Here is a 71,723-nt window from a genome sequence, read left to right as displayed (position 1 = left end):
CCAATGAAGACCTCTGTTGCGTCATCCAGATAGGCCTGCACCATCCACTCAAGGTCATCCAGGGGTGCTGAACTTTGCGTACCATCTGAGGCCTTTGCATCAATACTGGAATGAGCAAACCCTTGATGAGTTATCCAATACGCTTCCGACAATATTATGGCTGGGCCTAGTGCAGGTGAGGATGATGATACGGTTGCTGGTGTCGGTAACGGCTGTGAGGGAAAGTGACTGCCTTCGGTCACAGAAGTGGACCTTGACGCCGGATGGCCTGCTGATTCAGTAGTACTTCTGCCGGTTCCTTCAATTTCCTGCCGCTCTTTTTCGAACCGAGTGGCTGACAGAGCTAACCAATGTTTGTACTTTTGAAACATCTGCTTCAGTAAAAGGAATTAATGCATTGCTGGCCAGTGCCTTTTTGTACCGTGGATCCAGAATAGTGGCACAAATGTAATGTTGTTCTGAATGTATTTTTTTAAGCCTTTCATTGTCAACTAGGCAGGTTAATAAGCTCTCCTCCAACTGATATGCGTCTTGCTTGTCAATATCATCTTTGAACGTTGAAGACACCGCCTTCAGTTGGTGCTCTAGCATGCACAACAATGGGATAGCTTTGCCCAAAGTACAGTCCTCCCAGCTGACTTCATGCGTGAAGACCTCAAAAGGACGAAGCATGTCTGTCAGGCTTTTAACTAGGTCCCATTCCTCCACCTCTAGCCTCATGTCTTTCATAGAAGAACCCCGTGCAAAGACATACTCATTGATTACCAAGCACTGCTCAAACAGACGGTCAAGCATGTACAAGGTTGAGTTCCAATGTGTTGCCACCTCCTGCATGAGTACTCTGACTGGCACTCTATGGTCACGTTGAAGGATCCTCAGCTGATTCCGGGCCTTAAAAAAATGGCTGAAATGTGTGCAGATTCTTCGGCAGGTGGTCAGTAACTTGCTGACTTTGTTTTCTTTTTTCAAGAAATTTTAAACAACAATGTTAATACTATGCGCCAAACACTGCACTCTGAAATAGCCACCATCATTCATGGCCCTAACTATATTACTGCCATTATCCGTGGAAACATAACCAATCAGGCACTTTCTTGAATGCAGCCATTTAAAGACCTTACTGTTAAACTCCTCCAAAATGTTTACTGCAGTATGAGATTTCTCCATGGCACACATGGTAACTGTTGTATGTTTCCGACTAGCTGGAAAAATTGTGTCACTGTCAACACCTGCATATATCTTGTCTCTAACCCCTGCAAAAGAGACCCAGTGTACAGTCATGCACATGTAATCAAGGGCTTGGCAACTGGCCCACATGTCTATTGTCAGGTGGATAGTGTGAACAGCACTGTTCTGCAAAGCTGCCCCAATCACATCCAGCACATCTTGATGTAGTGCTGGAACCGCAACTCTGGCAAAATAGGACCGGCTAGGAACCTTCCATTTAGGGCAGACTCTTGCCACAAGTTCTAGAAAACCCACCGCTTCCACGAAAGAAAAAGGGAGAAGGTCCCGCGCTAACATTTTAGCCAGCATTGCATTATAAAGACGTGCCATTGGGTGGTGCGTTCAAATGGCGCCTACGACCAAAACATGCTTTTAATGGTGGTCTGGACCATTTTCATACGTGATGATGATCCAGACTTCTTCAGCCCAGTTAGGCTCATTGATGTACTTTTTCGCATTGGTGTCTCTCTCAAACTCTCAGTGTGCCGCATAGATGTTGCTGGGGTAGAGGGTGTGGGTGCTACCACTGCAGTGCTGCTGCCAGGAGTACTGTGTGTACCAGAGAAAATGTCTGTCGCTTCTTCACCTCCCCCGATTCAGAAAAGGGGGTGGTGATGAACAGAGTGTCTGAATTAAGCAGACCACTCTTACCCAGTCCAAAGATCAGGGCTTGATCCATCACCGTTATTTAGCTCGCTGCCCCATCCCAGCTCAGAACCTGGCTATATGCAAATTAGTCTGTCCCTGGCCCAGTGCATCATGGGAACAGGGCAGACCAAACTACCAAGCCAATTCTTCACCAGAAAGGAGACAAGCTACCGGGGACCGGTTTCTGGCATTTCAGCCTCGTCGGCCCTGCTTGCTTGAATCCTGATGGAGCAGTGAGCAACAGACTCATGTCTGAGTATACCCTGCCACACCTATAGTGGCCAAAAACGATTCAGAAAAGGGGGTGGTGATGAACAGAGTGTCTGAATTAAGCAGACCACTCTTACCCAGTCCAAAGATCAGGGCTTGATCCATCACCGTTATTTAGCTCACTGCCCCATCCCAGCTCAGAACCTGGCTATATGCAGCTAGGTATACACAGGGTCACCCCTTTTTTGTTGAAATATATGCAAATTAGTCTGTCCCTGGCCCAGTGCATCATGGGAACAGGGCAGACCAAACTACCAAGCCAATTCTTCACCAGAAAGGAGACAAGCTACCGGGGACCGGTTTCTGGCATTTCAGCCTCGTCGGCCCGGCTTGCTTGAATCCTGATGGAGCAGTGAGCAAGGGACTCATGTCTGAGTATACCCTGCCACACCTATAGTGGCCAAAAACGATTCAGAAAAGGGGGTGGTGATGAACAGAGTGTCTTAATTAAGCAGACCACTCTTACCCAGTCCAAAGATCAGGGCATGATCCATCACCGTTATTTAGCTCACTGCCCCATTCCAGCTCAGAACCTGGCTATATGCAAATTAGTCTGTCCCTGGCCCAGTGCATCATGGGAACAGGGCAGACCAAACTACCAAGCCAATTCTTCACCAGAAAGGAGACAAGCTACCGGGGACCGGTTTCTGGCATTTCAGCCTCGTCGGCCCGGCTTGCTTGAATCCTGATGGAGCAGTGAGCAAGGGACTCATGTCTGAGTATACCCTGCCACACCTATAGTGGCCAAAAACGATTCAGAAAAGGGGGTGGTGATGAACAGAGTGTCTGAATTAAGCAGACCACTCTTACCCAGTCCAAAGATCAGGGCTTGATCCATCACCGTTATTTAGCTCACTGCCCCATCCCAGCTCAGAACCTGGCTATATGCAAATTAGTCTGTCCCTGGCCCAGTGCATCATGGGAACAGGGCAGACCAAACTACCAAGCCAATTCTTCACCAGAAAGGAGACAAGCTACCGGGGACCGGTTTCTGGCATTTCAGCCTCGTCGGCCCGGCTTGCTTGAATCCTGATGGAGCAGTGAGCAAGGGACTCATGTCTGAGTATACCCTGCCACACCTATAGTGGCCAAAAACGATTCAGAAAAGGGGGTGGTGATGAACAGAGTGTCTGAATTAGGCAGACCACTCTTAGCCAGTCCAAAGATCAGGGCTTGATCCATCACCGTTATTTAGCTCACTGCCCCATCCCAGCTCAGAACCTGGCTATATGCAAATTAGTCTGTCCCTGGCCCAGTGCATCATGGGAACAGGGCAGACCAAACTACCAAGCCAATTCTTCACCAGAAAGGAGACAAGCTACCGGGGACCGGTTTCTGGCATTTCAGCCTCGTCGGCCCGGCTTGCTTGAATCCCCCTGCACGATCAGCCCCTCATCATCATCAGATGCAATATCAATGGATACATTTGGATTTGTTGTACTTTTGGCTTCCCGGATCTTACTTAGGTGCGCCTCCCACCGGATAGAGTGGTGTTTTTGGAGATGACCTCTCTGACCTCCGGTACCATAGTTGGTACCAAGCTTACCCCGACTAACTACAGTTTTACAAATCAAACAAATAACTAGGTCTTCCACCTTTTTGCTAATACTAAAGAAGTCCCAAACTGGGGAGTTGGGATTTCTGGTGGTGGTGGTGGAGGTGCTACTTTCAATGCCAGATGAAGTGGAGGATGGGTGTGGCCGAATTTGACTTTGTTGTGGGTTCCATGATGAAATATCGATTACTAAAACATCGACCTACAAAAATATCGCCACAAATACATCGTCTACAAAAATATCGTAACCATATACTTAAACAAGGATTTACACAAATATCGATATTTTTTTATCGACTACTCTAATATCGTTAACAATTATATCGACTACATAAATATCGACTACTACATTATCGACAATATTTAAAATAACATTACCTTCTACACTAATATCGACAACACTAATATCGACTACCTTTCTACTCATATTAATATAAATAAAATATCGTCATTTTCTTTATAACCTTATATGCACATTACCTTTCTGTTATTCACTTTTTCATAGGTATTTAAATTCAAAAAAAGCTTTTCTAACATATATGTATATACAATATGTATTATTTATTTATATATAATAAGAAAAAATAAATTAGTAATATAAACTATGTATGACGTTACAACACATACTTTTACAACGCATACCTTTACAACGAAATTTTTACAACGCAAAAACCATTACAACGCATGTATTTACAACGCCTATTTTTACAACACAGGTACCTTTACAACGCATACCATTACAACGTAAGTATTAGTAAATATATAATAATTTTTTTAATATAAATTAATTAAAATGAATATATTTTAATTAAATTTAATTTAAGTTCATTTAATTTCATTTAATTTATTTAATTAATATATTAAATTTTTTTTTTACCCTGTACCCCTGTACCCCAAAAACACAAAACTGAGCCTGAACAATAAAAATACCCCTTTACCCAAAAACTAAAAACTGAGCCTGACCCCTTAAAATACCCCTTTACCCAAAAATTAAAACTGACCCTGAACCCTAAAAATACCCCTTTACCCAAAAACTGACCCTGAACCCTAAAAATTCCCCTTTACCCAAAAACTGAAAACAGACCCTGAACCCTAACAATACCCCTTTTCCCAAAAACACAAAACTGACCCTGAACCCTAAAAATACCCCTCTACCCAAAAACTGAAAACTGACCCTGAACCCTAAAAATACCCCTTTACCCAAAAACTGAAAACTGACCCTGAACCCTAAAAATACCCCTTTACCTAAAAACTGAAAACTGACCCTGAACCCTAAAAATACCCCTTTACCCAAAAACTGAAAACTGACCCTGAACCCTAAAAATACCCCTTTACCTGAAAACTGACCCTGAACTCTAAAAATTCCCCTTTACCCGAAAACTGAAAACTGACCCTGAACTCTAAAAATACCCCTTTACCCAAAAACTGAAAACTGATCCTGAACCCTAAAAATACCCCTTTACCCAAAAACGTAAAACTCACCCTGAACCCTAAAAATACCCCTTTACCCAAAAACTGAAGACTGACCCTGAACCCTAAAAATACTCCTTTACCCAAAAACTGAAAACTGACCCTGAACCCTAAAAATACCCCTTTACCCAAAAACTGAAAACTGACCCTGAACTCTAAAAATTCCCCTTTAACCAAAAACTGAAAACTGACCCTGAACTCTAAAAATACCCCTTTACCCAAAAACTGAAAACTGATCCTAAACCCTAAAAATACCCCTTTACCCAAAAACGTAAAACTCACCCTGAACCCTAAAAATACCCCTTTACCCAAAAACTGAAAACTGACCCTGAACCCTAAAAATACCCCTTTACCCAAAAACTGAAAACTGACCCTGCACCCTAAAAATACCCCTTTACCCAAAAACTGAAAACAGACCCTGAACCCTAAAAATACCCCTTTTCCCAAAAACACAAAACTGACCCTGAACCCTAAAAATACCCCTTTACCCTAAAAGCCAAAACTGACCCTGAACCCTAAAAATATCCCTTAAAAACACCCAAACATATTACATTTTAAATATAATTATATACTTACCAATACTTACGTTGTAATGATATGCGTTGTAAAGGTACCTACGTTGTAAAAACATGCCTTGTAAATACATGCATTGTAATGGTTTTTGCATTGTAAAAGTTTGGTTGTAATGGTAGTAAGTTGTAAAAGTTGCGTTGTAAAGGTTGTATACCAATATAAACATTACCAAACACTATCATACACTCTTATCGGATTACTTTAAATCACATTTCACTAATTTTAACATTGTAATAAATATTTACCATTAAAAAAAAACACATATAATACATTTGGTAATAAATATCGAAAACTATTATTGATGCTACTAACTCTTTACAAAATAACGGCTTTCAAATTCAAACTAATGTTGTCAGCAAATGAATTTAAATTATATTTAATTGAACCAATCAAATATAACCATTAATTAACTCACTACTATAAATACAATTACAAACTTAACTTAAATTACCATTTTTTTGCCAAACTTGGAGGGAAACGGTTACCTTGCTGAAAAGAAGAGAATACACACCTACTAAAACGACTACAACACAGCATACTACAACTCAAGTAAGTCAAGTCCCATTTCATTTATCATACAAACCTGTCGAAATGTAGCTAAACTCCCTAAACTAAAAACATGGTCTTTATATTTGTTTAAATATAACTACAACATCCTATCAACAACCACCACAAGATAATAATTAAATGAAATTATGAACTGCCTTATCCATGTCTACTTAGAAAACTTTTAAATAATTTTAAAAAGTTGCAAAGTAAAGTTGCAAAAGACTTGATATGTTATTACCTACTAATATATCCTAATACAATAAATAACACAAATTAACTTTCTTTTACAGAATATACAAACTTCATCTACCAATCTACAACTAAACTAACAACATCTTCTACTACATTAAGTAAGTATACCCACTGTGTCTATTAATAATGAGAAAGACAAAATAAACAACTATAAAACTAAATCATTTTTTTGTACTATTCTTTACCACAACTACAGAACATTAAAGAGTGAAAATCTACATATAAGAACAGAAAACATAAAATTAGCAGGAAAACAACATTGTAAGTATGTTTTTGCACTTTTTCCTTTTAACGTACACATCTCAAGAAATGTTTTTCACTTTTACTAAAAAAACATATATATGTCTTCACAGATCTACCTTAGACATGGCAACAGGAGCTACTTTTATTACTTCTCAAAAAGGGAAAATAATGCTGAGCTACATGGGTTACACCTACACCCAAGAAAGAATAAAAGGGAATAAAACTTACTGAAAATGTAGAAAATATTCATATTTTATATATAATAATAATTCTAAAAATTAAAAAAATATATTTAAATTTTTTTTTATAAATAAAAAAATATAAAACATAACTCATAGAAAATACTTAACAGTAAGCAACAATAAATAACTATTTTAACTCCAATCATACATAAGTCAGATAAAGTGCTGGACAGGAAACCATAATAAATAACTATTCTAACTCCAATCCTACATAAGTCAGGGAAACTGCTGGACAGTAAACCATAATATTTGTGATATTATAACACATAAACATCACTTTATATATATTAATAACAACTCTTATCTATTATACTACAAAATAGACTATTAAATTACAATCACAAAATATGTTTTTTGAACATAACAATAACACATTTTTTTCACCAAATTTTAAAATACAAATTTCGAATTTTTTATAAATTTTTACATAATTTTCACAATTTTATAATTTTTAACCCAAACTTTGTTTTTAATTTTTTCGAATCATTCTTAGCATATATTATAAGAAATACACAAACATAAAATATTACACACTTCACTTAATTTAATATAATTTAAAAATTAATTTTCTAATTTCAAATTTAAAATTTCAACATTAAATATTGAAATTTCAAATTTCGAATTTTTAAAAAAAAATTACATTATTTTCACAATTTTATAATTTTTAACCGAAAGGTTGTTTTTGTGTTTTTCTAATCATTCTTAGCATATATTATAACAAATACCCAAACATAAAATATTACACACTTGACTTATTTTAATATAATTTAAAAATCACATTTCTAAATTCAAATTTCAAATTTCAAATTTAAATATTGAAATTTCAAATTTCGTATTTTTTATAGCAATTGATTTTTTTATTAAACACTATATAAATAAAACCCACACTTAATTACAAAATTATTATATAATACATTCAATTTCAATTAAATATAATATTTTTTCGTATTTCAATTTATAATTTTTTTTAATTAAATTTAAATTTTATGAAACATATTTTAATATACTACCCACCCTTATCCCCTATATCACCAACAACCCGCTACTAAATCTTTTAAAAAAAACATTAAATAAATAATTCTGTTATTTAAATTAAATTTCAAATTTCGCAATTCAAAATAAAAAATAAATTAACATTTTCGAATTTTTTACCATTCTATACATATTATTTACACTACTTTTTTAAATTACTACCCACCCTTATCCCCTATAATACCAATAACCCGCTCCTAAAATATTTACAAACATTTAATTTTTTTTTACATTTTGATCCCTATAATAATAAAAATAGACATTTAATTAATAATATTTAAACATAAAACAAATTTTTCTACACTTATATAACACATTCAATTATTTTGTCGATATTATATTCAACGATATTTCTCTAAACGATATTCTATACAACGATATTTTATTTTGACGATATTTTGTCATTATACAAAATCGATATTTACAACAACGATATTTACTTCAACGATATTTTTTAAATTCGATATTCTTACCTCGATATTTATGCTAGTCGATATTATCCCGTCGATATTCCTGCTTTATACCTTTGTTGTGCACTTACAGTTACAGCACCACTACTTGAGGTAACGGAGGTCGAGCTGGATGGAGGTCCCTGCCGACCCTTCTGAAGAGAAAATATGGCAGCTGTAGGTCGTGTTGGTGTAGTAGTTACCTATGTTGGTGGTGGTACCAGTGCCACGCCGCCCACATCCCGCTCAGCAGCAATTTGGGATAGGGTAAAAATGTCTGGCTGCTGCATGCCCGCTGGGGCTGGAGTGACGACTGTGATGACTGGGTCGTCATCGACAGACTGTTCATCAGCAGCAGAATACACCACTTCTACTTCTTGTTCGTCGTCATCACCCATAAGTGAAAGCCTTGCAGAAACCTACCATTTAGGCTTAGCTCCCTTTGTCGGCTCATGGCGTGCCTCCCTCTCAGACTGCATTGGTGGGTTCCAATCAAGATCTAGATCATCAGAAGGAAGAGGGCTTGAAGAAGAACTTGTACTAGCCCTCCTTGAACTTTTTCTTGCTGGGGATCTGGAAGACAATGGATCATCAGGAGGAGTGGCTTGCTCGGATGATACCTCCACTTGTATCTCGATTTCCTGATGTGCCCCTACTTCTGGAGGAACAGGAGTGTGACCCATAAACCAAATGGGATTAGGGTGCAAAGTTATAAGGAAAAACAATATCCCAAAGGTATGAATTAAAAGGCAATTTATATTGCATGCACAAAGCATTACATGGATCTAAGAAAAGGAGACACTTATTCACATAAATTAGTTTTCAAAATTAATTTGTTCTGTTTTGATATTCAACAAGAAAAGGAGAACATTTTATATAGACATGATTATGTACAGCACAGAGTAAAGTAATTCAAATGACAACCGACAAAACTTGGTGCTCAATATATACAAGTGATATGTGGCGACGCAAGTGCAAAGGTGAACAGTGATGGACGGCGCAAAGTGAGCAAAGTGAAGAATATACAGTGAATAGCTCAAAGATGTGACATAGAATCAGTGACTTTTTTAACTACAGTTCGTGATTTCAATGGAGTCACAACCAGATGCGCCTATAATTTGCGCTGTGGGGTCGACAACGTTTCGGTCCTTAGGCAATGTGGACCATCTTCAGGACGGGGTTGTCTCGTTTTTGGGTGCTGTGAATCAGTAGTTTCTCAGCCCTGATCCAAAGGATCCGGCGAGGTTCAGTTAACCGCCCAAGAGCTGAATCTTATGACGGGTCACGGTGGGCGTTGTGAGAGAAGTGCGGCGAAATAATGTTTTGACAGCCAGGGACCTGGAAATTGCAGGATCCGGGAACGCAGTAAATCCGTTTAGGAGAACCAGCCAAGGGTCAGGGAGCCTGTGGATTAGCGTATGAATCACTAGGAGGAGCACGCATTGTGGGCAGTTGTGCCTCTCCATGCCACTCTCCATGCGCCTCTGCTTGCGCCTCTCCATGCGTCTCTCCATGCACCTCTACTTGCGCCTCTACTTGCGCCACTCCTTGCGCCACTCCTTGCGCTTCTACTTGCGCCACTCCTCGAGCCACTCCTTGTGCCACTCCTTGCGCCACTCCTTGCGCCATTCCTTGCGCCTCTCCTTGCTCCTCTCCTTGCGCCTCTCCTTGTTGCCCCTGTGGTTGTCGTTGCGGCTGTGGTTGAACACTCGTCAGATGAGTTACACCCTGCATTGATTGGATGCTACTTTCTTGCGATGAGCCACCGCCAACATCACTGGTTGATGGTGATTGAGCAATTAAAGTGGTTGACTCTGCGGCACTCATGACCTTGAGCCTAACTTGGCATGGTGGCACTGAAACCAATGAAGCTGAGGTGCTGCTCCCAGCTTGGTCCACCGCGGACACCGCTGCTGCAGGCGTAGATTTCTTTCCCCCCAAAAAAGTGTCTGTGGGCACACCAGTCTCCTTGGTAAGTGGCGCCACTTGCTTCTTCTGCTCCTTCTTACTGGCAGTGGCACTGGCAACTTTCTTGGAATAGGAGCTACGGCCACCTTTCTTTGTACCCATCTTCTTCAGATGTCAGAACAGCAGGCCGCAGTTGCACGAGTTGCAGAGTTGTCTGTGGCCACACTTGACGTCACGTGACGTTGTGCTGCACACAACGCAGCAGGACTTCTTCCTGGCACTGATAATGAACTATAAGGATGATTCGTGGTTCTCTTTGTGCACCTAAAAGCAAAGGAAGTCAGAGGAACATCAGTTAAATAAATGTTGCATATGTCATGCTTCAATTAATATTTGCAACTAGGCAATTATTTCTAATAAAAAATGGATGTTTACATTAATAGAAGAGAGACCACACAGAGAGAGTTGTTTCATGCACCACTGAGAACCCCTGGGCATAATGGATGAAAGGAGGCAGACTGGGTGCAGGCCTACGGCACAAAGCACACTGCCTGGCTTCAAAATGGCCCCTAGGCCCCATCTCACATGGCCAGGCCTTGGACCAGGCCCCAACAGCACCCAAAAAATCTAAATACATACAACAATCACCCCAATCCAATGCCATCCATGCCCTAAATGATGTTTAAATTCAAGAGACCCCACAGAAAGCCTTGGTCCATGCACCACTGAGCACCCCTGGGCATAATGGACGAAAGCAAGGCAGGCTGGGTGCAGGCCTATGGCACAAAGCACACTGCCTGGCTTCAAATTGGCCCCTAGACCCCCACCCACATGGCCAGGCCCTGGACCAGGCCTCAAAATGGCCCCCACCCACATGGCCAGGCCCTGGACCAGGCCCCAACAACACCCAAAAATTCGAAATACACCCCAAAATCACCCCAATCCAATGCCATCCATGCCCTAAATGATGTTTAAATTCAAGAGACCCCAAAGAAAGCCTTGGTCCATGCACCACTGACTACCCTTGGGCATAATGGATGAAAGCAAGGTAGACTGGGTGCAGGCCTATGGCACAAAGCACACTGCATGGCTTCAAAATGGCCCCTGGACCCCCACCCACATGGCCAGGCCCTGCCTGGACCAGGCCTCAAAATGGCCCCCACCCACATGGCAAGGCCCCAACAACACCCCAAAAAAACGAAAAACACACAAAAATCACCACAATCCAATGCCATCCATGCCCTAAATGATGTTTAAATTCAAGACACCCCACAAAAAGCCTTGGTCCATACACCACTGAGTACCCCATGGCATAATGGGTGAAAGCAAGGCAGACTGGGTGAAGGCCTATGGCACAAAGCACACTGCCTGGCTTCCAAATGGCCCCTAGACTATCACCCACATAGCCAGGCCCTGGACCAGGCCTCAAAGTGGCCCCCACCCACATGGCCAGGTCCTGGATCAGGCCCCATCAATACCTAAAAAATCGAAATACACACAAAAATTACCCCAATCCAATGCCATCCATGCCCTAAATGATGTTTAAATTCACGAGACCCCACAGAAAGCCTTGGTCCATGCACCACTGAGTACCCCTGGGCAGATGGATGAAAGCAAGGCAGACTGGGTGCAGGCCTAATGCACAAAGCACACTGCCTGGCTTCAAAATGTCCCCTTGACCCCCACCCACATGGCCAGGCCCTGCCTGGACCAGGCCTCAAAATGGCCCCCACCCACAAGGCCAGGCCCCAACACCCCAAGAAATCGAAAAACACACAAAAATCACCCCAATCCAATGCCATCCATGCCCTAAATGATGTTTAAATTCAAGACACCCCACAAAAAGCCTTGGTCCATACACCACTGAGTACCCCTGGGCATAATGGGTGAAAACAAGGCAGACTGGGTGCAGGCCTGCCTATGGCACAAAGCACACTGCCTGGCTTCAAAATGGCCCCTAGACCACCACCCACATGGCCAGGCCCTGGACCAGGCCTCAAAGTGGCCCCCACCCACATGGCCAGGCCCTGGATCAGGCCCCAACAACACCCAAAAAATCCAAATACACACAAAAATCACCCCAATCCAATGCCATCCATGCCCTAAATGATGTTTAAATTCAAGAGACCCACAAAAAGCCTTGGTCCATGCACCACTGAGTACCCCATGGCAGATGGATGAAAGCAAGGCAGACTGGGTGCAGGCCTATGGCACAAAGCACACTGCCTGGCTTCAAAATGGCCCCTTGACCCCACCCACATGGCCAGGCCCTGCCTGGACCAGGCCTCAAAATGGCCCCTACCCACAAGGCCAGGCCCCAACACCCCAAGAAATCGAAAAACGTACAAAAATCACCACAATCCAATGCCACCCATGCCCTAAATGATGTTTATATTCAAGACACCCCACAGAAAGACTTGGTCCATGCACCACTGACTACCCCTGGGCCTACTGGCTAGTGTGGCTTAACACGCACCCCAAAATTAAAAACAAATTCCACATATGACAGTGAGCTATTCAATTCCGTGACATAAATGATATTTAAGTTCAACAAAACTCACAGAAAGAGTTGTATCATGCACCCATGACTAACCCTGGGTCTACTGGATACTGTGCCTACCCACTATATATTTTTTTTAAAGTTGTGAAAAAGTTTTAAAATTGTAGTTGCAGCAACTGCAATGCCCCAAACAACACCAACTTACTTGTAAAATCTCAAATCCAAAAGTAATCCAAAAGTGATCCAAACAAAAAGTCCTCAAATACAAATATCCAGCCGCAGCCAGAAAAAGTAATCCTTCCAGCTCCAGATCCAAATGAAAAGTGACCAGGACATGGACAAAGCACTGGGAGGAGCCTGCTGGACAGGAACATGAAGTTGGAGACTCTGGGGCACTTCCTTCCTCCCACCCCCCCAAAAATGGACTCCTTGCACAAAAAAGTGCAGTCAAATGTCAATCTGAGGAGTTATTCTGATCCAAATCATCATTTTCAGAAGGTTTATGCAGCCTGTGGTAGGTTTCTTGTGCAGAATTGCAATTTTTGCAAGTTCAGGAAAGCGAGCTGTTTAAATCTCCCGCCGGAAGTCAGCTGCGTGTCGCATCTACGTGTTCGCAATTGTTTACTCCCCTAATGCGTGATCGTGGGCCCTTATGACTTAGTTGTTTTGTCAAACTCTCGCAGTGCATGATGGCGGGCCGCTATGACGTACTCGCGGTCAAAAAACAACTCTGCAAACTCAGAATCATGGTAAGTCAACGCCGCGCATGCGAGATTGTATTTTTGAAGCGCGACCAAGCGAAAAAATCCGCCAGCTTGCGAATTGCGAATTTTTTGACAATTTCGTGCGAATCGCGGACTGCGAAATTGCCAAAAATTTGCAAATTCCGCGAGCGGAACGGATTTCAGCCCATACTTAGTACAAACTGCCTTCTATAGAGATACTTTCTGTGCAATAAACATCAATACACTCTTCACAGAATCAGATGCTCACAATTGTAAAGTGCATGCATGCATCTGAAACAGGTGAGTGTGGGGAGCTGTCCGTTAATGTCAATGAAGACAGGCTCTCTGCTGGTGCTGTGGTGAGAGAAACAACTTATATGAGTAGTAGTACAGCCTCTCCTTTGCAACCCTGGCCTCAAACTACCCGCTGTCCCTGCTTCTTCTTTTTAGAGACGAACAAATGACAACAAGACCAACAAATAATAGGGAGTCGACCTAGCAGCCTAGAATGATCCTCACAATGCAGACTGCAAGCAGGGTGTGAATAGGAGCCCCAGTGGGGATTAAAGGGGCATTCATGACCCACAATGGAACGCATAGGTCCAGCAGGGATAGAGAGACAATTCTTCCACAAGGCAATGCTTCCAAAACTACTGCATACAGTAGAGAAACGTCAAGCTGCCAATGTTTAAATGGCAGTATCTAAAACCTGTGCAATTGCAGTTAACGTTTTTCAATATCACACACTTCCGGACTCCAACAAAAACCTTGCTGAATGTGGTCTGCTTTTCCCACATCTGAGCCACCCATAGAGCTGCAAGGGGCATTGCTGTCAGGCCATGGATCATATGAAATGGGGATTTCAATCCAAATATTTCCACAGCTGCCTGGAGGAGTTTGTACATGGTGTGCAGGGAACTGTACCTCTTGGCCTCCACTACCAACCCTACTGATAACCTCCATTTCAGGAGGGAGAAGCGAGCACTCTCACAGTCTTCTTGGAGGTAAACAAAGGCACATTCTGGAGATCAGTGATAGAGTGGGTTCACTACAAAAATCATGTAGACCTAGTCCTCCCTCTAGGCCTCACACAATATTGATCTCAGTTCTTTATCCTTCCAGCATGGCACTGGGATCCACTTCTAGATGCCGTCCTGCTGCAGGAATATACTTTGATTACCTCATACACATAGCAAGTTGGCCTTTTACTTTGCAGCAGCCACAGCCCCTGTAGTAGGGTTACACTCAAGTCTCATTCACAAACTCCTATTCAAAAGGCAGCTGGGCTGATAACTCCACAATTCAGATGCTTCTCTGGGGTTGGCAGTTCCGAACTACCCTCTAACTGGCAGGCAGTTCCTCCTTCTCCAGGTAGTTTTCATCACTTATTGCACGGTTTCCTTTCAGGATTGTGTACAAGAGGGTTTGATCCTGTTTAGGCCCATGGGGCGGGATCAAAATCAAGAATACATACAAATAGAGCCCCTGATGCAAATGGGTCCTACCCATTTAGTATACCAAGATTTTTTTTGGGTGATTTTTGATCATCCTGCTTTTGTACCTTAATCTAGTGCGTGTCCGACTACCCGAGTCACACTCATGGTCATTGCATGGTAATTGGACTGCCCATGTTTACCCCCAGTGTACACTTTTTAAGATAAGACCACAACGACGGAGATAGAGTAAGTTGCACTAGGTTGGTTACATATGTGCACACTGTAGATGCATGAGCATAGGCTGCATGTGAGAGATTACAGTCGAGCGCAGCTTGGTAGCTGCACACTGGTAACCTATTTGTGGCAATTTTATACTGCAAATTGAACCTATCAAAGTACTCCTTTTAAAAGACTTAAACCTCCCCGTTGATTATTAATATAGTACCAATACTTAGGCCTTATTGCCCATAAGGGTAAGGTGCACGATATTTAAATGTAGGACATGTAGAAATGATTGTTTAACATGTCCTTACGATGAAATATCTTCTAAATTGATGTTCACTGTAGCAAGGCTGGCTTCTGCCCTAGGGAATCATTGGGTCTGCATGGATTAATTTGTTAAATGCTAATTTTAGATTGGTAGTAGCTAGAGAAATGTGTATTCCACTTCTTTTTATTGTAATTTAAAATCCACTTTAATAGTAAAGTCTGATTTGTAATTATTTTGAAAATGCCACAGTTAGAAAATTGGAATTCACCTGCCTAAAGTAGTTGGGAGCCTTTCTGTGAGTGGCCAGATGCTCTTGAGCTGGTTATGGCTCCCCCACTGGGAAATGTGTAATGGGGCCATACAGTGGAAAAAGGGGCCTGAGTATAGAGGGGAGTGGGTATTCCTGATAGGGTGGCTGGGAAGGAGATGTGCCCTGCCATGCTTACACTTCAAAGAGATCTTCCCTTGCATTCACAAAGAAACTTGACACCAAGCCTGACCATACCTTTATTTCACAAGTCAGATTGCAGCCAATCTCCGGGAGATGGAGGACATGTCCAGAACAAGTTTAGGGTTAGACAAAAGGGTGTCCCCTACTTGCAGGCTGGCACTGGGCATATAAGTGGCATCCCCAAATCCTGAAGAAGCGCAAGACCCTGGACGGTGACAAAAACTGTAGTATGGATGGCTGAAAGGATAGGCCATCAGAATCCCTGATGGACCAAGGACTTTGTCAGCGTCTGACTTCCAAATTGGTCTCTCCAGGACCAGTGATAATGGCCCCTTACAATTCCTGAAGGCAAATTGGGTAAATACTTGGACTCCCCTGGCCCCAAATGCCCTGCAAGACAGACAGGAGACCACTGGGCCTATGTAGGACAAAGCAGGGGAGAAGATTGGCCCAGAAGGACAGTAAAAACAGCTCCCCTCAATGTGCACTCAAAGTTAAAAACAAAGAAGTTACAAAAGAAGTACCTACCACAAGACCTGCGTAAGAAGGACAAGGTCTCAAATGCTTTAGATGTGGCAGCAATAATCATTTGGCCAACAGTCCTTTCTGTTCAGCGAGGGGGGTCACATGTAAAAAATGTAACAGAAGAGGTCTCCTCGCCAGGGTTTGCAGAGATGGAGAAAAGTTTACTGTAAAAATGGTCAGTGTGGAATAGGAATCGCCACCAAAATTTGTATTCCAGGTAAAAGACTGTGAGGAGAATGTGAAACCCAATTACCCCAAATGTACGGTACATATTGACAATAAGCCCATATAAATGTATGCAGACTCCTGTTCTCCTTTTACATTAATCAATATCACAGACTTTCAGAATTCCCTGAGTGGTATTAAGTTAGAATTAAGTCCACCAGATATGTCTCCTGAAGGGTACACCAAAGACCCCATTCCCCTGGTTGGCATGGTGATAACCCACATTGACTTCAAGGGGAGGTCTACAGTTGGTAAGGTGTATGTGGTTGAGAGTGGGGCCAATCTCCTGGGCTGGCAACATCAGAAAGAGCTAGGGATTATACTTGACCCTAACAACAAATACCAAGTCATTCTGGTGGAAGCTCCTAACAGCAACAGTTCCTTGCTACACGCCCAGTACCTCTCCTTTTGAGAGAGACCCTCAAAACAGAATTAGACAAATTGAGTGAGATGGCAGTCATCCAACCCGTAGATTCCTCAGAGTTGTTGGCACCTTTAGTCTCAGCGTCCAGAGCCAATGGGCAGAGTATGCGCCTTTGTGTGGACCTTCGCAGCCTCAATGAGAATATATGGGTGGGAGGTTTCCCTATCCAATATAAACAAAAATGTTAAGCACCATGAGCAGGGCGAAGTTCTTTTCAGTCATCGATTTCTCGATGGCTTATCACTAGGTGGAATTGCACCTGGAGTCTAGACCGCTAATGGCATTTACCTCTCCCTTTGGAGCCTACATGTTCATTAGGATGCCATTCGATCTGGCCTCCGCAGCCGCAGTGTTTCAAAAGATAATGTAACAAATTCTTAGTGGCATCAAGAATGCCCTGTGGTTCCAGGACGACATACTAATATATGGGTCATCCACAGAAGAACATGATAGCGTCCTTAACTAAGTGTGCCAAAGACTCACTGATGCTGGGTTGACAGTGAAACTGGACAAGTGTAAGATCAATATGAGTCCAGTAGACTACCTGGAGCACCCCATTTCCCAACAAGGTTTCAGGCCTAAGCACAGTTTGATACAAGCAGTCAAAGATGTTCTATACCCAACCAACAAAGAATTACAATCCTTTTTGGGTCTGGACGAATACATGGCTAAATTTGTAAAGACTTTGGCAGACTTGTGTGAGGGATTACGTGACTGCCTAAAAAAGAGTAATGAATGTGTATGGGAGGAAAAACATAACAAAATGATTGACACAGTCAAAAATCAGATTCTGGATTCACCAGCCTCAGGACCTTTTGATCACAAAAAGAAGACAATGCTAACCACTGATGCATCCAATTAAGGGCTAGGGGCAACGCTATCGCAAAGAGGTGAGAATGGTGAAACAATAATAGTGTTTGCTTCCCGGTCCCCTAGTACCTCGGGACACAACTATTTGATCATCGAGAGGGAATCATTAGCATGCTTCTGAGCGGTGAATCACTTCGAATTCTTCCTGTGGGGTACAAAATTAATTATACGCACGGATCACAAGTCATTAACTTTCATGTTCTCATCCAAAAATAACAAGTCTCCTCGTATTACGAAATGGGTGTTGGGGTTGGAGAACTATTGCTTCAGAGTAGAGTAGTTACCTGGACCGGAGAATGTAGTTGCAGACTATTTGCTAGGTCCCCCCTCAACGTCAGCCATTGTGAGGACCAATTAGATGTTCCCATAATGGACACACATCTACCATCCGTAACTAAAGAAGAATGGGAAAAGAGTGTGAGGAATGACAGTGACATGATTGTGCTCAAAGAATTGATCACCAGTGGCTGGCATGAGAATCGGTATGAAGTCCCTGATACGATTAAAGACTTTTGGAAAGTAAGATACGAACTAACCCTCATGGCAAATAAAATATACCGCAACAGAAAGATTGTTCCACCCAAAGACCTTAGGAACAAAATAATTGACCTCGCCCATGAAGGGCACTTAGGCAGGACCCTCACAAAAAACAAACTCAGAAGTTGTTTTTGGTTTCCAAAGATGGACTCCTTGGTAGAAATGAAAGTAAAGGAATGCACCAGCTGTGCTAAAAGTGACAAGAGCAAAGTGCTATGAAAAGTTCCCCTGTCTCCTGTTGACGTTCCGGTGGTACCGTGGACTAAGTTAGCAATAGACATAATTGGGCCCATGGAAGTTTTGCGGCCTCAAAAGAGATTCATGTTTGTCCTCATAGACTACATCTCTCATTGCATCAATTTCAAATTTACACCTACCACTAACACGATCAATCTCATTTCCTTTTTGGAAAACATCTTTTTCTTTGAAGGCATTCCAGCAACCCTGGTTAAGGACAACGGGGTGCGGTTCACCTCTGAAATGATGAGAGAATTTCTAGAAAAGTTAAATATAAAACATGAAAAAACTGTACTCTATTGTCCTAAAGCCAATGGTTTGGTGGAAAGAGCCAACCGCATAGTAAAAGACCACATCCAATTAACCATCACCAATGGCCACAAAGTCAAAGAATCCTTGAAAGAATGCATTTGGGCGTACCATACCACACCCAACCTCATCACAGGGGTCTCTCCTTTTGTAATGTTAAGAGGGAGGGAACCCAGCACCAAGATGAATCCCCAGTGGTTGGAGGGTGGTAAGAAGTTATCCCCAACCATGAGACAAGCCAAGAGAAAATCCAACAACACCAATGGAAATACTAGAGTTGGTGTGAGAAGTTGGCCTGATGTGCAGTGCTCACTATTCTAGTGATCACTATATATCTGTCCAAACAACCCTTATTGATGATTGGTTGTAAGTCAACCTTATAGACCAGCTATCCTAGTAGCATGGATACGAGCAGTCTAAGGCTAAGACTCTAGAGGGCGTGTTAAGCCAGCTGTTTTACCATCACATTACCCCTTGAACACCCAGTGAAAGGACACCACACAAGTTGTTATGAAAATAAACAGTGTATTTATTTATAACAAGACTACCCTGGCTCTTTATGAGACAGGGAGCTAAGCACACAACAAAACTCTTACGAAAATACTTTAAGTCGCACAATTTACACAAATGCCCGAGGGGCACGAAAAACCATATTTTACAAAAGTGGAATGCGAATTACTAGCAGGTAAGTAACTATTCTCATAGGCTTTAGAAACGCTAGGCCTACAATACTGAACACTCAGGTTAGGAGCAGGAGGCCTAGGGGCGCCACGTGCAGAGTGGGAACTCTCACGCGCAAGGCGGGAAAAAGCCTATGGAAGCTAGTATTCACAAAGTTAGTGTTCTCGGGCGAACCCGACTAGGTAGGTCAAAAACGAAAGTGGATCTGGACCCTTGGATAGTGAGGCTATGCTGAGGCACCGAAATGCCGAAGTTACCTAGCCCAGGGGCTGCAGCTGCATAGGTCTGAAAAGACGTCGGGATTCTTCGTTGACGAACCAGGAGCCTGAAGGAAAGGAGTTGCTGGCAGGCGACCAGTGAAGATTGTTCGGGTGATCCAAGCCTGGATCGAAGATAGATGACACCTGAAAGCAGAGGGGACCAAGTTCGTGACTACTAGCCAGTAGTCAGGTGGCACCAGGAGGGCACCGGATGGTAGTCACCTCGACTAGGTGAGTGGGCGACGCTGGGCTCTGTAGTCTCACGGACCAGGAGGCGTTGTCGGCGACCAGGATGGAGGTACGAGCTGTCCCACGATGGATGATGCTCTCGACGTCGCTGGACCCAGGATTGGGGCAACAAGTCTTGGCAAATTCAAGCCCACGCGGTGGACCTAAAATGGCGTCTGGGGTGGACCAGGAGGGTCCGGGGTGCTCCTCTCTTGGAAGGGAGCAAGGGCCAGTCTGGAGCAACCAGACCAGCAACAGTGATGTCGTCGGGCGTCGTTAAGAAGGCCACAAGCCAGCGGGCTAGTAGCCAAACAACGCGGTGAGCAGCAAAAAGCAGAAGGGCCCCACGCAGATCGTGGAGATGCTGGGAGGCTGAACTTCGGTGCTGGGGCTGCTCAGGGTCGGGGCTTCTCGGACCCCAAAGCACTCACCAGAGGATCCCTCGGCGGTCGTGCTGGAAAGAAGTCGTGCAGTCTTGAAGATGGCCGGTCCCTCGAGGTCTCGTCGCACCCACGGTTCTCAGCTTGGCTGTAGAGGTGGGTAGAGGTCAGAGGTGCCAGGGAAGCCGGTTCTCGTCGAGCTGGGCAGTCAGATTCCGGAGGAAGGACTTGCAGCAGACCGCAGTGTTCTTAAGATGGTGCCTGCGGATGCAGGGTGACTACTCCTTAGTCACAAGGGAGAATCTTGAAGAAGAAATCTTGATGTCCTTTCGTAGAAAGTCGTGTCTTGATTCCAAAGATGATCTGATTTGGAAGGGGGCCAGGTCCTACCTCTATCCTGCAAAAAGGGGCTGGCATGCGACTAAGTCCTGCCCTATGGGTGGGACTAGGAGGGGGGTGGTTACACCCCTCTCCTTTGGCGGGCTTTCCCCAGGCCAGGGGCTGGAGTGCCCCTGGAACTGGTTTCAGCCGGCCTATGCACAGTGAGCACCGGGGTGCCACTTGCAGTCACCTTCCTCTGAAGCCCTGCCTACCTAGGATACACAAAATCCTGTCTGGGACGGTGCTGGCACCGCCCCTGACAGGAAACCCTTTGTCCTTGCCTCCTGCTCTGGGAGGACTCCCAGCAGCAGGAGGGCAGACTTGTGTCTCGGTGGCAGCATCCATTTTGTGGAGCTAAGGCTGTGTCTGACTTTAACCGGGGTTACAGGTTACATACATGTCGTGTCCCTCTAGAAGGGTGGAATGCTAACCCCGTCGCCAGAATTGGCGAGGGGTTAGTATTCCAATTCGTATGACACCTTACTCGACATGTTTTGATAAAGCGATACCAGAGTTGGCATATAACCGCGAGGATTATAATGCACTTAAGAGTATATGGTATGCGATATCATGGAAACGGCTAAGGGATGGATCCCGAAAGCCGCAGACAGGCTCAGCTCATGCCAGAGCACTATCTCACACGATTCCAAGCACTCTGCCTTCAGGATTGTCAAGGCCTGCCATAGGAGTGACTGATAGGAGATCTGTGTGTCCATTTTTAGGGTTGGATATAGGTATACTATATCTAAAGCAAAGGGTGATTACACCACCTTGCCCCAGCTGTCAAGCAGCCAGTTGTGTCAGATTTTGGATGGCCAGCCAGGGGTGGCATAATACATGCTGCAGCCCCTGGTAGCCCTGGGTACACCTATGCCCTGGGTACCTAAGGTACACTGTACAGGGACTGACAAGGTGACTCAGTATCCAATTAGATATGTACCTAAGGTACATGGAATCCATTTTACAGAGAGAGCAGTAGGCCTGGGGTCCTGAATAGCAGGGCCCCAGGTCAACTAAGTCAGAAAACCAGCAAAACACCAGGCAAAAAGTTGGGGGCAACCATAGTCAGGGATCTACCTTCCTACATAACCCCCCCCAAACGAAAGGAGATAAGGCTATCCTTGCCAGGTAAGCCTATATTGCCTGAGTGGCCATATAAGGAAGTACCAGCACTGGCATGGTTACCCCCATCTCATGGTCCACTAAGCAATCCCTCACCCTAAGGGTATCTGAGGGTCTCCACCATAGGGAATCTCTACCTGTGGTGTGTTTTGGCAAAGGAAAAGGCTGGTGCTGAAATGGAGTACTGAAGTGAGGCTCCACTAATTTTGGGCTCAGCTTCCTCCAATCATTTTCCACCATAGAGGCCTTTCTTTCCAAGACTGAGTTGTTTTGGGCTCTCAGGGTCAACCTCTGGCTACCTACAGCTGGAGGTTGGGTCCCTCTGTTTGGCTTACTGGAGGGACAGGTCAGGTTTGGGGCCCTTAGGTCCCAGGTCTGGCTGTGCCCAACAGTGTCCATCTGTGGGAGGTCCCTAACTAAATTTAAGGGGGATCCCTCAGTAGTTTGTTTTATTTTCACTTGGCTAGGATTACTAGCTTCAGTGCCCTTAATCTGCTGATTGGGAAGTTCTTTTGGACAGGGGGCCCTTTGGGGTCCACCACTGGCCTCCCTGACCTCTACAGCCCTGGGCTGACTGAGGCAGGGTAGAGAGGGGCAGGTTACCTGCTCCAGACTGGGTCCCACCTTGGAAGGGTCCACTGACATCAGGGGCTCTGCCAGGCTAGGCCTGACTACCTCTGGGGCAGTTCCTTCACAAGGGGTCAGATCAGTTCCCTGAGGAGGCTGATCCTTTCCTAAAGTCTGGTGGGAGGGAGATTTCTCTTCCTCCTCAATGCTCTCTGTCTGAGTGGAGTGATCCATAGTTTCAGGCTTCACAACACTGTCATCTGTCTGAGTTTGAGCTGTGGCCATCACAACTCTCCCAACCTTTTCAGGAGGGGGCTCAGTTTGGGTGTGGGCTGTGACCATCACAGCCTTTACAACCTGTTCTGGGAAGGAAGTTGTCTGAGATTGGGCTGTGACTGGCACAGCCCTCCTGACCTGTTCAGGGAGGACATCTTGGACTGGGGCTGTGGCTATCACTGCCCCACTAACCTTACCATGGAAGTTTACCATTTTAGAATGGGTTTCTTGCTCTACTTCAGCCCAGGCTGAGAGCTCTAAATCATTCCCCAGTAGGCAATCTACAGGCAAGTTTGGTGACACTGCCACTCTCTTGTGGCCAGTGACACCTCCCCAGCTGAGATTGACCACTGCCATGGGATGATCTCTCTGTACTCCATCAATATTGGTCACCTGGTATGTGGCACCAGGTAAAAGTTGCCTTGAGGGGACTAGACTCTCAGTCACCATAGTGATGCTAGCCCCTGTATCTCTATAGGCCTCAACTTTTATACCATTGATGAGGGGCTCCTGTCTGTACTTGCCCAAAGTGTTGGGACAAGTTGTGAAGTTGGCAAACCCCATGCCAGTCTCACAGACAAGAGTATCTAAGTTTGGGGACCTGGTTAGGCCAGAGTCCCCAGGAACTCCCAAAGTAAATGCACCCAAATTCTTGGGGGCACCCCCACCACCTGGGGGATTACTACTAATAGTAACAGGAGGTTTGGGAATGTTACTTGGGGGTATGTTCTCCTTATTGTTATTCTTTGGGCAACTGCTGTCAGTTTTCAAATGACCCACCTGTTTACAGGGATAACAATAAGGTTTCTTCTGGGCATTGGAAGGATTCTGGGACCCACCCCCCTCAGAGGATTTTTGGGGCCCTGATGTGGTTTGATCTGAAGATTTATTCCCACCCTTCTCTTGAGGCTTGGTTGATTCCTTTTTCTGGTCACCACCTTGGTTCTTAGGCCTAATCCTGGTTCTGACCCATTTGTCTGCCCTCTTACCCAATTCCTGTGGAGAGGTCAGATCAGAGTCTACCAGGTGCTGGTGTAATAACTGGTTCTGACAATTATTTAAGACTTGCTCTCTCATAATAAGATTATACAATCCTGTGAAGTCAGTAACCTTGCTACCCAGTAGCCAGCCTTCCAAAGCCTTAGTGGTACAATCAACAAAGTCAGCCCAATCCTGAGACTGAGTTTTCTGGGTATCCCTGAACAGCAACCTGTACTGCTCAGTGGTTAAGCCAAACCCATCAACCAGTGCATTTTTCAGGACTTGGTAATTATTAGCATCCTCAACTCTAGTAGTGAGGAGCTTATCTCTACCTTTGCCATCAAAGGAGAGCCACAGTATAGCTGCCCACTGACTTTGGGGGATGCACTGTACAGTGCAGGCCCTCTCCAAAGCAGCCATCCATTTCTGGATGTCATCCCCTTGTTTAAAGGGGGGCACTATTTTTGTCAGGTGTTTAGTGTTTAAACCCTTCTCTCTATCTCTTGGGAGATTGCTGCCACCAGTGGGAGCTAACCCACTCATCTGCTGCTCTCTAGCAAAGGCAAGCTTTTCTTTGGCCAGGGCAAGTTCTTCCCTTTCAATCCTCAGAGTAGCCTGTCTCATCCTAGCTTCATGCTCCATTCTCTGAGGGGAAGTCAATCTCCTCTGGGGAGAGTTCCTTCTCCTCTGAGAAGAGGCATTAGAGTGCAGAGATCTATTGGAGTCCCTAGAAAGAGATCTATCTCTCCTAACTCCAAGGTTAGGCCTACTTAGGGTCAGTACTGGGGGTCCCTCAGATCCTTCCCTATGCAGGGCTAAGTTGGCCCTAGTAAGTCTGCTGACTAACTCAGACCTCTTGTCTGCCTCATCCCCAGAGGGATCCTCAAGATCCTCCTCCTCAAGTCCATTTTCAGTGTTAGGGAGGTCTGGATCACCAAGGTGCCCTTCTAAGGCTGGCATATTCCCATCTCCCTGAGATGCTTTCCTAGCATCATAAGTCTCTAAGAGACCTAACAGAAAGGGAGTGGTGGGGTTAGACCCCTGTTTCAATTTCCTGGAGGTACACAAGTGTCTCAACTCCTGGAAATTGAGAGCTGCATATCTTGAGCTGACCTGTGGAGGGTCAATCACCACTAGAGGGGTCCCTGAGGACTCTCCCTGGGTAGACATGCTTTTCTAGTGAGGTGTAAGTGGTGCACTTACCTACACTATATGTTTACCTACTGATCCCTTGCTAGAGTTGTAGTTTAGGGTGTGCTAGGCCCTAGGAGCTACAACAGCTGGTTCAGTAGAACTCAGAGTATTCTAAGCTAAGTTATATGTACCTTTAGTACTTATGTGATCTTTCACAAGATATTCTTAGGATATGTGTGGTAAAACAACAGCAAGTTCAAATCCCAACCGCTGCCACCAATGTGAGAAGTTGGCCTGATGTGCAGTGCTCACTATTCTAGTGATCACTATATATCAGTCCAAACAACCCTTATTGATGATTGGTTGTAAGTCAACCTTATAGACCAGCTATCCTAGTAGCATGGATACTAGCAGTCTAAGGCTAAGACTCTAGAGGGCGTGTTAAGCCAGCTGTTTTACCATCACATTACCCCTTGAACACCCAGTGAAAGGACACCACACAAGTTGTTATGAAAATAAACAGTGTATTTATTTATAACAAGACTACCCTGGCTCTTTATGGGACAGGGAGCTAAGCACACAACAAAACTCTTACGAAAATACTTTAAGTCGCACAATTTACACAAATGCCCGAGGGGCACGAAAAACCATATTTTACAAAAGTGGAATGCGAATTACTAGCAGGTAAGTAACTATTCTCATAGGCTTTAGAAACGCTAGGCCTACAATACTGAACACTCAGGTTAGGAGCAGGAGGCCTAGGGGCGCCACGTGCAGAGTGGGAACTCTCACGCGCAAGGCGGGAAAAAGCCTATGGAAGCTAGTATTCACAAAGTTAGTGTTCTCGGGCGAACCCGACTAGGTAGGTCAAAAACGAAAGTGGATCTGGACCCTTGGATAGTGAGGCTATGCTGAGGCACCGAAATGCCGAAGTTACCTAGCCCAGGGGCTGCAGCTGCAAAGGTCTGAAAAGACGTCGGGATTCTTCGTTGACGAACCAGGAGCCTGAAGGAAAGGAGTTGCTGGCAGGCGACCAGTGAAGATTGTTCGGGTGATCCAAGCCTGGATCGAAGATAGATGACACCTGAAAGCAGAGGGGACCAAGTTCGTGACTACTAGCCAGTAGTCAGGTGGCACCAGGAGGGCACCGGATGGTAGTCACCTCGACTAGGTGAGTGGGCGACGCTGGGCTCTGTAGTCTCACGGACCAGGAGGCGTTGTCGGCGACCAGGATGGAGGTACGAGCTGTCCCACGATGGATGATGCTCTCGACGTCGCTGGACCCAGGATTGGGGCAACAAGTCTTGGCAAATTCAAGCCCACGCGGTGGACCTAAAATGGCGTCTGGGGTGGACCAGGAGGGTCCGGGGTGCTCCTCTCTTGGAAGGGAGCAAGGGCCAGTCTGGAGCAACCAGACCAGCAACAGTGATGTCGTCGGGCGTCGTTAAGAAGGCCACAAGCCAGCGGGCTAGTAGCCAAACAACGCGGTGAGCAGCAAAAAGCAGAAGGGCCCCACGCAGATCGTGGAGATGCTGGGAGGCTGAACTTCGGTGCTGGGGCTGCTCAGGGTCGGGGCTTCTCGGACCCCAAAGCACTCACCAGAGGATCCCTCGGCGGTCGTGCTGGAAAGAAGTCGTGCAGTCTTGAAGATGGCCGGTCCCTCGAGGTCTCGTCGCACCCACGGTTCTCAGCTTGGCTGTAGAGGTGGGTAGAGGTCAGAGGTGCCAGGGAAGCCGGTTCTCGTCGAGCTGGGCAGTCAGATTCCGGAGGAAGGACTTGCAGCAGACCGCAGTGTTCTTAAGATGGTGCCTGCGGATGCAGGGTGACTACTCCTTAGTCACAAGGGAGAATCTTGAAGAAGAAATCTTGATGTCCTTTCGTAGAAAGTCGTGTCTTGATTCCAAAGATGATCTGATTTGGAAGGGGGCCAGGTCCTACCTTTATCCTGCAAAAAGGGGCTGGCACGCGACTAAGTCCTGCCCTATGGGTGGGACTAGGAGGGGGGTGGTTACACCCCTCTCCTTTGGCGGGCTTTCCCCAGGCCAGGGGCTGGAGTGCCCCTGGAACTGGTTTCAGCCGGCCTATGCACAGTGAGCACCGGGGTGCCACTTGCAGTCACCTTCCTCTGAAGCCCTGCCTACCTAGGATACACAAAATCCTGTCTGGGACGGTGCTGGCACCGCCCCTGACAGGAAACCCTTTGTCCTTGCCTCCTGCTCTGGGAGGACTCCCAGCAGCAGGAGGGCAGACTTGTGTCTCGTGGCAGCATCCATTTTGTGGAGCTAAGGCTGTGTCTGACTTTAACCGGGGTTACAGGTTACATACATGTCGTGTCCCTCTAGAAGGGTGGAATGCTAACCCCGTCGCCAGAATTGGCGAGGGGTTAGTATTCCAATTCGTATGACACCTTACTCGACATGTTTTGATAAAGCGATACCAGAGTTGGCATATAACCGCGAGGATTATAATGCACTTAAGAGTATATGGTATGCGATATCATGGAAACGGCTAAGGGATGGATCCCGAAAGCCGCAGACAGGCTCAGCTCATGCCAGAGCACTATCTCACACGATTCCAAGCACTCTGCCTTCAGGATTGTCAAGGCCTGCCATAGGAGTGACTGATAGGAGATCTGTGTGTCCATTTTTAGGGTTGGATATAGGTATACTATATCTAAAGCAAAGGGTGATTACACCACCTTGCCCCAGCTGTCAAGCAGCCAGTTGTGTCAGATTTTGGATGGCCAGCCAGGGGTGGCATAATACATGCTGCAGCCCCTGGTAGCCCTGGGTACACCTATGCCCTGGGTACCTAAGGTACACTGTACAGGGACTGACAAGGTGACTCAGTATCCAATTAGATATGTACCTAAGGTACATGGAATCCATTTTACAGAGAGAGCAGTAGGCCTGGGGTCCTGAATAGCAGGGCCCCAGGTCAACTAAGTCAGAAAACCAGCAAAACACCAGGCAAAAGGTTGGGGGCAACCATAGTCAGGGATCTACCTTCCTACAGTTGGTATGACCAAAAACACAGAGTTAAAGATCATGACTTCCAAGTCAACACACCTGTGGTAATACGTAAACCCACACATGTACAACCAGGGACGAGCATATACCTACCTTTCCAACGAATGGTAAAGTCTAACAAGAATGTTGTACATCTTGAAAATGGACAGACTTGGAGTGGCGATTGGCTGGTGAACATTGCCTAGTCACCACCCTTCTTCCACCTGGAAGATGTGTTAATCCTCTGTGACTCTGCCTAGTTGTTTTCTTATATTCCCTAGGAACGAAGGTGTGTTGTAATTCACCTATTCTCTTTTTCCTACGTGGTCCCTCCCCCCCCCTCTTTGTTCCCTCATAGAACGTTCCACTTAGAGCTTGCTTTAGAATGTTGGCTACGACAATGACAGTTGAGGAGAGTTGGTGATCGGATTAAAGGAAGAAGTAAATCCTTACCTGCTGTGGAGTCTTCTTATTACTTCTGAATTTCAACAGTCTTCCACAGGGCGATTCCCTAATTTTCCAAATGGGACATGTTATGTTATGTTATGTTATGTTATGTTATGTTATGTTATTAGAGCTTTTAAAGTGTGCTTATACCCAAAGGTGTCCTGGCACTGAGCAACGTCTAACTGGTTTCCATGGGTGAGGCGGCTTAGTCAGAGAACATGTCTTCAGCCCCTTCCTAAAGGAAAGGAGCTCAGTAGAATTCCTGAGATGCACTGGCAGGTTGTATTCAATAAGCAATACTTAGCTGTATACATATTCATTTTGATATACATGTGAAATTCATTGAAATGCATACCCAGGCAGTTTTTTCTCAGGCATAATTGCATTCTGTGAAACAACAAATTAAGTAATGATATTGACATTCATACTACCCTCACCACACCTTTAGTGCTAATGTGGATTGACATCTTACATGTCAGAATTTGTAAAGTACCTGGTTACTTTGCTCTGCAAAATCAGGCGAGTCTGGGCGCGCTTGCCCTCATTGTTGTCTCTTCTTAGAGGCAACACAGTTTTTGTGGATCTGATGTTGTGTTCACTTTGGATTGAGTGCTGCTCATGACCTTTCCATTTTCTTTCTTGTGATAGTTTTAGTGTTGGGCACTTCATGTTCCTTTCATGGCATCCAAAAGCATTAATCTGGCTGATGCTTCTCTCTTTGTATGTATTCTTTCAAGTTTGTGTCACACACGAAATGGAAAACGGTAATCTAATATCCCAGTTCTGACACACAGACGGCTTCTTCACCACACTGCTTTGTGGGCTCTGGCACTGTTCAATGAGAATCTTCTGCTTGCACCCTGAGCAGAGCAGCTGGTATGTATTCTTCTTTTGACCTTTTAATTCCCTGCTTTGTTCACGTTTTTAGATACTCCACCATTCTGGGCATGGCAGAGGTTTCTTCTACAGATGCTCTCCCAAACTGGCTCCAGGTATTACTTTGCGTGTTAGCATCACCCTCCAAATTTGATCTCAACAGGCACTTCATTTTTCCTTCATGGCATTCAGAAGCCGTAACCTGTATGATGCTTTCTATCGTAGTGCCAATTTGTAGCAAACTCTGAATGCCATTAGGAGGAAATAGCAAAAACGTTCTGGTGTTCACTCCCAAAAGAAATCCCAACAGCCCAACACCCACAGGTGTTCAGCTACAGAAAACATCCCTGGCCTTAACCTGTAATCCTCCGTAATCTATGGATTACGGAGGATTACAGGTAAGTAAACATATAAATTAATAAAAACGAATTCCGTTGCGTGCACTGCATCGCATTTGGGGATGCAGTGCGCGCAACGAAATTCGTTTTATTTATTTATAAGTTTATTTACCTGTAATCCTCCATAATCCATAGATTACTACCCCCCCCCACCCTGCCCCTCCCCCTCCCCACATCACCGCCCGGCAGATACTCCCACCACCAACAGCTACTGTCCAGCCCTCTTGACCTAGCTATCTCACATGGCTTACCTATTCCTGGCACAACCTCGCTACCATGCCTCTCAAGGGTCATGAAGTCAGTGGCAGCAGAAGCAAATTGCTCCAGGACCCCTGTGTCATGTTTCCACCAATATGATTGGGGTGGCAAATGGAGGATGCCCTAACCCCCAAAGGAAATGTACCTTTTTTGTGTGAAACGGGGACCAGGCAGTTGTTGCACACTTCTACTCTGCTGAGTTGTATTATATTAGATGAGGAGTGTAAGGTACCAGAGAAACCTGTCAATCTCTTAGCTGAAGGTAATGACAAATGGAGCCCCATCCTTGTACACCAATTCAGTATGCAGACACAATGGTTGGTAATGTACTGTGAGTAATTATTTTGAAGCATTCATCTACAAATCATTTGTATCAGAATAATCATAATTACAAACCATGCAGCGGCTAATATACAGATCAGAGCAAATATTAGCTATGCCCCAGTCATATCTTATTGTGGTACCTCACCTTAATATCGACTCCAAAATATTGTGCTTCTAGAATATCAAGGACAACATTTCTAGGACCACACTATTGTGAAGCAAAGTCTATATTTGTAAATGTAGGTTTACTTTATTTAACTTCACGTATATGAACATTACGCTATACATATTTTTCAGGTGTGTAAATGTGAAGTTAAGAATAGTAAATCTCTATACTTACCTATATGCACTTACATCCTCAATATTTTGGGCCCTCAATTTGTTGACCACAATATTTGGTAGCAGGATGCTTTGTACCCAATATTTTGACACACAACCTTTCATCACCCATACCTAATTTATTAATGCATTCTATACCCAAAGAGCCTCAATGTTGTCAGTCATTTAACAGATAGGGCTGAATTGCCTTATTAAGACTGTATCAAGCTAAACCATACATACTTTCCCAGTATACCTCATGTTTCATAGGGCAGCAGTCAGAACTCAGTCAATCAGCATCTTCCCCTAGCAATCGTTTCATGTGTCCAACTAGGCCCCTCTACTGGTACCTTATCACTAATAATGCCATATGTAGGGAGGAGGAATCACTATCCAAGCTCCTGTTTTGTTATAAAAATGAGTAAACCTTGCTCCTTTGCAGAAGCATATGGAACCTAGTGCTACTTTTCCTTCGTCCTTTCAAGACAGATCTATCCAATGCCATATTCTCTTGCAGCCGTGGTTACAACACATGCACCAGGGAAGGGAAACGATTTCTACTGCAGGGTGTCAGTAAACATGGAGTTTATAAACTATAAAAAATGTGACACACACTTTTATGCATTATCATGCAAACAGTCCAGATTTCTAGGCTCTGTGTGAATTATTTGCATTCTAAAAGATAAGATACACTCATGTTTATATACATTCAGGCTTGTCTTGCATGCAACATGCATTATTATCATACAAAAGCCCTGCCACACAAAACACCTTATGTAGTTTCAATTCCTTGCCATGTCCATACATGCTCAGAGACAAATAGAGGCTAAAGACTTGACACATATTTAACCCATCAATGTCATTGAGAGTAACAGAGTAAGGGAATAAGAGATGTATGTAGATATAGACACAAGATCGAAGGGACTCACATGGAACGGCAGGCTCCCACAGGAGAAAGTCTGGGCTTTTCCAAAGGCCTTGAAAGAATGCCTGAAGGCCCCAAAGGTGACTCTACATCAGTTACAGGTGGTAGTGGGGCAGTTGAATTTCGCACTCTGCATTATACTCACGTGCTGATGTTTTTCTAGGTCTATTGCACAGGCCATGTCTGGTCTGAAGTTGAAGCACCATCCTGCTAGGCTGACACGTGAGGTTCACCAGGACCTGAGAATATGGTAAGCATTTTTGAAAGATTGTAATGGGACTGTGGTATGGCCAAGCCCTGCCAGGATCAATAAGGATTTGGGTCTTTTTACAGATGCCGCAGGCAGCACAGGCTTTGGTGCCATTTTAAGGACAGATTGGCGTGCACAGCGATGACCAAGAGACTGTATAGCATCTGGTCTGGTCGCAAACATTGGTTACCCCAAGCTTTTGCCCATTTTTGTGGCCCTCAGGATATGGCCGGAACAGTTCAGCAACCAATCAGTGGTACTCTGGTCTGATAACATGACAGTGGTGGAATGCATTAACCAACAAACTGCCAAATGTAAAACTATCTTGCGATTACTGAAAGAAATCATACTGCTATGTTTGAGATTAAATGTTGTCTTCAGATCTAAACATGTGCCTGGTGTATTGAACAATGCAGTGGATGCTTTATCTTGTTTTAAGATGCAGGTTTCAGTATCACCACCCAGAAAAGGCGTATATTTCCTCACCATTCCCAGAGTAACTAAGGCAGCTTGGTGCCCCAGTCTACCAGACCTCGTGGCGGCCAGCTTAGCGCCTAGAACAAGGCATTCATATAAGGGGGCATATTGCGCATATCACAGGTTCCAGGAAGTACAGTGGGTGGGGGTGGTTTCACAGGAGTCAGTAATCTCATTCCTGGGGCACCTGAGATGGGAAGGGAAGCCAGGGTCCTATGACAACCGGCATATAGTGGCAATTTCATTCTTTGCAAAGATGTTTGGTCACTCGGATGGGACAAAAATATTCCTGGTGCAAAGGTCACTGAAGGGCAGGCAGTGCTTAGTGGGGAGTAGACAAGACTCCAGGCGCCCCATAGACACAGTGAAACTTGCAAATATCATGGCATGTCTTGATAAGATATGTGATCATCCGATGAAGTTCACCTTTTTAGGGCAGCATTCTCCCTAGAATTTTACAGGGCGTTCATTGAGGGTTAACAAGCTGGTGGCAAAGAGCAAAGGAAATATATGGGGTAGTGCGCAACGAACAGACATTCAATACCCAAATGGCTTGCTGGCAGTCACCATTACCTATTCTAAGACCGACCAGATGGGTAGAGGGGATCACATATTCCTACACTAAGCCCCAGGGAATGACTGTCATCCACTGGCTAATATGGAAGCCTTTATATCTCACCAGGGGCACGGGATGGGAAGCCCTCTTTTTGTGCATGAAGATGGGACGCCACTCACCAGGCTCCAGTTTGTCAGGGTACTCAGCAGGGCTCTGGTGTCAGCAGGTTTGGATCCCAAACAATATACCTCCCATTCATCCCAGATTGGCGCAGCGACGCTGCCACAAGTATAGGGTTGGTGGGACAGACAGTTCAAAGGATAGGCAGATGGAAGTATGATAGCTACAAGTGCTCTGTGAGATTGAACATGTTGTGAATGCCCCCTGTAGGCTTCTTGTGTAATTTTCCCATTCCATACCATATTCTCCTGTCAACACAGGTGGAGGAGATGATAAAATGATACAGCCGCTGGATACTTCATTGCATCCCACTTACGTGGGAGCAAGAGGAATTGCAGATGTGCTGGTCTTGGGCCACTCCTATGTGAGGCACATAAAGAGTTTCTATTTTGCAGATGACTACCCATCACGAACAAAGAAAGACTGACTTTCTGCAGACAAGGGGGGCTGCGCTTGGCCCACTGGAGAACTGCATTGGAAAAAATGTTTCCCGGAGGCTTATGCTTCCAGGGGTGGTAATTTTCCATCTAGGGGGCAATGATATGGCAGATCTAGGTCGGAGAGACTTGTTTGAGTTGATTGTCTCTGAAATGTGTTGGCTCTCAAAGAAATTCCCGGAGGCAATAATTGCACAGTCCAACATTGTCCCAAGGTTGCGTTTGGAAAGGTGGCAAGTTGGTAAGAGCTATTAATGAGTCGGTAAAACAGTTGAACTGGAAGGTGGGTAAGTTGTTCAGGACAGCCTGTCTGTCAGCCATACCCCATGGGTGCATCAAGGGGGAGAGTTTTCTATTACAGAATGGAGTGCACCTGTCAAAAGAAGGTAATGCAATGTTTCTGGAAAATTTGCTGGCCTGGCTAGGCCACTGTTGAATAGGTGTCGGGTGGGAGGTGGGGAGAGATAGTCGATGAACTATCCTAGCATGTGGCAGTTGAGGTCAAGATTGGGGCAACACTTTGGACCGTTTACAGCATATTTTTTATACCAAATGAAACCTCTGCGTCCCTGGACCCTCCAAGGGGTGCTGCCACCAAGTCGAAAGAAGGTGGCAGGGGTGCAGGGGGTTCTGGGCAGTCTCTGACACATAGTTCTTACCTATCAACTACCCGCGCAGGCGCAATGGGGCACAACCTAGCACTGGCCCTTGGGAGATGAGGAACCTGGGTGTAGGGGGTGCACGCGGTAGGTATCCTAAGGGCATCCGGGTCCCCTGCAGAGGAACTCCCAAGGGGCGAGACCTCCCAGTATCGATGGGAGAAGGAAGGTGGGGATCTCCCATAAGCAGGGCCTCATTCTTTGGGACAAAGGAGGGGTAAAAAGAAGGGAAACAGTGACCATCTTGACCTCATTTGGAACAGTTCTGAATATTCTGCTAGATTCATCAAAGACCCGTTTTGCGAGTCTTTAATAGCGATTCATACGGAATCGCTATTAAGGACTTGCAAAACGGGATTCATGTAGGAATTGCAAAAAATATTGCGATTCCTACATGTTCCTTATTTGCGATTAGCAAATTGCTAATCACAAATAAGGAATAACTCCCCATTCATTCTATGGGCCTACAGGCCCATAGGAATGAATGGGGAGTTATTCCTTATTTGCGATTAGCAATTTGCTAATCGCAAATAAGGATGCGATTTCAAGGGTGCAGGGGTGTCCAAAGGACACCCTGTAGCACCCCTGAAATGTGAATTTACACTGATGTTGTGCACACACATGTCCAAAGGACATGTGTGTGTGTAACATGCAACTTAGAAAAATGCATTTAAATGCATTTTTCTAAGTTTTCGCTATTTACCACGAGGTTTGACTTCGTGTTAAATAGCGGTCCTAAATTGCGAATTCGCAAATTTTAAATGTTTCATGAATAGCATTTAAGGAATCTCTAATAGAGATTCCTTAAATGCTAATCCTCGCAAATTTGCGAATTCTTTATTAGCGATTTTTGCATTTGGGATGATGAATCCCAAATGCAAAAATTGCACTCGCAAAGGGCCAGATTCTCAGAATATGGCCCTTTTGCGAGCACATTTCGCTTGATGAATCTGGCTGATTGTGCTTGTTGCACAGGAACAGAATAGTTATGGTTAGGTGATTCCCATGAATACCAGCCATGATGGTCGCTGACGACACCCTCTTGCTATCGAAATCACCCATGGGGATTCAGGGGGCCCTTGATATTTTTTGTGTCTTCTGCAGAAACCGGGGTCTGGAGTTAAATCTCCAGAAAACTAGGTATATGGTATTTAATGCAAGCAAACGTACTAGGCCGAACCCCCAGTTAGATGGAAGAGCATTAGAGACGGTGTCCATTTTCGAGTATCTCGGGATAACAATTACGGAAAACATGGAATGGGGGGGCAAAATAAGAAAACAAGTCTAAAGTTGGCCCAGACAATGGGGGGCCTGATTAAGGTCTATAGGAGCTGTACCTATAAATGTGTTGGGCCAGCAGTGGAAATTTATAAAAATCCAAGCCAGGGGTGCTGCCCAGTATGGTGGTGAAATATGGGGTCACCATCCATCTGTCTCGTTAGTGACTGCTGAGAACTCGGCTTTTCAGGCAAGCACAGAGCATGGCGACTCGTATGATGAATACTTAGATGACATGGAATTTCAGTAATCCACACAAATGAACATACGTGAAAATTAAGCCTCAAGGGAAGTGTTTATCCAGTAACTTAATAGTCAATTTCAAAATTACTGCTGGAAGAAGTTAAAACGCTCCTGTAAACCCGAGAAGACGTCTAGCAAAGCTACTAATACATGATCATATGCTCCTAATTACAACGATAAGGTCATACCGATTTATCTTAATATAAGGAAAACTACTAACATTTTGCGAAATTTGATCTACAAGCATTGCACAGCTCTCATGTGAGATAAGGGCACACTGATCAACTTTGTTTTTAACTGCGGTGCAGACTTCGAACTACGTCTGAGATTTGGTCCACTGATAGTCTCCTGATATATAAGATACCCTGTATCCACAAGTATAAGAAGATAAAATCTGTTGGTCCTGAGGAAGGTGGTATTAACCCACCGAAACGCGTTGACCTGGCGTATTAAGTCACTTGTACCATCCGGACTACCTCAATCGCAGAAATGAGTGGTTGTATTGTATGTTGAGTTGAATATGTGATGTGGTATGTATGAGTTAGAGTGTTTGCTGTTGGGTGTGTGGTTATCAGGGTCTATGTAAACAGTTTGTCTGATCTCAGACATATGAATAATGGAAAAAAATGTTTTTAAAGTGCTGATAAAACCAAAAGTATATTTATGACCTGATGAAAATATTTAACAAAAATGCAGAAAATAAGCCTTTTGAAAAAAATAAATAAAATAAGGAAAATGATATAAAATTATAGTATCTGTGTTGATTTGGAAGTTTTGTTTCCACTATGAATGTATTTTGAACAATGTCAAATATGAAGACTTAAGGCCATAGGGGATTTTCTCTTGTTATTGTGACTGCTGAGAACTCCTATTCTAGGCAATTGTTGGGTCTTCCCTCTAGCACCCCACTAACAACACCTCTCCACATGGATGTTTGGATTACACCTATCACAGACGAAGCCGCTCTAAGACCCCTTTTGTTTTGGCGACATCTGTGAAGTACTGCTGAATTAGTTGCATACAGGGATGAGTTGAGAGAAGTCTTGAGCCTACATGGAGCGGATAAATTACCTTGGCTGACACACATCAGAAACACCTGTGTGGCCATGTGTAGGGGGAACCTATGGGAATATGTTGAAGAAACCTGTGTGGCAATTCCAAGGAAGGTCTTGATTGAGAGCTACAATGAACTCAAACTTGCCCAGTTATACAGGAGGGCCATATCTGGCCGACTGACCTTAGGATTCCTGGAAGTAAAAGTCTGTTATAGCCTAGAAGCTGTTCTAGACGACATTCAGCCGCTCCTGGCCAAGTAACTATATTTGCAATTCAGACATGGGGTGATTCCGTTGCGTGCTTTCACAAATAAGTGGGCAGTTCTTCCAATTTGGGTTGCCCTACCTGCAATCACGCAGAAGAAATGGAAATTCATGTGTTGCTTTTTTGTCAAGGCTACAAGAGGTCAAGGCCCTGATGGCTGCTCCAACTATGTAGGAATCTGGGGTCCAGGCATTGTTGCGAGGTATACAGGCTATTGAAATACGACACCCACCTACCCATCGTGTTTTCTATATCACGTTTTTTATTCTCTATGTGGTGCATTTGTAGGGCCATTTTAAAGAAGAACCTATAGGTGGGGCAGGTCCACTGTTATATTTCATGTAAATAGGGCTCCGTTTTTTCTGTATTTTTATCCCAATTAAATCATCTGATGATTTTTTTAAAGATTCCTTTTAACTTTTATATGTTGTATAAATTGTTTCATGTACACTTTTATATTTTGGTTACCATTGAACGCTCCTAGATGAGGGCCACCATCACTGCACTAAAAATGATGGCCCTGGGCAATTTAATGGCCCTTGTAATGTATAGGTTTTGCACATGCACTTTAAAGAGTGAGGTTTAAGAAGTAAGCAAAATTCAAGATGCTGTTGAAGTAAGCACATGCACTTTGAGATAAATACTCATTGGTTGCTCTTCCACATTAAATTTAGGCATGTAGAATAGTAGAACAACAACTTAGGATCACTGGAATGGTCCTTTTCCCGCTTTGGTATGGCTTGTGCTTTTATTCGATTTTGTCTTTATTAACAATGCATTTTCTTTTATGCTGTCCGAGTATATCACAAGCGCAGTAATGTAACTCATTAATAGTTGAGGGATGTTTGCTCTTTGAATAACATATGCATTTTATTGAATTACATCTTCCGCTTAATTTAAAAAAAATGTGCTGTTTGTATATTGCACAAGTAATTTATGACTTATTTATCCAAGGGTTAAATCTCGGTTTATTGTGACTGGTGAGAGGATGAGATGATTAAGTCTAGAAAAATGTTTATAATTCTCACCATCAATGTGCTATTTGGTGCCTCATGCAGAGCAATGGTTATTTTTAGGTCTCGCCTGTCGATGCGCATGCGCATCGAGCTTGCGAGCCTATTGCGGCTTAAACAACCTTTAACTAAGAAGCAAGGAATCGTGGCGATTCCTTGCAGTGCCCGTGACTTTTAAGCTCAATGCGCATGTGCATTGAGCTTAAAAGCGCGTGCACATCAGTTCCCTCAGCCGCAATCGCCGTCTGTTCCCTCAGCCGCATTCCTCCCGACACCTTTTGAAGTGAAGCTTAGCTTCACTTCAAAGGCCCCGGCTTCTTCACACCCACATGCCGCTCTCCCCGCTCCGCCCCCTCCCCTGCCCGCCGTGTGCATTTCTCCTCCACCCCCTCCCCACAGCAATGCCCTCCGTCTTGTTTGTTAATTTCCTCCAACTGCCCATCTCCTTTCAATACGTTTCCATTTAATCGCCTACCTCTCGATGTCCCTCATCCTCATCTCAACTCATCTATCACTCCAGCTATCTCCTCTTACACGTTATACGAATATCTCTCTCTTCACCTCCGTCCCACGATCTCTCATCTCTCTTCCTTTCACCCTCTAATCACGATCGTCTATTCTGTTGCTCTCCCCTCGCTAGCCCTCTCCCCCACCTATTAATCTTTTCTGTTTTCTACGCATTTTCACCCTCTTACGTCTTCCTTTTCTCCCTCGTGCTTCCTTCATCTTTCCTTCTCTAACCATTTTCCTCGTCCGCCTCCCGCCATCTCTCTACACCTCTCCCCTTCTGTGACCGTCACTCTCCTTCCCTGCATCTCCGTCGCTCTAAGCACCCCTATATGTCAGCCCTCTTACCCCCGTCGCACCTATTTAATCTCTAACTTCTGTCATGTCTCCCCAGTACCCATCTACTCCTGTTGGGTCACCTCGTGCTCTTCTCCTCTGTCCCACATGTCCTTTCATTTTCCCTCTCGCAATCCCATTTTACAGCTGCTCTTCTGATGTGTTCTCTCCATTGCTGCATGTTTCCTCTTTCTACTTTTTCCTATTGTCTGTTTCCCTACCCTCGCTCTCCCCAGCCCCCGCCTCCATTTGTCTCCGCTCACTCTCTATCCATTTCTCTGCACGTTTCCATCTCCCGGTTAAATAATATTTTATTGGCAAGACAAATCAGCTAGACATTCACGGAAGAGAACAGGACGAGCTGCCAGCCCTCCAGCCCTCGACCCTGTTCAATATGCCCTGTTCAGTGACGAGGGAAGGCACATGCTGAGGTGCCATTTCTGACAGGGTGGAAATAAGCCGTTCTGCAGGCCTGTGCGCGTTTCCCTCAGGGGAAAGAGTCCGAGTTTTTGTGCCGCGCTATGTTGCCGTCTGTGGGAGACGTTCGCTTGCTGTGGAGCACGATGCCATGGTGTAAATCTACATGATGTCACCCCGTCCTTCCGAATCCCCCCCCCTCACCAGTTTCTCACAACTCAGGGATAGTCGTAGAAATTGAGTTCAAGGGGTACCCCAGCCTGTCCCAGCCTCCCCCTGCAGGAGCCTGCGCTACGCCCCTGGCTCCATACGATTTTTTTGCTACTCGCAATCACTCACCCTCACTCACCCTCACCCTCACTCACCCTCACTCACCCTCACTCTCACTCACCCTCAACGCCTCAACCTCACTCACTCTCAACCCCTCACCCTCACTCACCCTCAACTCCTCACCCTCACCCTCACTCACCCTCAACCGTTCACCCTCAACCCCTCACTCACCCTCACTCTCACTCACCCTCACTTAACCTCAACCCCTCTGCCTCACCCTCACTCACCCTCACTTACCCTCAACCCCTCAGCCTCACCCTCACTCACCCTCACTCACCCTCAACCCCTCACCCTCACTCACCCTCACCCTCACTCACCCTCAACCCCTCACACTCACTCACCCTCACCCTCACTCACCCTCACTCACCCTCACTCACCCTCAACACCTCACCCTCACTCACCCTCACCCTCCCTCAACCCCTCACCCTCACTCACCCTCATCCCCTCAGCCTCACCCTCACTCACCCTCGCCCTCACTCACCCTCACTCACCCTCACTCACCCTCACTCACCCTCACCCTCACTCACCCTCACTCACACTCACTCACCCTCACTCACCCCCACCCTCACTCACACTCACTCACCCTCACTCACCCTCACTCACCCTCACTCACCCTCAACACCTCACCCTCACTCACTCTCAACACCTCACCCTCACTCACCCTCAACCCCTCACCCTCACCCTCAATCAGCCTCAACCCCTTACCCTCAATCACCCTCACCCTCACTCAGCCTCAACCCCTCACCCTCACTCACCCTCAACCCCTCATCCTCACTCACCCTCAACCCCTCATCCTCACTCACCCTCAACCCCTCACCCTCACTCACCCTCAACCCCTCACCCTCACTCAGCCTCACCCTCACTCACCCTCCCTCACCATCACTCACCCTCAACACCTCACCCTCACTCACCCTCAACCGTTCACCCTCAACCCCTCACTCACCCTCACTCTCACTCACCCTCACTTACCCTCAACCCCTCAGCCTCACCTTCACTCACCCTCACTTACCCTCAACCCCTCAGCCTCACCCTCACTCACCCTCACTTACCCTCAACCCCTCAGCCTCACCCTCACTCACCCTCACTCACCCTCACCCTCACCCTCACTCACCCTCAACCCCTCACCCTCACTCATCCTCACCCTCACTCACCCACAACCCCTCACACTCACTCACCCTCACCCTCACTCACCCTCAACTCCTCACCCTCACTCACCCTCAACACCTCACCCTCACTCACCCTCAACGCCTCACCCTCAACACCTCACCCTCACCCTCACTCACCCTCACCCTCACTCACCCTCAACCCCTCACCACCTCACCCTCATCCCCTCACCCTCACTCACCCTCACAACACATATTGTGTTACAATAGGTGTCACATTTGCGGAAGATAAAACTATCTAGAGATGTAGCATAACGACCAGAGCTGCCATATAAGTCACGTAAATACTAAACATGTTGCATTCCAAATGCTATAGGTGTCACATTTGCAAAAGTTATAACTATTGGCATTGTAAATGACAAAGCCATCAATATAGCAATTTTAACATCGCAAAAAAAAAAAAATTATGTCATTTACAAGACCAATAACTACAACTTTTCTAATGCGATACTTATTGCATTCCAATACCACTCATCCACGCAACGCCACTCACACACGCAACGCCACTCACACACGCAACGCCACTCACACACGCAACGCCACTCACACACGCAACGCCACTCACACACGCAACGCCACTCACATACGCAACGCCACTCACACACGCAACGCCACTCACACACGCAACGCCACTCACACACGCAACGCCACTCATCCACGCAACGCCACTCATCCACGCAACGCTACTCATCCACGCAACGCCACTCTTCCATTTGCAAAAAGAAAAATGTCTAACTATTCTATTGCGAGACCTATTGCATTTCCAATGCTTGTTTTAATTGAATCTATTGTATTGCATTTCTGTTTTTGTGCTTTTATGGCCGCACAGGCCAAAATAAAGTTGTATGAACATGATGAGGATGATTCCGATGTACTAAAGTCCCTGTTAAGGCTAAATCTCACTTGTAACTAAGATGTAAGTAATGTGGTTACTGTGTAAAAATGTTTTTTGATTGTGTGAAAATAATAAATACGGCCAGTGGTCTTACAGCCCCTAACTCAAATAAATACGCAGGGAGGAATACTGAATAGTTAGGTTTATTATACATATGTATATATATATATAGTTGTTGATGGGGCAAGCTAGTGAGTGCGCTGACATTCAAGCATGGGGACACAGGTAGGTTTTACGCAACAATAAGCATGGGGGAGACCAGCAACAAGCAAGAAATTGTGACAGCCTTGGCCTAGGGTGAGCAGGTTGGAAAAGAAACAGTGGGGAATTACGCCGGAAGAATAGGAGTGTTTTAAGTACAACAATGTAAGGGGTTTGACGTTAAAGAAAGAAGGGAGGTCATAGAGACAAAAATTAGCGATGAGAGGGGGCTGGTTTTGAATGAAGTGTCAGCACAATTGTAAGGATCTAGTTAGTATGTTCGGCTGGGCTGAAGGTTGTGTCTCTTCTGATCTCTGTTCGCTTCCAAATAAAGCGGCCTTTTCCGCACGACATAAGCAAAGAGTCCGCAGTCAATCGTTTCCCATAAGCCCCCCGTAGGCCTGCTGTCTCACAGATACAGACAGCGGGCCTGGAACACGTGTGGGGTCCCTCGGGAGCGGGTCTCTCACGCAGTGTCCTGTGTGACGCCCCTATGAAGAGGGCAGGGTAGGGAAAGAGAGTGAGAGAGAGAGGGGCACCTGTGACTGGAGCCCCCCTGCTCAGAGGCCGGGCACTGGGCTCCCTGTAGCTCAGTTCGCCAGGGAGGCTCCGAGAGCACGTGCACCCTCCAGGTTTCTAATACATGACAGGTGTAGGTTTTAGTCTTGTACCCTCATACACGTAGCTGAAAACATTGGCGTCTCCCCGTGCCCCACTTGCCCGGTTCCTCTGTTTGTAACCCGTGTGCTCGAGGCCCAGGCCCGTGAGTTCCGTGTCCAAGCAGAGCCACTCTGTCTCCCGGGGCAGCACGCCGAGGCCCTGTTGAGCTCGGATTTGGAGGGTGATGCACTGCGACAGCTAAAAGTTGGATTGAGTTTCAGCCGCTTCTATATATAAAGCAGAGGGACTTATGTCACTGGACTAATTAAATTCCTCCCGGGGGCTGTGGGGTTTTTTGAGCACCTCTCCCGGCTCGGGCAGGCACAGAGACCAACGCGGGATCATGATGATGGACCTTTTCGAAACAAGCTCCTACTTCTTCTACCTGGACGGCGAGAATGGGGCCCTGCAGGAGCTGGAGATGACCGAGGGCTCGCCCTTGTACCCGGGCAGCGACGGCACACTGTCCCCCTGCCAGGACCACATGATCCCCGAGGCGGGCAGTGACAGCAGCGGCGAGGAGCACGTGCTGGCGCCCCCGGGCCTGCAGCCCCACTGCCCGGGCCAGTGCCTCATCTGGGCCTGCAAGACCTGCAAGCGCAAGTCTGCGCCCACCGACCGGCGCAAGGCGGCCACCCTGCGCGAGCGGCGGCGCCTCAAGAAGATCAACGAGGCCTTCGAGGCGCTGAAGAGGCGGACAGTGGCCAACCCCAACCAGCGGCTGCCCAAGGTGGAGATCCTGCGCAGCGCCATCAGCTACATCGAGAAGCTGCAGGACCTGCTGCACAGACTGGACCAGCAGGAGAAGATGCAGCAAGGGGGGGAGGACCCCTTCAGCTACAACCCCAAGCAAGCCAATGTAATCAGATCTTTAAACCCAGCTCTAAACCCGCGCCGCTCCTTCTTTGCCCCCTGGGAGAAGGTGCCATTCATTAATGATCAGGCTGCATGTGTGGTATGATGTCAAAATGGCTGCCGTGCCACAGTAGAATGCAGGTAGATCGTTGGAGTGAGGGCTATGTCGGTACACAGCGCTGGGAGAACACATTAGGATACAGAGATAGAAAAGTAAACAAGCTTTCACGGGGAGTCTGGGCCTTATGGTGTCATGTCTGTGTTCACTGCAGGTCTCCAGCTCAGACTTCCTGAGAACGTGCAGTTCCGAATGGCAAACCGTTTCCGATCATTCCAGAATGCTATCGATTAACCCCAAGGACGGTAAGAAACCAATGTGTGTACGTCTGTGGCTATTGTCTGTGAGAAAGGGGTTCCTTCGTGTGTCTGTGTGCACTTGTCCCTCCGTATGCATGATTGTGTACTTTGATATCTGCAGGTGTTTCTATTTGTCTTACTTGTTCCTCTTGTTCTTACTTCTTCCTCTCTATCTAGCTGCATATCTACCCGTTTCGTGCTTTTGGCGTGCGTGTGTGTTTGAGAGTCAGAGAGGGCATGCTTGTGTGGTACTTGTGATGTGTGCTGCTGTGGGTCACGATCTGTCTCTCTTTCTCTCTCGCTCTCTTTCTCTCTCTCGCTCTCTCTCGTTCTCTCTCGCTTTCTCTCTCTCGCTCTATCGCTCTTTCTTTCTCTCTCGTTCTCTCTCTTTCTCTCTCTCGCTTTGTTCTTTTACTGTTTGTGGTGCTCAGTGATGGTGCTCTCACAAGTCTGTGTTCCTTTGTGTGTCTGTGCTCAAGCCCTTCGGCCTGTGAGGACGCTGAGAGGAACAGTGACACAGATATGGAGGGCGGGGTATGGGGAGATGTAATGGGAGGAACAGAAATATGGGTGGATAGAAAGACATTAAGTACGAAAATGGGAGGACCCAGGGGCGGAAAGAGGCAAAACTTGGCAAGCTGACAGAAAGAAGGGGAGAAAGAGAAATGGATACCGCCAGCTGGCGGGGTATATTTATCAGAGCGCAAATAGTTGACTGAAGACTATAAAAACTGAAAACAGTACACAATCTCGAAAGAAACTCTATTATTAGTCTTACCTTTGTATTGTTTACATCAGTATCAATTGTTTATAATGTAAAATATATGGCGTTTGTCATATGTATAAGCTGCTTAAAACACATGCCCTATTGACAATCGTGTTCGGGGCGCTATTATTGCCAACCTTAATAAGACTACTCGAATACGTATAATAATAATTAGAACAAGGCAGCCGGTGAGATGGAGCCGGTCCCATAGAGGCCACCGTAGGGAGTGTTCGCTTGCAGCTCTGTGGGTGCTGTCTGACGCAGCGTTTCTAGGGGGCGGCTGGGCCACCCTCTGGGAGAGTGTGTGGTGGGTCTCAACGCACACTTCTCGTTATCACCTGGTACGCCACCGTGTCCAATTCAGAGTTTTCTGTGCAGTACTGACGCCGGGCCTTTTGCCGCTCTGTCCTGTACTGAGTGTCTTGCCTGCTCGTGCAGTACTAGGTGTTGTAACTTCCTTTTGCTTAATTGCAACACCCAGTTCGCAAGCAAGGCATATGGGTCGCTCTTGTTTTTCTTAATAGTAACTTCCTGTGTAGCACCACTGAGTACCTGCGGCCAAGAGGCCTTGTAGTATCGACAGTTTGCCTGTTTGCTCTGTACTGAGTGTGTGTTTTTGAGCTGGTGAGTGCACCGTCTGCTTCCCTTACCATTGATTGTCTTGCCAGCCATCCTGGTGCGGTGTATTGGGGAAACATCATTTACCACGAAGGCATTACCACTACTAACATTTACCACGTGACACTTACCACGCAGGGTGCCTTCCACGCAGGGTGCCTTCCACGACGTCTTTACCACGGGCTGGGGGGGAGATGTGGTATTCCTTCGAGTCGTTCTGCGTGGGCTTGGGGGGCAGAGGGGGGCTGGGGGGGGTCTCCCCCCCCCAAAATAACAAGCGGTGGGCAGAGGGGGGCTGGGGGGGGTCTCCCCCCCAAAAAATAACAAGCAGTTTACTTAAAAAAAAAAAACGAACATAATTTTAAAAGAAAAAGGAAAGAGCCTCCCCCAAAGACGTGCCGTGTACGTCAAAAAAACAGTCCTTTTTTTATTTTGGTATACGTGTTTTGACGCTTGTTTCAATGGAGGATGGAAGTAAGGGCTCGTAGAGAAAGACGTGCAGGTAAGACGTTTCTAGACGTAGTAAAATCATACGTTGTAAATACCAGCGTGGTAAAGCCACTTGCGATGTAAAATTCGCGTGGTAAAGCCATGCGTGGTAATTGAAATCGTGGTATAATCATATATTCGGTGTATTGTCTCTATATAGAACACATCATTTGTCCGTCTGTGTGCCCTATAGTACCGAGGGCCTTGTCAGTCGGGAGCGTGGAGTCGTGCATGTCGGTGTAGTACGGAGTATCTTGTCTCCCTCTGGAGTACTCACTGCTTGCCTTTGCAGTACGCGATTCCTTGTATGCATACACGGTATTGCATGGCTTGCACATGTAGTACTGATTCGCTTCTACTTTGCAGTACTGGGTGTGTTGTCTGTTCGTCTAAAGGGCCTTCTCTTTCTGCCTGGTACAGAGTTTCTTATTATAGTACTGACTAGGCTGTTTACGTTCGTAGTTCTGAGTGTCGTGCCTTTCAGTACAGTACTGCATTTCTGGATTGGTTTTGTGGTACTGAGCGTCATGTCTTCTTTTGTAGCCCCAAGGGTTGTGTCTTTCTCTCGCTACAGTAGTAAAAGTCTGGGCTGTTTATATAGAACCGCCTGCCCAGGCTGAAACAAAGTGTTTTGAATATTTATAGTACTGATTGTCATGCTTCTTTGTAAGGTCTCGCCCACCTACCTGCCTTTCTGATACTGAACTTTTCTGCTCTCTGTATAGTACTGACTGTCGTGCCTGCTTGTCTCCGTGGCATTGAGTGTCTCGACTCTCTGTAAAGTGCCTTGTCTTCTTTTCTGGGCCGAAGTGCCGTAATTCTCTGTACGGTGCTGCGAGCCTGCCTGCCTGCTCGTGCGGTATTCAGCGTCTTGATTCTCGCTTCAGTATTACTTTAAGGGCTCTCTGTATAGTACTGAGTGCCTTGCCTGCCTGCGTGCATGGCACTGAGTGTGTCGATTCTTTGTATAGCGCCTTGTCTTCCTTTCTGGTTCGAAGTGCAGTGATTCTCTGTACAGTGCTTAGAGTCTGCCTGCCTGCCTGCCTGCCCTGTGGGGCTGAGGGCCTCTTTACAGTTCTAGGTTTCTCGACTCTTTGCATAGTACAGATGGGCAGATTTACAAGCCCCTTGCGCCACTTTTGCGTCACTTTTAACATGGGAAAAGTGACGCAAAAGAAGCGCAAGGGGCTTGTAAATAAACGCTTTAGTGTCTTGCCTGCCTGCATCCATATTACTGCATCGATTCTTTATATAGCGCCTTCGCTTCCTTTCAGATTCGAAGTGTCTTGCTTTTCTGTACAACGCTGAGAGCCTGTCTGTCTGCCTGTATGCCTGTCCGTGTGGGATTGAGTATCATGATTCTCTCTACAGTACTAGATTTCTCTTCTCTTATAATACTGAGTGTCTTGCCCTCCTGCCCCCCTGGTATTGAGTGTCTCGATTCTTTGTATAGCGCCTTGTCTTCCTTTCAGGTTCGAAGTGCTTTGGTTTGCTGTACAGGAATTAGCCCTGCCTGCCTGTGTGGTACCTAGGGGCAGATTTACAAGCCCCTTGTGACACTTTTGCGTCACTTTTCCCATGATAAAAATGATGCAAAAGTGACGCAAGGGCCTTGTAAATCTGCCCCTAGTGTCTTGATTCTCTGCACGGTACTGAGTGCCTCTCTTCGTGTGGGAACAGTGGCTGGGGTCTCTGTACAGTTCTGAGTACCTCTCTGCGTGTGTGAACAGTGGCTGGGGTCTCTGTACGGTTCTGAGGGCCTCTTTGCGTGTGTGAACAGTGGCTGGGGTCTCTGTACGTACTGAGTGCCTCTGCGTGTGTGAACAGTGGCTGGGGTCTCTGTACGGTACTGAGTGCCTCTCTGCGTGTGTGAAAAGTGGCTGGGGTCTCTGTACGGTTCCGAGTGCCTCTCTGCGTGTGTGAACACTTTCTGGGGTCTCTGTACAGTTCTGATAGCCTCTCTGCGTGTAGTGGCTGGGGTCTCTGTACGGCACTGAGTGCCTCTCTGTTTGTGTGAACAGTGGCTGGGGTCTCTGTACGGTACTGAGTGCCTATCTGCGTGTGTGAACAGTGGCTGGGGTCTCTGTACAGTTCTGAGTGCCTCTTTGCGTGTGTGAACAGTGGCTGGGGTCTCTGTGCAGTTCTGAGGGCCTCTCTGCATGTGTGAACAGTGGCTGGGGACTCTGTGCAGTTCTGAGGGCCTCTCTGAGTGTGTGAACAGTGGCTGGGGTCTCTGTGTAGTACTGAGTGCCTCTCTGAGTGTGTGAACAGTGGCTGGGGACTCTGTACAGTTCTGAGGGCCTCTCTGCGTGTAGTGGCTGGGGTCTCTGTACGGTAAAGAGTGCATCTCTGCGTGTGTGAACAGTGGGTGGGGTCTCTGTACGGTACTGAGTGCCTCTCTGCATGTGTGAACAGTGGCTGGGGTCGCTGTACAGTTCTGTGGGGCCTCTCTGCATGTGTGAACAGTGGCTGGGGTCTCTGTACAGTTCTGAGGGCCTCTCTGAGTGTGTGAACAGTGGCTGGGGACTCTGTGCAGTTCTGAGGGCCTCTCTGTGTGTGTGAACAGTGTCTCGGGTCTCTGTGTAGTACAGAGTGCCTCTCTGCGTGTGTGAACAGTGTCTCGGGTCTCTGTGTAGTACTGAGTGCCTCTCTGCATGTGTGAACAGTGTACCGAGTCTCTTTACAGTTCGGAGCGCATCTCAGCGTGTGTGAACAGTGGCTGGGGTCTCTGTGCAGTTCTGAGGGCCTCTCTGCGCGTGTGAACAGTGGCCGGGGTCTCCGTACAGTTCCGAGGGCCTCTCTGCGTGTGTGAACAGTGGCCGGGGTCTCTGTACAGTTCTGAGGGCCTCACTGCGTGTGTGAACAGTGGCTGGAGTCTCTGTGCGGTTCTGAGGCCTCTCTGCATGTGTGAACAGTGGCTGGGGTCTCTGTGCAGTTCTGAGGGCCTCTCTGCGTGTGTGAACAGTGTCTCGGGTCTCTGTACAGTTCTGAGGGCCTCTCTACGTGTGTGAACAGTGGCTGGGGTCTCTGTACGGTACTGAGTGCCTCTCTGCGTGTGTGAACAGTGGCTGGGTTCTCTGTACAGTTCCGTGTGCCTCTCTATGTGTGTGAACAGTGTCTCGGGTCTTTGTGTAGTACTGAGTGCATTTCTGCGTGTGTGAACAGTGTATCGGATCTCTGTACAGTTCTGAGCGCATCTCTGCGTGTGTGAACAGTGGCTGGGGTCTCTGCATGGTACTGAGTGCCTCTCTGCGTGTGTGAACAGTGTCCGGGTTCTCTGTACAGTTCTGAGGGCCTCTCTGCGTGCGTGAACAGTGTCTGGGTTCTCTGTACTGTTCTGAGGGCCTCTCTGCGCGTGTGGACAGTGGCCGGGGTCTCTGTACAGTTCTGAGTGCCTCTCTGCGTGTGTGAACAGTGGCTGGGGTCTCTGCACGGTACTGAGTGCCTCTCTGCGTGTGTGAACAGTGTCTCGGTTCTCTGTACAGTTCTGAGGGCCTCTCTGCGTGTGTGAACAGTGGCTGGGGTCTCTGTATGGTACTAAGTGCCTCTCTGCGTGTGTGAACAGTGGCTGGGGTCTCTGTATGGTACTGAGTGCCTCTCTGCGTGTGAGAACAGTGGCCGGGGTCTCTGTACAGTTCTGAGTGCCTCTTTGCGTGTGTGAACAGTGGCTGGTGTCTCTCTACGGTACTAAGTGCCTCTCTGCGTGTGTGAACAGTGGCTGGGGTCTCTGTAAAGTTCTGAGTGCCTCTTTGCGTGTGTGAACAGTGACTGGGGTCTCTGTACAGTTCTGAGAGCCTCTCTGCGTGTGTGAACAGTGACTGGGGTCTCTGTACGGTACTGAGTGCCTCTCTGCGTGTGTGAACAGTGGCTGGGGTCTCTGTACGGTACTGAGTGCCTCTCTTCGTGTGTGAACAGTGGCTGGGGTCTCTGTACAGTTCTGAGGACCACTTTGCATGTGTGAACAGTGGCTGGGGTCTCTGTACGGTACTGAGTGCCTCTCTGCGTGTGTGAACAGTGGCTGGGGTCTCTGTACGGTACTGAGTGCCTCTCTGCGTGTGTGAACAGTGGCTGGGGTCTCTGTACGGTACTGAGTGCCTCTCTGCGTGTGTGAACAGTGGCTGGGGTCTCTGTACAGTTCTGAGGGCCTCTCTGCGTGTGTGAACTGTTTCTGGGGTCTCTGTACAGTTCTGATAGCCTCTCTGCGTGTAGTGGCTGGGGTCTCTGTACGGCACTGAGTGCCTCTCTGTGTGTGTTAACAGTGGCTGCGGTCTCTGTACGGTACTGAGTGCCTCTCTGCGTGTGTGTACAGTGGCTGGGGTCTCTGCACAGTTCTGAGGGCCTCTCTGCGTGTAGTGGCTGGGGACTCTGTACGGTAAAGAGTGCCTCTGCGTGTGTGAACAATGTCTCGGGTCTCTGTGTAGTACTGAGTGCCTCTCTGCGTGTGTGAACAGTGTCTCGGGTCTCTGTGTAGTACTGAGTGCATTTTTGCGTGTGTGAACAGTGTATCGGATCTCTGTACAGTTCTGAGCGCATCTCTGCGTGTGTGAACAGTGGCTGGGGTCTCTGTGCAGTTCTGAGGGCCTCTCTGCGTGTGTGAACAGTGGCCGGGGTCTCCGTACAGTTCCGAGGGCCTCTCTGCGTGTGTGAACAGTGGCCGGGGTCTCTGTACAGTCCTGAGGGCCTCTCTGCGTGTGTGAACAGTGACTGGGGTCTCTGTACGGTACTGAGTGCCTCTCTGCGTGTGAGAACAGTGTCTCGGGTCTCTGTGTAGTACTGAGTGCCTCTCTGCATGTGTGAACAGTGTCTGGGTTCTCTGTACTGTTCTGAGGGCCTCTATGCGCGTGTGGACAGTGGCCGGGGTCTCTGTACAGTTTTGAGTGCCTCTCTGCGTGTGTGAACAGTGGCTGGGGTCTCTGCACGGTACTGAGTGCCTCTGCGTGTGTGAACAGTGTCTCGGGTCTCTGTGTAGTACTGAGTGCTTCTCTGCGTGTGTGAACAGTGGCTGGGGTCTCTGTACAGTTCCGAGTGCCTCTTTGCGCGTGTGAACAGTGGCTGGGGTCTCTGTACGGTACTGAGTGCCTCTCTGCGTGTGTGAACAGTGGCTGGGTTCTCTGTACAGTTCCGTGTGCCTCTCTATGTGTGTGAACAGTGTCTCGGGTCTCTGTGTAGTACTGAGTGCCTCTCTGCGTGTGTGAACAGTGTCTCGGGTCTCTGTGTAGTACTGAGTGCATTTCTGCGTGTGTGAACAGTGTATCGGATCTCTGTACAGTTCTGAGCGCATCTCTGCGTGTGTGAACAGTGGCTGGGGTCTCTGTGCAGTTCTGAGGGCCTCTCTGCGTGTGTGAACAGTGGCCGGGGTCTCTGTACAGTTCCGAGGGCCTCTCTGCGTGTGTGAACAGTGGCCGGGGTCTCTGTACAGTTCTGAGGGCCTCTCTGCGTGTGTGAACAGTGACTGGGGTCTCTGTACGGTACTGAGTGCCTCTCTGCGTGTGAGAACAGTGTCTCGGGTCTCTGTGTAGTACTGAGTGCCTCTCTGCATGTGTGAACAGTGTCTGGGTTCTCTGTACTGTTCTGAGGGCCTCTATGCGCGTGTGGACAGTGGCCGGGGTCTCTGTACAGTTCTGAGTGCCTCTCTGCGTGTGTGAACAGTGGCTGGGGTCTCTGCACGGTACTGAGTGCCTCTCTGCGTGTGTGAACAGTGTCTCGGTTCTTTGTACAGTTCTGAGGGCCTCTCTGCGTTTGTGAAGAGTGACTGGGGTCTCTGTAAAGTTCTGAGTGCCTCTTTGTGTGTGTGAACAGTGGCTGGGGTCTCTGTATGGTACTGAGTGCCTCTCTGCGTGTGTGAACAGTGGCTGGGGTCTCTGTATGGTACTGAGTGCCTCTCTGCGTGTGAGAACAGTGGCTGGGGTCTCTGTACAGTTCTGAGTGCCTCTTTGCGTGTGTGAACAGTGGCTGGTGTCTCTGTAAAGTTCCGAGTGCCTCTTTGCGTGTGTGAACCGTGGCTGGGGTCTCTGTACGGTACTGAGTGCCTCTCTGCGTGTGTGAACAGTGGCTGGGGTCTCTGTACGGTACTGAGTGCCTCTCTTCGTGTGTGAACAGTGGCTGGGGTCTCTGTACAGTTCTGAGGGCCTCTCTGCGTGTAGTGGCTGGGGTCTTTGTACGGTAAAGAGTGCATCTCTGCGTGTGTGAACAGTGGGTGGGGTCTCTGTACGGTACTGAGTGCCTCTCTGCATGTGTGAACAGTGGCTGGGGTCACTGTACAGTTCTGGGGGCCTCTCTGCATGTGTGAACAGTGACTGGGGTCTCTGTACGGTACTGAGTGCCTCTCTGCGTGTGTGAACAGTGGCTGGGGTCTCTGTACGGTACTGAGTGCCTCTCTGCGTGTGTGTACAGTGGCTGGGGTCTCTGTACAGTTCTGAGGGCCTCTCTGCGTGTAGTGGCTGGGGTCTCTGTACGGTAAAGAGTGCATCTCTGCGTGTGTGAACAGTGGGTGGGGTCTCTGTACGGTACTGAGTGCCTCTCTGCGTGTGTGAACAGTGTCTCGGGTCTCTGTGTAGTACTGAGTGCCTCTCTGCGTGTGTGAACAGTGACTGGGGTCTCTGTACAGTTCTGAGGGCCTCTCTGCGTGTGTGAACAGTGACTGGGGTCTCTGTACGGTACTGAGTGCCTCTCTAAGTGTGTGAACAGTGGCTGGGGTCTCTGTACGGTACTGAGTGCCTCTCTTCGTGTGTGAACAGTGGCTGGGGTCTCTGTACAGTTCTGAGGACCTCTTTGCATGTGTGAACAGTGGCTGGGGTCTCTGTACGGTACTGAGTGCCTCTCTGCGTGTGTGAACAGTGGCTGGGGTCTCTGTACGGTACTGAGTGCCTCTCTGCGTGTGTGAACAGTGGCTGGGGTCTCTGTACGGTACTGAGTGCCTCTCTGCGTGTGTGAACAGTGTCTCGGGTCTCTGTGTAGTACTGAGTGCCTCTCTGCATGTGTGAACAGTGCCTGGGGTCTCTGTACGGTACTGAGTGCCTCTCTGCATGTGTGAACAGTGGCTGGGGTCTCTGTACAGTTCTGGGGTCCTCTCTGCGTGTAGTGGCTGGGGTCTCTGTACGGCACTGAGTGCCTCTCTGTTTGTGTGAACAGTGGCTGGGGTCTCTGTACGGTACTGATTGCCTCTCTGCGTGTGTGAACAGTGACTGGGGTCTCTGTACAGTTCTGAGGGCCTCTCTGCGTGTGTAAACAGTGGCTGGGGTCTCTGTAAAGTTCCGAGTGCCTCTTTGCGTGTGTGAACAGTGGCTGGGGTCTCTGTACGGTACTGAGTGCCTCTCTGCGTGTGTGAACAGTGACTGGGGTCTCTGTACAGTTCTGAGGGCCTCTCTGCGTGTGTAAACAGTGGCTGGGGTCTCTGTAAAGTTCCGAGTGCCTCTTTGCTTGTGTGAACAGTGGCTGGGGTCTCTGTACGGTACTGAGTGCCTCTATGCTTGTGTGAACAGTGTCTGGGGTCTCTGTACAGTTCTGAGGGCTTCTCTGCCTGTGTGAACAGTGGCTGGCGTGTCTGTACAGTTCTGAGTGCCTCTTTGCGTGTGTGAACAGTGGCTGGGGTCTCTGTACAGTTCCGAGGGCCTCTCTGCGTGTGTGAACAGTGGGTGGGGTCTCTGTACGGTACTGAGTGCCTCTCTGTGTGTGTGAACAGTGGCTGGGGTCTCTGTACAGTTCCGAGGGCCTCTCTGCGTGTGTGAACAGTGGCTGGGGTCTCTGAACAGTTCTGGGGCCTCTCTGCGTGTGTGAACAGTGGCTGGGGTCTCTGTAAAGTTCCGAGTGCCTCTTTGCGTGTGTGAACAGTGGCTGGGGTCTCTGTACGGTACTGAGTGCCTCTCTGCGTGTGTGAACAGTGGCTCGGGTCTCTGAACAGTTCTGGGGCCTCTCTGCGTGTGTGAACAGTGGCTGGGGTCTCTGTAAAGTTCAGAGTGCCTCTTTGCGTGTGTGAACAGTGGCTGGGGTCTCTGTACGGTACTGAGTGCCTCTCTGCGTGTGTGAACAGTGGCTGGGGTCTCTGAACAGTTCTGGGGCCTCTCTGCGTGTGTGAACAGTGGCTGGGGTCTCTGTAAAGTTCCGAGTGCCTCTTTGCGTGTCTGAACAGTGGCTGGGGTCTCTGTACGGTAAAGAGTGCATCTCTGCGTGTGTGAACAGTGGCTGGGGTCTCTGTACAGTTCTGAGGGCCTCTCTACGTGTAGTGGCTGGGGTCTCTGTACAGTTCTGAGTTCCTCTCTGCGTGTGTGTACAGTGGCTGGGGTCTCTGTACAGTTCTGAGGGCTTCTCTGCGTGTGTGAACAGTGCCTGGGGTCTCTGTAGAGTTATGAGTGCCTCTCTGCGTGTGTGAACAGTGGCTGGGGTCTCTGTACAGTTCTGAGGGCTTCTCTGCCTGTGTGAACAGTGACTGGGGTCGCTGTACAGTTCTGGGGGCCTCTCTGCATGTGTGAACCATGGCTGGGGTCTCTGTACGGTACTGAGTGCCTCTCTGCGTGGGTGTACAGTGGCTGGGGTCTCTGTACAGTTCTGAGGGCCTCTCTGCGTGTAGTGGCTGGGGTCTCTGTACAGTTCTGAGGGCCTCTCTGCGTGTGTGAACAGTGTCTCGGGTCGCTGTACGGTACTGAGTGCCTCTCTGCATGTGTGAACAGTGGCTGGGGTCTCTGTACGGTACTGAGTGCCTCTCTGCATGTGTGAACAGTGGCTGGGGTCTCTGTACGGTACTGAGTGCCTCTCTGCATGTGTGAACAGTGGCTGGGGTCTCTGTACGGTACTGAGTGCCTCTCTGCCTGTGTGAACAGTGACTGGGGTCGCTGTACAGTTCTGGGGGCCTCTCTGCATGTGTGAACAGTGTCTGGGGTCTCTGTACGGTACTGAGTGCCTCTCTGCATGTGTGAACAGTGACTGGGGTCGCTGTACAGTTCTGGGGGCCTCTCTGCATGTGTGAACAGTGTCTGGGGTCTCTGTACGGTACTGAGTGCCTCTCTGCATGTGTGAACAGTGGCTGGGGTCTCTGTACGGTACTGAGTGCCTCTCTGCGTGTGTGAACAGTGGCCGGGGTCTCTGTACAGTTCTGGGGGCCTCTCTGCGTGTGTGTACAGTGGCTGGGGTCTCTGTACAGTTCTGAGGGCCTCTCTGCGTGTAGTGGCTGGGGTCTCTGTACAGTTCTGAGGGCCTCTCTGCGTGTGTGAACAGTGGCTGGGGTCTCTGTACAGTTCTGAGGGCCTCTCTACGTGTAGTGGCTGGGGTCTCTGTACAGTTCTGAGTGCCTCTCTGCGTGTGTGTACAGTGGCTGGGGTCTCTGTACAGTTCTGAGGGCCTCTCTGCGTGTAGTGGCTGGGGTCTCTGTACAGTTCCGAGGGCCTCTCTGCGTGTGTGAACAGTGGCTGGGGTCTCTGTACAGTTCTGAGGGCCTCTCTACGTGTAGTGGCTGGGGTCTCTGTACAGTTCTGAGTGCCTCTCTGCGTGTGTGTACAGTGGCTGGGGTCTCTGTACAGTTCTGAGGGCCTCTCTGCATGTGTGAACTGTTTCTGGGGTCTCTGTACAGTTCTGAGGGCCTCTGTGCATGTGTGAACAGTGGCTGGGGTCTCTGTACGGTACTGAGTGCCTCTCTGCATGTGTGAACAGTGGCTGGGGTCTCTGTACAGTTCTGAGGGCCTCTCTGCGTGTAGTGGCTGGGGTCTCTGTACAGTTCTGAGGGCCTCTCTGCGTGTGTGAACAGTGGCTGGGGTCTCTGTACAGTTCTGAGGGCCTCTCTACGTGTAGTGGCTGGGGTCTCTGTACAGTTCTGAGGGCCTCTCTGCATGTGTGAACAGTGGCTGGGGTCTCTGTACAGTTCTGAGGGCTTCTCTGCGTGTGTGAACAGTGCCTGGGGTCTCTGTAGAGTTATGAGTGCCTCTCTGCGTGTGTGAACAGTGGCTGGGGTCTCTGTACAGTTCTGAGGGCCTCTCTGCGTGTGTGAACTGTTTCTGGGGTCTCTGTACAGTTCTGAGGGCCTCTCTGCATGTGTGAACCGTGGCTGGGGTCTCTGTACGGTACTGAGGGCCTCTCTGCGTGTGTGAACAGTGTCTCGGGTCTCTGTACAGTTCTGAGGGCTTCTCTGCCTGTGTGAACAGTGACTGGGGTCGCTGTACAGTTCTGAGGGCCTCTCTGCGTGTGTGTACAGTGGCTGGGGTCTCTGTACAGTTCTGAGGGCCTCTCTGCATGTGTGAACCGTGGCTGGGGTCTCTGTACAGTTCTGAGGGCCTCTCTGCGTGTGTGAACAGTGTCTCGGGTCTCTGTACAGTTCTGAGGGCTTCTCTGCCTGTGTGAACAGTGACTGGGGTCGCTGTACAGTTCTGGGGGCCTCTCTGCATGTGTGAACAGTGGCTGGGGTCTCTGTACGGTACTGAGTGCCTCTCTGCGTGTGTGAACAGTGTCTGGGGTCTCTGTACAGTTCTGAGGGCTTCTCTGCGTGTGTGAACAGTGTCTGGGGTCGCTGTACGGTATTGAGTGCCTCTCTGCATGTGTGAACAGTGGCTGGGGTCTCTGTACGGTACTGAGTGCCTCTCTGCATGTGTGAACAGTGGCTGGGGTCTCTGTACGGTACTGAGTGCCTCTCTGCGTGTGTGAACAGTGTCTGGGGTCGCTGTACGGTACTGAGTGCCTCTCTGCATGTGTGAACAGTGGCTGGGGTCTCTGTACGGTACTGAGTGCCTCTCTGCCTGTGTGAACAGTGACTGGGGTCGCTGTACAGTTCTGGGGGCCTCTCTGCATGTGTGAACAGTGTCTGGGGTCTCTGTACGGTACTGAGTGCCTCTCTGCATGTGTGAACAGTGGCTGGGGTCTCTGTACGGTACTGAGTGCCTCTCTGCATGTGTGAACAGTGTCTGGGGTCTCTGTACGGTTCTGAGGGCCTCTCTGCGTGTGTGTACAGTGGCTGGGGTCTCTGTACAGTTCTGAGTGCCTCTCTGCATGTGTGAACAGTGGCTGGGGTCTCTGTACGGTACTGAGTGCCTCTCTGCATGTGTGAACAGTGGCTGGGGTCGCTGTACAGTTCTGAGGGTCTCTCTGCGTGTGTGAACAGTGGCTGGGGTCTCTGTACGGTACTGAGTGCCTGTCTGCGTGTGTGTACAGTGGCTGGGGTCTCTGTACAGTTCTTAGGGCTTCTCTGCCTGTGTGAACAATGACTGGGGTCGCTGTACAGTTCTGGGGGCCTCTCTGCATGTGTGAACAGTGGCTGGGGTCTCTGTACGGTACTGAGCGCCTCTCTGCGTGTGTGTACAGTGGCTGGGGTCTCTGTACAGTTCTGAGGGCCTCTCTGCATGTAGTGGCTGGGGTCTCTGTACAGTTCCGAGGGCCTCTCTGCGTGTGTGTACAGTGGCTGGGGTCTCTGTACAGTTCTGAGGGCCTCTCTGCGTGTAGTGGCTGGGGTCTCTGTACAGTTCCGAGGGCCTCTCTGGGTGTAGTGGCTGGGGTCTCTGTACGGTTCTGAGGGCCTCTCTGCGTGTGTGTACAGTGGCTGGGGTCTCTGTACAGTTCTGAGGGCCTCTCTGCGTGTGTGAACAGTGGCTGGGGTCTCTGTACAGTTCTGAGGGCCTCTCTGCGTGTGTGAACTGTTTCTGGGGTCTCTGTACAGTTCCGAGTGCCTCTCTGCATGTGTGAACAGTGTCTGGGGTCTCTGTACAGTTCTTAGTGCCTCTCTGCGTGTGTGAACAGTGGCTGGGGTCTCTGTACAGTTCTGAGTGCCTCTCTGCATGTTTGAACTGTGGCTGGGGTCCCTGTACGGTACTGAGTGCTTCTCTGCGTGTGTGAACAGTGGCTGGGGTCTCTGTACAGTTCTGAGTGCCTCTCTGCGTGTGTGAACAGTGGCTGGGGTCTCTGTACGGTACTGAGTGCCTCTCTGCGTGTGTGAACAGTGGCTGGGGTCTCTGTACAGTTCCGAGGGCCTCTCTGCGTGTGTGAACAGTGGCTGGGGACTCTGTACAGTTCTGAGTGCCTCTCTGCGTGTGTGAACAGTTGCTGGGGTCTCTGTACGGTTCTGAGGGCCTCTTTGCGTTTCTGAACAGTGGCTGGGGTCTCTGTACGGTACTGAGAGCCTCTCTACGTGTGTGAACAGTGGCTGGGGTCTCTGTACGGTTCCGAGTGCCTCTCTGCGTGTGTGAACAGTGGCTGGGGTCTCTGTACAGTTCCGAGGGCCTCTCTGCGTGTGTGAACAGTGGCTGGGGTCTCTGTACAGTTCTGAGTGCCTCTCTGTGTGTGTGAACAGTGGCTGGGGACTCTGTACAGTTTTGAGTGCCTCTCTGCGTGTGTGAACAGTGGCTGGGGTCTCTGTACGGTTCCGAGTGCCTCTCTGCGTGTGTGAACAGTGGCTGGGGTCTCTGTACAGTTCCGAGGGCCTCTCTGCGTGTGTGAACAGTGGCTGGGGTCTCTGTACAGTTCTGAGTGCCTCTCTGTGTGTGTGAACAGTGGCTGGGGTCTCTGTACAGTTCTGGGGGCCTCTCTGCGTGTGTGATCAGTGGCTGGGGTCTCTGTACGGTTCCGAGTGCCTCTCTGCGTGTGTGAACAGTGGCTGGGGTCTCTGTACAGTTCCGAGTGCCTCTTTGCCTGTGTGAACAGTGGCTGGGGTCTCTGGAGAGTTCTGAGGGCCTCTCTGCGTGTGTGAACAGTGGCTGGGGACTCTGTACGGTTCCGAGTGCCTCTCTGCGTGTGTGAACAGTGGCTGGGGTCTCTGTACAGTTCTGAGGGCCTCTCTGCGTGTGTGAACAGTGGCTGGGGTGTCTGTGCAGTTCTGATGGCCTCTCTGCATGTGTGAACAGTGGCTGGGGACTCTGTACGGTTCCGAGTGCCTCTCTGCATGTGTGAACAGTGGCTGGGGTCTCTGTACAGTTCTGAGGGCCTCTCTGCGCGTGTGAACTGTGGCTGGGGACTCTGTACAGTTCTGAGTGCCTCTCTGCATGTGTGAACAGTGTCTGGTGTCTCTGTGCAGTTCTGAGTGCCTCTCTGCATGTGTGAACAGTGTCTGGGGTTTCTGTGCAGTTCTGAGTGCCTCTCTGCATGTGTGAACAGTGTCTGGGGTCTCTGTGCAGTTCTGAGTGCCTCTTTGCGTGTGTGAACAGTGGCTGGTGTCTCTGTACAGTTCTGAATGCCTCTCTGCGTGTGTGAACAGTGGCTGGGGTCTCTGTACGGTTCCAAGTGCCTCTCTGCGTGTGTGAACAGTGGCTGGGGTCTCTGTACAGTTCCGAGGGCCTCTCTGCGTGTGTGAACAGTGGCTGGGGTCTCTGTACAGTTCTGAGTGCCTCTCTGCGTGTGTGAACAGTGGCTGGGGTCTCTGTACGGTTCCGAGTACCTCTCTGCGTGTGTGAACAGTGGCTGGGGTCTCTGTACAGTTCTGAGTGCCTCTCTGCGTGTGTGAACAGTGGCTGGGTTCTCTGTACAGTTCTGAGGGCCTCTCTGCGTGTGTGAACAGTGGCTGGGGTCTCTGTACGGTACTGAGAGCCTCTCTGCGTGTGTGAACAGTGGCTGGGGTCTCTGTACGGTTCTGAGTGCCTCTCTGCGTGTGTGAACAGTGGCTGGGGTCTCTGTACGGTTCCGAGTACCTCTGTGTGTGTGAACAGTGGCTGGGGTCTCTGTACAGTTCTGAGTGCCTCTCTGCGTGTGTGAACAGTGGCTGGGTTCTCTGTACAGTTCCGAGGGCCTCTCTGCGTGTGTGAACAGTGGCTGGGGTCTCTGTACGGTTCTGAGTGCCTCTCTGCGTGTGTGAACAGTGGCTGGGGTCTCTGTACGGTTCCGAGTACCTCTCTGCGTGTGTGAACAGTGGCTGGGTTCTCTGTACAGTTCTGAGTGCCTCTCTGTGTGTGTGAACAGTGGCTGGGGTGTCTGTACAGTTCTGAGTGCCTCTCTGCGTGTGTGAACAGTGGCTGGGGTCTCTGTACAGTTCTGAGTGCCTCTCTGCGTGTGTGAACAGTGGCTGGCGTGTCTATGCAGATCTGAGTGCCTCTCTGCATGTGTGAACAGTGTCTGGGGTCTCTGTGCAGTTCTGAGTGCCTCTCTGCATGTGTGAACAGTGTCTGGGGTCTCTGTGCAGTTCTGAGTGCCTCTTTGCGTGTGTGAACAGTGGCTGGGGTCTCTGTAGAGTTATGAGTGCCTCTCTGCATGTGTGAACAGTGTCTGGGGTCTCTGTGCAGTTCTGAGCGCCTCTGTGTGTGTGAACAGTGGCGGGGGTCTCTGTACAGTTCTGAGTGCCTCTCTGCGTGTGTGAACAGTGTCTCGGGCCTCTGTACAGTTCTGAGTGCCTCTCTGCGTGTGTGAACAGTGTCTGGGGTCTCTGTGCAGTTCTGAGCGCCTCTCTGCGTGTGTGAACAGTGTCTGGGGTCTCTGTGCAGTTCTGAGTGCCTCTCTGCGTGTGTGAACAGTGGCTGGGGTCTCTGTACGGTACTGAGTGCCTCTCTGCGTGTGTGTACAGTGGCTGGCGTGTCTGTACAGTTCTGAGTGCCTCTCTGCATGTGTGAACAGTGTCTGGGGTCTCTGTGCAGTTCTGAGTGCCTCTTTGCGTGTGTGAACAGTGGCTGGGGTCTCTGTAGAGTTATGAGTGCCTCTCTGCCTGTGTGAACAGTGCCTGGGGTCTCTGTGCAGTTCTGAGTGCCGCTCTGCCTGTGTGAACAGTGTCTGGGGTCTCTGTGCAGTTCTGAGTGCCTCTCTGCGTGTGTGAACAGTGGCTGGCGTGTCTATGCAGATCTGAGTGCCTCTCTGCATGTGTGAACAGTGTCTGGGGTCTCTGTGCAGTTCTGAGTGCCTCTCTGCATGTGTGAACAGTGTCTGGGGTCTCTGTGCAGTTCTGAGTGCCTCTTTGCGTGTGTGAACAGTGGCTGGGGTCTCTGTAGAGTTATGAGTGCCTCTCTGCATGTGTGAACAGTGTCTGGGGTCTCTGTGCAGTTCTGAGCGCCTCTGTGTGTGTGAACAGTGGCGGGGGTCTCTGTACAGTTCTGAGTGCCTCTCTGCGTGTGTGAACAGTGTCTCGGGCCTCTGTACAGTTCTGAGTGCCTCTCTGCGTGTGTGAACAGTGTCTGGGGTCTCTGTGCAGTTCTGAGCGCCTCTCTGCGTGTGTGAACAGTGTCTGGGGTCTCTGTGCAGTTCTGAGTGCCTCTCTGCGTGTGTGAACAGTGGCTGGGGTCTCTGTACGGTACTGAGTGCCTCTCTGCGTGTGTGTACAGTGGCTGGCGTGTCTGTACAGTTCTGAGTGCCTCTCTGCATGTGTGAACAGTGTCTGGGGTCTCTGTGCAGTTCTGAGTGCCTCTTTGCGTGTGTGAACAGTGGCTGGGGTCTCTGTAGAGTTATGAGTGCCTCTCTGCCTGTGTGAACAGTGGCTGGGTTCTCTGTACAGTTCCGAGGGCCTCTCTGCGTGTGTGAACAGTGGCTGGGGTCTCTGTACGGTTCTGAGTGCCTCTCTGCGTGTGTGAACAGTGGCTGGGGTCTCTGTACGGTTCCGAGTACCTCTCTGCGTGTGTGAACAGTGGCTGGGTTCTCTGTACAGTTCTGAGTGCCTCTCTGTGTGTGTGAACAGTGGCTGGGGTGTCTGTACAGTTCTGAGTGCCTCTCTGCGTGTGTGAACAGTGGCTGGGGTCTCTGTACAGTTCTGAGTGCCTCTCTGCGTGTGTGAACAGTGGCTGGCGTGTCTATGCAGATCTGAGTGCCTCTCTGCATGTGTGAACAGTGTCTGGGGTCTCTGTGCAGTTCTGAGTGCCTCTCTGCATGTGTGAACAGTGTCTGGGGTCTCTGTGCAGTTCTGAGTGCCTCTTTGCGTGTGTGAACAGTGGCTGGGGTCTCTGTAGAGTTATGAGTGCCTCTCTGCATGTGTGAACAGTGTCTGGGGTCTCTGTGCAGTTCTGAGCGCCTCTGTGTGTGTGAACAGTGGCGGGGGTCTCTGTACAGTTCTGAGTGCCTCTCTGCGTGTGTGAACAGTGTCTCGGGCCTCTGTACAGTTCTGAGTGCCTCTCTGCGTGTGTGAACAGTGTCTGGGGTCTCTGTGCAGTTCTGAGCGCCTCTCTGCGTGTGTGAACAGTGTCTGGGGTCTCTGTGCAGTTCTGAGTGCCTCTCTGCGTGTGTGAACAGTGGCTGGGGTCTCTGTACGGTACTGAGTGCCTCTCTGCGTGTGTGTACAGTGGCTGGCGTGTCTGTACAGTTCTGAGTGCCTCTCTGCATGTGTGAACAGTGTCTGGGGTCTCTGTGCAGTTCTGAGTGCCTCTTTGCGTGTGTGAACAGTGGCTGGGGTCTCTGTAGAGTTATGAGTGCCTCTCTGCCTGTGTGAACAGTGCCTGGGGTCTCTGTGCAGTTCTGAGTGCCGCTCTGCCTGTGTGAACAGTGTCTGGGGTCTCTGTGCAGTTCTGAGTGCCTCTCTGCGTGTGTGAACAGTGGCTGGCGTGTCTATGCAGATCTGAGTGCCTCTCTGCATGTGTGAACAGTGTCTGGGGTCTCTGTGCAGTTCTGAGTGCCTCTCTGCATGTGTGAACAGTGTCTGGGGTCTCTGTGCAGTTCTGAGTGCCTCTTTGCGTGTGTGAACAGTGGCTGGGGTCTCTGTAGAGTTATGAGTGCCTCTCTGCATGTGTGAACAGTGTCTGGGGTCTCTGTGCAGTTCTGAGCGCCTCTGTGTGTGTGAACAGTGGCGGGGGTCTCTGTACAGTTCTGAGTGCCTCTCTGCGTGTGTGAACAGTGTCTCGGGCCTCTGTACAGTTCTGAGTGCCTCTCTGCGTGTGTGAACAGTGTCTGGGGTCTCTGTGCAGTTCTGAGCGCCTCTCTGCGTGTGTGAACAGTGTCTGGGGTCTCTGTGCAGTTCTGAGTGCCTCTCTGCGTGTGTGAACAGTGGCTGGGGTCTCTGTACGGTACTGAGTGCCTCTCTGCGTGTGTGTACAGTGGCTGGCGTGTCTGTACAGTTCTGAGTGCCTCTCTGCATGTGTGAACAGTGTCTGGGGTCTCTGTGCAGTTCTGAGTGCCTCTTTGCGTGTGTGAACAGTGGCTGGGGTCTCTGTAGAGTTATGAGTGCCTCTCTGCCTGTGTGAACAGTGCCTGGGGTCTCTGTGCAGTTCTGAGTGCCGCTCTGCCTGTGTGAACAGTGTCTGGGGTCTCTGTGCAGTTCTGAGTGCCTCTCTGCGTGTGTGAACAGTGGCTGGCGTGTCTGTACAGTTCTGAGTGCCTCTCTGCGTGTGTGAACAGTGTCTGGGGTCTCTGTGCAGTTCTGAGCGCCTCTGTGTGTGTGAACAGTGTCTGGGGTCTCTGTGCAGTTCTGAGTGCCTCTCTGCGTGTGTGAACAGTGGCTGGGGTCTCTGTGCAGTTCTGAGCGCCTCTGTGTGTGTGAACAGTGGCGGGGGTCTCTGTACAGTTCTGAGTGCCTCTCTGCGTGTGTGAACAGTGTCTCGGGCCTCTGTACAGTTCTGAGTGCCTTGTCTGCTTCTCACCGCCAGGAGGAGCCATCCTGGAGTCGTCGGCCTCCAGCAGCCTGCGCTGTTTGTCCTCCATCGTGGACAGCATCTCATCCGAGGAGCCCAAAGCGCCAAGCAGCGTGGAAGAGGCGGCGGAGAAGTAGAGGGCAGTGTGACCTCTGCAGGGCGCGCGCACGGCGCCCTGCCGCCTATCCTCCCAGATAGGTAAAACTGCATGAGCTGGGACAGGAACAAGACACAACAAGTGCACAAGCATGCAGCGCAACCCCCACCCCAAACCAGGCTCTAGAGTCACACCCACGCTCGACCAGACGTAACTGATTCTCACAGCGCCCCCGTATTTATTACGCATCCTGCCTCACTGGTGTACATTTTGCACAATCTTTCCTTGTGGTGTTGTGGTGACACACTTTGTGTAAAAACGGAACAAAAAGTTCATTCCTCTCTGGCAAAAATGAAAGCGGGACTTCTTGCTTTCGAATCTATAGGATAGACCTATTCCTCTTTTTGTAAATAATGTTAGTAGTGCATTTTGTAAACATGATAAATATATTTAAAGATATGGGTCGTCATATTGTATATACGAAAATGTCCCTTTACTCGCGTTGTCGAACAAAGCTATTTGTGTTAAGAAATGTAATAATTTAAAATTTGTAAAAATATATATTTAATGTGGAACAAATATACATTTTATTCTACCTGTCTGTAATTATTTGCAGTCTCTCTTGTCTTTATTTTTAAAGAGCAAAACAAAAGCACCTCATTTTCTTAGGCATGGTTCGGCCTGACATACGCTTGGATCACTGCGGGAACGCAGTTCTGGGGTTACTGCCTTTCAAGACTTTGTTCATATAATCCTGACCAAGGAAAGTCGATGTGCAGGACATTCGTCGTGTTTTCTTAAAGTGTACATATTAGTTTGTTGGTAACTTTAAAATAGTTATTTTTATTTTTAGGGGAATTTCCTTATGCTTTTGTAATCTCGTTGTTCTATTTTAACATTGGTCTACTCCTTTCATTTTTGCCCTTCGTCATTAATTTTTAGTGTTCAGTTTCTCCATGTTTTGTTCCATCGATCTTATTTTTTCCGCTTTCGTTTTTTCCGCGGTAGTTTCGGGTTTCCTGCAGGCGCACTGTACTTGCTTTGAGCTGTGCCTTGCGTGATGGGGGTCCGGAGCACCCAGTGAGGGGGGAGAGCAGCTGGTACCAGTCAAACCCTGCGGCTCCCTGCCTGCAAGTCTGGAAGTGGATGAACCCGGGCTTGGCTCCTCCGCCAGCCACACACTAGAGTGCGGACAGGTTTTTAGTTTACAATGGCCGCATGGGTCATTTTGAAGCCCTCCCTTCCATGCTAAAGTGAGCGAAATAATTTAAAAAACAAAACTCAGACTTTAGGAAAACGAAAATCAACACAGCTTAAAAATCACCTCGTTAAAATATACATTAGGAAGCTATCAACTGGCAGCAGCCCGGAGCGCGCCTAAAAAGGGGTACATAATCCTCCCTCTTTTGAGTAGCTCTATAAACACTGGCTTCGTGGCGCAGGTGCTTGAAACAAGCACCGGGGCATTGGCCAGGAAGAGACACGTGAAACGTGCTTCTTCTAAGGTGCCTGCCCCTGTGACCTTGAATGCAGGTGTCTGCCCCAGTGACCATGAATGCTAGTGTCTGCCCCTGTGACCTTGAATGCAGGTGTCTGCCCCAGTGACCATGAATGCAGGTGTCTGCCCCAGTGACCATGAATGCAGGTGCCTGCCCCTGTGACCTTGAATGCAGGTGTCTGCCCCAGTGACCTTGAATGCAGGTGTCTGCCCCTGTGACCATGAATGCAGGTGCCTGCCCCTGTGACATTGAATGCAGCTGTCTGCCCCAGTGACCTTGAATGCAGGTGTCTGCCCCTGTGACCTTGAATGCAGGTGTCTGCCACAGTGACCATGAATGGTGTCATGGTGTCTGCCCATGTGACCTTGAATGCAGATGTCTGCCGCAGTGACCATGAATGCAGGTGTCTGCCCCAGTGACCATGAATGCAGGTGTCTGCCCCTGTGACCATGAATGCAGGTGTCTGCCCCAGTGACCTTGAATGCAGGTGTCTGCCCCAGTGACATTGAATGCAGGTGTCTGCCCCAGTGACATTGAATGCAGGTGTCTGCCCCTTTGACCTTGAATGCAGGTGTCTGTCCCTGTGACCTTGAATGCAGGTGTCTGCCCCAGTGACCATGAATGCAGGTGTCTGCCCCTGTGACCTTGAATGCAGGTGTCTGCCCCAGTGACCTTGAATGCAGGTGTCTGCCCCAGTGACCATGAATGCAGGTGTCTGCCCCTGTGACCTTGAATGCAGGTGTCTGCCCCAGTGACCTTGAATGCAGATGTCTGCCCCAGTGACCTTGAATGCAGGTGTCTGCCCCTGTGAGCTTGAATGCAGGTGTCTGCCCCTGTGAGCTTGAATGCAGGTGTATGCCCCAGTGACATTGAATGCAGGTGTCTGCCCCTGTGACCTTGAATGCAGGTGTCTGCCCCAGTGACCTTGAATGCAGGTGTCTGCCCCAGTGACCATGAATGCAGGTGTCTGCCCCTGTGACCTTGAATGCAGGTGTCTGCCCCAGTGACCTTGAATGCAGATGTCTGCCCCAGTGACCTTGAATGCAGGTGTCTGCCCCTGTGAGCTTGAATGCAGGTGTCTGCCCCAGTGACATTGAATGCAGGTATCTGCCCCTGTGACCTTGAATGCAGGTGTCTGCCCCTTTGACCTTGAATGCAGGTTTCTGCCCCAGTGACCATGAATGCATATGTCTGCCCTTTTGACCGTGAATGACGCCTTCCGGTCTGGGCTCCGTTATGACTGCAGTGTAGGTACCAGGGGTCTGTGGCGTCTACCAAGAGCCGGTGCTGCCGCTGGAACCGAAGCGCCCCCTTCGCCCTGTGAGCACATAAGGCCCGCATAGTCGGACTGAACAGTGGGGGCAGCTGTGGCTCTGAGGCAGCAGGGGCCGCTTGAAAGCGCACAGTGGCCGGCGTGGATCTGCCAACCCCTCACGAACCCCACAGAGGTAGGACAACCTTTTATCGGAGGTCTGCGAGGGTCGGCTGAAGTAGGGGACGCCACGCGCATCGGGCCCCATCACACTACCGTGGTGGAATATCAGGGAAGGGTAAAGAAGGGAAGGGATAGACACGTGTAGGGAGGGGTACGCTGTACAGACCCCCCACCCCCACACACACCGTCCTACTGGGGGTGCCACAGCCTCCCACTCTCATGCTCTGACGCCTCAACCTTTAGCGTGGTAATCCCACTACACCAACGCCCCTACAGCCAGCTTCACGTGGAAGTGCCCTGTGCCTTTCCTCACCCCCTCCCCTCCCCGCTCCGTAATCGGTGTAAATTGTGATTCGACTTTAGAATCCCCGTGGAAGCCCGCACGGACACCCACAGCACACCCCACAAGAAGGCAGCACCCTGCTATGACGTCACGCGAGGTGACAGCTACGAGCCCTTAACACCATGGGGCATATGATTTCTTAAGTCCAGCGTGTCCCCCTCGGCCTTTCCGAATGTCAACATATTTCTTAAATTTCTTCGTTACGGCCTCACACCTTGTTGCACTGCCTTTCTTCGTGCAAGAACATTATTAACATACAGAGAAAGAGGTTCTAACGTTTTTTCCAACATATTAGCAACATATCATCAAATGTCCACACATGTGAAATTGCACATTTGGTTGCATGACTAATCCCGCCCTCTGGATTTTTTTATATGCTACTAATTGTGACACACACACACCCGCGAGTCACAGCAGTGAAAAGGAAAAGTAGTGTGAACCAATAACAGATTATTTCGATTAACTGTAGTCATAATTTCACATTTAAACACGCACCACTAAAGTGAAAGTTCAAATTCCTTCTTATTGCTATGATACTGAAAAACTGATATGAGGAAACATTGCTTCTAATAGTAGAGGGAGGAGACGGCATATCCATATATACTAATTATGCGTATATATTTATATACATGCACACATTTATTAGTACATGAAAATAAACATCTGCATTTCTCAAAACTTTATGGTTAACATGTTTGCAAAATAACAAATAGCTAAAGGGCTAGCATATCGAATAATACTCAACTAAAGTAAATCCCAATGCATATGGATTCCCCTCGTAAAATGTTGACGTTTTCGTTCCTCAAAACGAAAATATTCAACTACCCTTTATAAAAATCCCTTCATTCTTAATTTGAATGGGAATGGCAAAATAGTGCAAGGTGCGGGTCACAAGTTCAAATCCGCTTTTTATTCACATAAGGTCGAACAACTGAGTATAGTTAGGTTTGAAAGTAGTCGCAATTTTCAGCGCCATAATGCTGCAAACGGCAATGAGATCCGCTATATAGAAACGGTTATTATGTGGTTTCATTTTCTGGGACTTATTTTGCACTCCTCCACACTCCTGCGCACGCGCCCCGCCCCTTCTCACGCACGCACGCACACACAAATACAAACACACACACCTTTTGCTAGTGTGGGTTATCACTGTTCAGTAGGAAAAGCACCGCATTCTCGACCAACCATAGCATTTATAAATAACATATTGAAAAAATAAGCTGTTAATTATTGTGGTTTGACCAATTAAAATCGCGGTAATAAAACAATAGTTCTTTTTTGGTCTATTGGACCTTCCTTCCGCTTCCTTTCTAAACCTTTATCCGTCAAAACGAGTAAATCCCAGCACATACTACAAGTTGCACCGTATATGATTTTTTTCTTTCTATTGTAAAACGTATGCGCGTCACATCAGCAATTGAAACACGTGTGTTTGCTGAAACACACAACATACGTGTTACATATTTAAAATTGTTAGCATCTTCCACACCTCTCACACCCACCGCCGGATCACAAATATGAAAAATCAGACTTCAGCTGGATTTGATTCCAGGCATCCTGTGCTGACACTGAACCTCGCGAGGATCCGTCCTGCAGCAGAAGCGCGTGCAGCCAGTTATGCCACCGCGGGCCCCACAGCCCCATCAAACACACGCGGGTGTTACGGGTATTACAGTGTTGAGGACATACAATCCCACGGCTCCGCTTCAGGGCCGCGAAGATTCCAAGGCAGACCTCTAAAAATACATGTCGCCTCTGACTGTGCGCAAACATCAAAGCAAGGGTACACCGGATCGGCAGATATTCTCCAAAAAGCAAAGGTCTCGATTCTGTGTCTAGAATTAATCAGCAAGCAAATGCGTGGTAGCGTTCGTAAAATGTCTGTACGGGCTTTATTGGGAGACTGGGCCTCTGGTGTCACGTTACAGAGTAGGCCCTGAACGCTGGGGGCTGTGCCGGGGACTCGGCAGCACCAGCTTGTGGGTCAGCCCAGTGGCACCTTTTGGGAGGAGAAGGTGCCAGTTTATGAGCCCTGCCACAGTCACTTCTTATCCAACGCGATCATGGCCGCTAAATCGAGTCAAAGGAAACAGGCACATTGGGCGAAAAGGGAGATGTTTAATTCTTTTTCAAGACAATGAACAAGACAGTTGGAAGCCCTCACCCCAACCACAGCTAACTGTAGCTGCCAGTTTACACCCCCTGCACAATGCGCCTTCTATAACTGTCAGCTCAATTACAGCACATGCCCCCCCTGAACCAGTAACACGCCGATAAGCTGTGCATGCAGTTATATACACACTACTAAATTAGATTACCTCTGTAGGCCAAAATGTGCTCTGTAAGACACAGAGGCACAGATCTGCTTCACTTGACACTTTGTGCACCCTCACATTCTCTGTTCACACAGGTAGCCTCTTGTGTTGTTGGGCTCCATCTGAGGGGGGTCTGCACTGGCAGTGACTGTTGGTTTCCTGGACTCCACTGATTGAGGGCCGAGGCCGCTGCTTCAGGGTCTGGCCTTTCCCAACCTGGCTTCACACTGTTAGAATGTCTGACCCCATGCCTTTCGCAAGAGTAGTACAGCACCACCACCAGTGTTTCCATTTTCTGCCTGTGAAGACAACAAGGACAGACACCACCAGGCCGATGTCCCTAAGAGAAGCATGTTCTTGATAAGCCTGAGATCAGACAAGGGGCTGGCAGGGGTCTGCTGGTTGCACATGCGTTCATTGGTGAGAAGGGCTTGTGTGAGGAAGGGACCATCAGGGTTCAAGGTCTTTGCAAACTGATCACCAGTGGTTGCGAGGAGCTGTGAGTGGACTGCCATCAGTCTTTGGTAGTCACCCATCACACTCCCACCCGCTCCATGGGTATGATCCATACTGACCATGACCTCCGTTTCTCCCTGCTGTGCCCATGTTGGCATGGCCCTAAATAACCTTGCACTACCAACCCATCCTAGGCCCTTTCCTGCGCTGTACCTCACTCCCCATTTACCTGTGTCGGTCCATAGCTGTGTTCCAGTCTTAGGATATCACGTCGCTTTATTGATACATTGTGGCTGGAAAATTGCACAGTCCTGTCGACAATGCTTTGGTGAAGTTGGCAAATCCCAAAACGTTGCCAGTTTCACCAAATCAAATCTTAACTGAATTTGTAAAACTTTGTGTGTGTGAGATGGAAATGCCCCGCCCCCCTTCTCATCCCCCTCATGGCTCTGGACAGTGTGCACCTCTTTCCTTTGATAGACTGCTAGTAAATGATGGTGTGTCCATGCAGTTTTTTTGCTATTTTTTCCTAAGTGAATATGATAATCACGCATTTTCACTGAGACTGAGAGCCCCTCGTAAATTGGGTGACACTCCAGAGCATAGCACTGAGGTCAGTAAACACACAGAGAGTGCACCCCTTCTTTTGATATTGGCTACTGTCCTCGTGAAAGGTTGAACCCGGAAGTAGCAGTAGCAGTAAATATAGTGAAAAACACATGCAGGTTTTCCCTGTCATCTGCATGGGAGAGACGCCCTCTGCTTTCCCCTGACTTAAGGCCTGCTGGATGTATTGTGGCATTAAGAGACCCCTCACCAAACACAAGACCCCTCACAAAACACAAGCATACTGCCACCGCAGCATGCATGTTTTGGTTCAGAGGAAGGTGAAGAGTCCGCTGGTAAGTGTCCTCCGTCCTTTTTGCTTTCTGTGCCACTGTCTCCCCCTATTGCGCCTCGTTTTCTGCCCTCTGTTCCACCCGTTTTCCCCTCATTTTTTGTGCCTTTCTGCCCTCTGTTCCACCTGTTTTTTCCCTCGTTTTTGTGCCTTTCTGCCCTCTGTTCCACCCATTTTTCCCTAGTTTTTTGTGACTTTCGGCCCTCCGTTCCACCCGTTTTCCCCTCGTATTTTGTGCCTTTCTGCCCTCTGTTCCACTCGTTTTTTGTGCCTTTCTGCCCTCTGTTCCACTCGTCTTTCATTTGTTTTTTGTGCCTTTCTGCCCTCTGTTCCACCCTTTTTTCCCTCGTGTTTTGTGCCCTTCTGCCCTCTGTTCCACTCGTTTTTTTGTGCCCCTCTTGTCTTCTGTTGCACTCGTTTCCCACTCCGCTGTGCCCCCTACAGCCCTGCCCCCCTAACTGCCCACTGCCCAAACGCTGCTCCAGCCTCCCAGCTGCTCCTCCCTCCCACCTCCCCATATATGCCGGATGCTGCACGGTGAGGTGAGCGACCCCTGACACTCCTGGTAGGTCGCTCCCCCTCCACGCAGCTCCGACTGAGTGCCCCTGCTGCCGCTGCTGCTGGTAAGTGTCCTCCGTCCTTTTTGCTTTCTGTGCCACTGTCTCCCCCTCTTGTGCCTCGTTTTCTGCTCTGTGCCACTCGTTCCCCCCCTAGTGTCCCATTTTGCCTTCTGTACCACGGTTTCCCCTCTTTGTGCCTCATTTTCTGCTCTGTGCCACTCGTTTCCCCCCTTGTGCCTCATTTTGCCTTCTGTACCACTGTTTCCTCCTCTTCGTGCCTCGTTTTCTGCTCTGTGCCACTCGTTTCCCCCCCTTGTGCCCCATTTTGCTTTCTGTACCACTGTTTCCCCGCTGTAGTGCCCCCTGCGGCCCCGCCCCTGCCCACTCACTGCTTCCGCCTCCCTGCCGCTGCTCCCTCCCACTTCCCCATATATGCCGGATGCTGCACAGCCGCGCAGCGGACGCACGCAGCGGGTAAGCCGCTGGCACGCCGAAGGCACACCTAAGGCAAGCCCGTTTGCCCCCGTCCACGCCTGGACCGCGCCCAGCGCCAGAACCCCTGGACCCCGCGAACGCCACAACACCAGACTCCACTACGACGCCAGCAACTTCCACGCACTCAACGCCGGCCGAAACCACACCTGCTTCCAGGCCGCCCCAAAACTGACCCATGGACCCTTCTCCTCCCGCACCTATAGCTTCACCTGCGACAGAGCCACCAAACCTCCAAGGACTGGACCCAACCACCTCCGCTGCATACTCCTCAACACCCGCTCCTCACGCAAACGCACTGTCGAGCTCTGGGAATTGCTCAACACCTCCGCCCCAGACGTGGCCTTCCTGACTGAGACCTGGTGGAACGACTCCTCGGCGCCCGACATCGCCATAGCCATCCCGGACGGCTACAAGATCACCCGCAGGGATCGCGCCAACGGAATCGGAGGAGGAATAGCCATCGTCCACAAGT

General features: G+C 48.6%; 1 protein-coding gene across 1 annotated transcript; it reads left to right on the top strand.

The window, feature by feature from the left end:
- The first annotated feature begins 42,820 nt into the window (after positions 1–42,820).
- On the top strand, positions 42,821–63,859 carry MYF6 (myogenic factor 6). Its single transcript, XM_078655185.1, has 3 exons — positions 42,821–43,492; positions 43,761–43,851; positions 63,169–63,859. Exons 1-3 carry the CDS (start codon positions 42,977–42,979, stop codon positions 63,288–63,290), a joined length of 729 nt encoding a protein of 242 aa, XP_078511311.1. The 5' UTR covers positions 42,821–42,976; the 3' UTR covers positions 63,291–63,859.
- Positions 63,860–71,723: the final 7,864 nt, after the last annotated feature.

The sequence above is a fragment of the Lissotriton helveticus genome, chromosome 1_1 (assembly GCF_964261635.1).
Source record: "Lissotriton helveticus chromosome 1_1, aLisHel1.1, whole genome shotgun sequence".
NCBI classification, from domain to species: Eukaryota; Metazoa; Chordata; class Amphibia; order Caudata; family Salamandridae; genus Lissotriton; species Lissotriton helveticus.
The sequence above is the reverse complement of the archived record's forward strand: the minus strand, read 5'-3'. Positions and strand labels throughout refer to the sequence as shown.

Bases quoted from the DNA above. Each gene is read 5' to 3' on its own strand.
- MYF6 (XM_078655185.1), top strand. From the start codon at position 42,977: ATGATGATGGACCTTTTCGAAACAAGCTCCTACTTCTTCTACCTGGAC. The intron at 43,493-43,760 runs GTAATCAGATCT...TGTTCACTGCAG, and splicing joins ACAACCCCAAGCAAGCCAAT to GTCTCCAGCTCAGACTTCCT. The intron at 43,852-63,168 runs GTAAGAAACCAA...TCTCACCGCCAG, and splicing joins ATCGATTAACCCCAAGGACG to GAGGAGCCATCCTGGAGTCG.